We start from the raw sequence: 72,089 nt of genomic DNA on the forward strand, positions 1-72,089 counted from the left end.
TTACACCACGAATAAGACGGACTTTCAAATTACGGCGGGCGCGTTCACAGTAAGAATCGGGTGGCTCACGAGACTCGAGCCCCTGATTCAAAGCAACACTTTGGGTGATACCAAATTATGAATTTCACTGACTCATTAAACCGGCAGTTTCTCAGCCGTATTCTGCTACTTGTTGGTAAGTTATGCTCGCGGTTTTTACTAGTTTGACACGCAGCACAGAAACAATACCTAGGCTCGTTTGGCCTCCCGTTCACTTCACAAAGCGTGCGGGACACAATGGCGCTTTCAGTACGCGGTCAAGGGTTTCTGACTTAAACTGGGGCACCGCGGGACATAGTGTCCTTCTCAACGACCGTAAAAGAACAACTGTCTCTGCAATGGCCTGCTCGGCCTATATTATCTTGCCCGCCGGAAGCTTGGGGGCGTCAACGTTCACGGTTCATTAAGAACAAGAGCTCCTTTCACACCAAGAATTGACGATATTTAAATATTGCACCTTGTAGCCCTCTGTCTCCTCTTTCATTTGAGCCAGGCGTGCTGGACCTACGATCAGCAGTTTTTATGTAATTTGCTTCCCGCCTTTGATTAATTCATTAGCGTCCCTCGGTAGGTGGAGTCGACTTTGAGCGCGACTCTTGGCTTGGGTGACGCCGCTGTATCCACATGTGTTAGCGATATGTTACATCTTGACAGCTGGTGACCTCATTTCTTCCCCTGCATAAGTTATTACATATTTTTAGTCTGGGGAACGCAGAAAATTCCGCTCTATTCAATGGTGTGTCTCACATAATTTTCCTATGTCTGGATTAAAATATCATTCAATTGTTTACGCGCCAAAGTCCGACGTTGGCACCCGTGACACGTGCATAAAAAACCGGACGTTCCTTATATTCGTTTGGAACTCTGGGAAGCTAGGCCACACCTCGGGGCGTATCTGACTACTCCAGCATCGCGTCCCCTTCTATCTCTCTCTGCAAGTTGAGAGCGTATTTCCGCGGGGGCTTGGCTGTTGCTTTGTCCTCCCTTTGTTCGCAGGCGCTCTTTTCGCGGGTTCCATTCTGGCAGAACGCCGCTCGATCCCCTTCGCCCATACTGCTACCAATGATGCGACCTTTAGGAGTAATTTTAATGGAGTATAAAGGCCCATATCATTCCCATGAGCTGTACAGGACACTGTACGGTTTCAGTATGAAACGTATGCCTCTGTAATTCCTCATTATGTTACGTTCGGCCCAGAAGGTGCGAATTGGAATGTCTCCTTTTGACATTTTATGTTTCATGTTTGGGGACGACTGGGGAAAGTTTAATGGTTCGCAAAAGAAAGAGCTGTTGAGACATGTTAAAACACACATATATTTCAGGGAGGTAGAGAAAGAGGGAGGGGTGTGTCCGACTTATTGGCTGAATGGTCAGCGCTGAGACCCGTTTCATAGGGACCCGGGTTCGATTTCCGACCGAGGCAATGATTTTGGTCGAGTCTGATTAATTCTTCTGGCTCGGGGACTGAGTGTTTGTCCCAACCACTTTCCTCTTCATATTTAGACAACATACTGTGCCCTACAGGCCCCTGTGGTTCCGGCCAGGCGAATACCGGTCTCGAACCCAGAGCACAGTAGTGAAAAAACTCCCACAATCGTGAGCTTGTGCACATAGTCTTACCTGAACACATATCCTCACACAGCAACTCAGTCACGCACATCTCAGGGATACAATGGAAACAAATGGGGAAATTACGATAAACAACAGGATATGTGACATATCAGGTAAGAATAATCTAAAATAAAAAATGAACAAAATACGAGAAACCAAGCTGCACTCATAAAATAACGTGGTGAATTTATTACAAAATTTTAAATCCAAAATCATATATACAAAGAGTTTGAATATCTGATATATTACAATATGATATCGCTGAGGGCCTCCTCGTCACAAAACCATCGGTCTGCCGGGCTCGAACAAGGGTGGAATAACAGAATAAGTCGAAATAGGAAGATAAGAGAACTATCTGGGCAAAAGGAAAAATCAAAAATCAATCTCCCGTGCGTAAAAATATTGCGTCACATGACCTCGAACCCATACTCTTCCGTAATCAAAGCATTACAGTACAAGACCTGGACTGGATGAAAGCTCACATTCCAACATAACTAAGGTACACACACTTATCAATAAACCCATAAATATCCCCGCTCCAACAATACGTGGCGAAATAAACATGTGGCGAGATAAAGTAGACAAGAAAATATAAACCAAACAAACGAACTGCGGTCCTCCCAGGCCGCTGTAGGCAAGGTCACAAGCCGAGGGCGACTCCCCCCTAAGCACTTGAAAACAAAACAAACACGCAGACAGAGACCAAATCTACCCGTCAATGACGTCACACTCGACTGCCCTGCCTCGCACAAATCACATGGCTGAGTATTTTTCCCCGCCATCCTACACTACGCACAGCTGTTCAACTACAGGGACTTCTTACCCCCTTACATAAACACACATCTAACCTCTTAGTGCTGAAATTATCTCATCATAACATATCTGCCTTCATAGGGCTTGGACATACATATTACTCTCACATACTTTGCCTCGATAGGGTTTTTCATCATGACACCTAGGTTCAATTCCCTGGCACTACCAAAATTATTCATCATATCAACAGCACTCATTCATATAACTCTCATATACTTTGCCTCCCTAGGGCTTTTCATCATGACACCTGGGTTCAATTCCCTGGCACTACCAAAATTATTCATCATCTCAACAGCACTCAGTCATATAACGTTCATGCGTGCGATTAGCTCTCTCTACCGTGCATAAGAAGCACTAGCACCATGTCTAACACCTCCAGCCATGCCAACCTGTGCAAGTCAAGGAATTTGTCTCCAGTATGAAAAACTTACGTGCAATAACCAAAGAGATAAAAATCCTCTGCTTCTGAAATCCCGTGTCTGGCAAAAAGACCTAGCTAACGTGACCGATGCATAAAAGATGCCGCGAACAGAAACAAACATAATACAAGGTGAAAATATAAAAATATACAACCATAACTACCGTTCAGAGTTCGAGGTCTGTGCATACCTATCCTATACGAACCATTATTTACATAACTGTCGTGGCTGACGCCACCTTGAATTTTAATTTTAATCTAGCCCATGCTAATAATTAATTGGATCTGTCTGACCTGAGAGTACCGATGACATTGTGAGGCGGCTCTCTATGGAACCCAGGAGCTTATCGCATGGTGACAGATGACATTGCCATCTGCAAAGTTATGTAGATCGCTGGATCCATGCTGGCTGGTGAATGATTCTTCGACAGCTTCCGTGAAGGTGGTCCAGTGTCTCTTCCGGTATTGTGGTGAGCTCTGCCTTCCTGGAGTCCCCACGTCGATGCTCGGTTGTCTCGACAGCTGCTCCGTTGCTACAGCTTGCTGTTCTTCTCTCTCGTTCTCTGCGATGTTTCTCACGTTGTATACGTGAAGGGAAATTCTATTGCCTGGTAGGTCGTGCTGGATGTTAACAGCTCGCCGCTTAGATATGACTCACGACGTCCTCCTGGAGTAGTATCACACCGTCGCAGTCGCGAGACAGTCAAAGAGTGCCGTCTCGAGTGCTCTCCCGCTGCATATTTATAACACGTCTCGCGTGCCCAAGCTAAGGATTTCCCCGCGATATACTCCCTCCGGCGGTCTCCTTGCAAGAAGCGCGCTAAGTACTTATCTCACATATGCACTGTTAGTTATGCCCGAGTCGCATATCAAAATTTTGCTCATTTTATGGAGGTTGCAATTTTCTTCTCAGATTAAATGCATTTCTTCTGTGCTTTAAGATATAAATTAATTTCCTTTTCGCTCCAAATCTTTGTTGACACGCCACCTTTTGTAAAGGGTTTAGCGTCCTGCGTCTAAATTAACGCGCTTGGCTTGGTGTCGTAAATTTGTCTTATGAGATTCCAGAGATTTCCTAATTATTTAGCTGTTCCACTCAACTTCTCCCAGGCAATAAATTAAAATACAAGGATCTCTAAGGTTCTTCAGGGTGGTCTTGATTGTACCTGATACCACAGGCTAAAATCATTCCTCTATAACAATGACCGATAGGGTTCAATACCATACTACCAACCACCACACAAACATACAATAGTGATTACATCCCCCTACATAGGAAGGGTGTCCGGCCATAAAATAGGGCCAAACCCACATGCGCTACACAGTTTTCACCTGCGAACTCACAGGTATGGGAAAAGCGGTAAAATAACAAAAAGAAGAAGAAGAAGAAGAAGAAGAAGAAGGGGTAGGAAAGCTCCCTTCAAACGAATAGCTGGGCCTACTTGCCACAATTGGTTAGGCGTACTTGTATAGATCCTACGTTATTATTATTATTATTATTATTATTATTATTATTATTATTATTATTATTATTATTATTATTATTATCCGGATCCTTACCTGTATGGGCGATGTTGTGGCTTCCGGTTCAAAAGGCCTCGGGTTCGATTCCCTGCCGGATTGGGGATTTTAACTTTCGGTTAATTCCTTTAGTCCGAGCGAGTGGCTGCGCGGTTTGAGTCACGTAGCTGTGAGCTTCCATTCGGGAGATAGTGGATTCGAAACCCACCGTTGACAGCCCTGAAGATGGTTGTCCGTGGTTTCCCATTTCCACACCATGTAAATGTTGGGTTGTACCTTAATTAAGGCAACGGCCGCTTCCTTCCGACTTCTAGCCCTTTCCTATCCCATTGTCGCCATAAGTACTTTTATTTTTGCTATTTGCTTAACGTCGCACCGACACAGAGAGGTCTTATGACGACGAGCCGTAAGTAGCCTACTATCTGTATCGGTGTGACGTAAAGCGAATTGTAAAGAATATAATTCATGTAGCTCGGGGACTTATTATTTGTGCTCGTCTTTATACAAACCTTCATTTACAGTGCATACACCACATCACGCTACAAACTACCACAGAAACACGCTATAGTGAATCTATTCCTCCACGTAGTATTGGCGTTAAGAAAGGCATCCACCCGTAAAAAAAGATGGGCTAGATCAGGGGTTTCCAATTTGTACGGGCTCGAGGGCCATTCTGGAAACCTTAGTCATGTTCGCGGGCCGCACTTCAATAGGCCAATTTTCGTAAAATTCTGCAAATAGTACAGAAGCACCATTTTGAAATAATATATATGGTTCAATTGAAATGAGGGTTTGATAATTTTAATTGCTTAAAACATTATTTTAAAATTGCATAAAAGAGTGAAATTTGGAGCCGGGCTGAGTGGCTGAGACGGCTGAGGCGCTGGATTTCTGACCCCAGCTTGTCTCAGTACAGTGGTATTTGAAGGTGCTCAAATACGTAAGCCTCGTGTCGGTAGATTTACTGGAACGTAAACGAACTCATGTGGGACAAAAATTCGACATCTCGGCGTCTCCGAAAACCATCAAAAGTAGTCAGTGGGACGCAAAAATAATAACATTATTATTTGAAATTTGGATTTTAAATGTTTTAAAATAAAAAATATCTGTCGAGAACAAGTGAATACTTGAAAATTGGAACTAATATTAAAGAATAATTAGTTCTGACTTGGGTCTGCAAGGTGTATGAAAATTAATACGTTTTTGAACGAGTTAATAAATATTTTTGTGACTTTTCTTCACATTATTTCTCACAGTGCTCTCGCGGGCCGCAAAAATGGCTTCGCGGGCCACATGCGTCCCGCGGGCCGCCATTTGGAAACCCCTGGGCTAGATCTATACAAATTGTCGACCGCAGGTAACTGGGCAAAGTCACCCATGTAGGGGGTTCAGATAAATGGAGAGAAGTAATGTGATACGTGGCTGTAAACTACCCTACTATTCCCAGCACGGATCGAATAGTTCAAATACTTTGATGCACCAGTGTGCCACGTGCCAGAAGTTATCAGAATATGCATGATACAGACGAACAGCAAAATAAAAATAATAAGTTACCTCCCCAGCACCTCCTGCAAATGTTGGAAGGAGGCCGTTCCTCTCGATAAAGTAGATCACGCACCCGCTCACGACCCGCCTTGAGACAGACAGAGCATTCAAGGACCGGGGCCGGTAGCTTTTCTACTACGATAAAAATGTATGAGGCATGGAAGATCCGAATTTACTATTCCTCCTCTCTTTCTTTTACGAAGGATTCTTCGGTAAGATTAACATGAACAACGGTGGGACACAGGAAATGTAAAAATAATCGTAAATATTTCCCTTATTATTCGTCGCAGGATGAATGAGAATTGCGCGTAATATAGGAAATTTCATTTTCTATTAATTTTGTTGTGTAGCATTTATCGATGAGACCAGAAATGACGGAGAGATTTGAGAATTAATGTTAAAATTTCCCACTAAATTCCTTTTTTGTGTATGTATGTTGTATGTGTGTGTACAACTGTTCTTTAAGTCGCACCGACACAGATAGGTCTCATGGCGAAGGTGGGATAGGAAAGGCCTTGGAGTAGGAAGGAAGCGACCGTGGCCTTAATGAAGGTACAGCCTCACCATTTACCTGGTGTGATAATGGGAAACCACGGAAAACCATCTTCAGGGCTGCCGACAGTGGAGTCCGAACCCACTATCTCCCGGATGCAAGCTCAGAGCCGCGCGCCCCTAACTGCAGGGCCAACTGGCCCGATTAAAAAAAATATTTCCGAAGTATTCAAAACTCTTATTTTACAGTATGGTATGGAGCTACTAAGGTATGGCTGGTGGGGAGTATTTACATTACGAGCACGACTAGTCCGTCTGAGTGTTATGAAAGATGTTAGTGATGGGGTGTCATACTGCAATAGTACTTTCTGGCCCAATGAGGAAAGTAATGGCAAACTACCTCATTATGGGCCGATGACCTGCGATGTTGGGCCCCTTAAAACAACAAGCTATCCAGTAATCAGGAGATTGTGGGTTCGACCCCCACTGTCGGCAGCCCTGTAGATGGTTTTCCGTGGTTTCCTATCTTCACACCAGGCAAATGCCAGGGCTGTACCTTACTTAAGGCCACGGCCGCTTCCTTCCAATTCCTAGGCCTTTCCTATCCCATCGTCGCCGTAAGACATATCTGTGTCGGTGCGACGTAAAGCAAATAGCAAAAAAAAGCATCATCATCATCATCATCATCATCACTGTCCGACTCGTTGGCTGAACGGTCAGCGTACTGGCCTTCGGTTCAGAGGGTCCCGGGTTCGATTCCCGGCCGGGTCGGGGATTTTAACCTTAATTGGTTAATTCCTACGGCACGGGGGCTGGGTGTATGTGTTGTCTTCATCATCATTTCATCCTCATCTCGACGCGCAGGTCGCCTACGGGAGTCAAATAGAAAGATCTGCATCTGGCGAGCCGAACCCATCCTGGGATATCCCGGCACTAAAAGCCATACGACATTCCATTTCATCATCATCACTACCTCAATCTTCATCATGCCTTGTACGCCTTATTATGGCACTGTCGTTGGTTTCTGGGCGTTCCCTGCAACAGCATAACATTTCGTCGTGCTATCTGAGGATTCAATCAACTTTCGGGACGAAGACCAGTATAGCATTGGCTTTTACGCTCCGCTAACAGTATGTACGGTTTTTCGGAGACGCCGTGTTGCTAGTTTGCCCCGCAGATGTTTTCATTTGACGTGTTGAGCCTGGCTTAGGGTATTCGAGTACCTTCAAATATTGCTGGACTGAGTCAGGATAGAACCCGCCAACTTGGACTCAGTAAGTCAACGCTCTACCGTCTGAGCCATTCAGCCTGCCTCCTAGTAGTATTTTATGTTCTCGTTGTCGACATAAATATGTTCCTCTGTGGCGAGTTCGCAATTTTGATCGATCTGAAAAAAATTAAAACGGAAGAAGAGATTGTACTTACATCTCTCTGTTTACCATCCATTTCAGCTTTAGGTGTTGATAGATCGCATCCCTAAGCTAATATGAAAGTGACGAGAATGCTTACTAATACAGTAGTACGGGAAGACAAGTATGAGGGTTTTCTTCTTCTTCTCCTTCTTCTTCTCCTTCTTCTTGCGGGTTCAGTAGTTCTGAAAGTTAGGCTCGTCGTCAAGTGAAACCGTATATCTCCGAGTAAGTGGTCCCCCGACATCGACCAAATATGGCCGGCTGATCCCACGACAGGTAAAGACGTTAGCACGTGTCCGTTTCAAATAGAGTTGCCTGTTGTCCCGTATTTTAAGGGATTTCCCGTATTTGAAGGTCTGTAGTACTGTCCCGTTTTAACATCATATGGGCCGCCCGTTTTTACCATCTTTAAACAAGTCACTTCTGAAACTTAATTGGAAGTTATCTTAATGAAGTCCTGCTTTTTCTCCAGGATTTCATTAACTTAAGTTCCAGATTTCAATTTCATAAGTAGTTAAACAGAAATGAAAGTCCACAGCCTGTTTCCAGTCATTTGACCGGGTCAGAAATGGAATGAATGAAGCCCCATCTAGCGGCGAGGATAGCAACTTTGCCGGCTGCCGAGGCCTGTCGTACTCCTCAGGGGCAATGATTAATGAATGAGAGATGAAATGAAATGATATTGGAGTGTGTTGCTGGAATGAAATATGACTGGGAAAATCGGAGTACCCGGAGAAAAATCTGTCCCGCCTCCGCTTTGTCCAGCACAAATCTCACATGGAGTGACAGGGATTTGAACCACGGAACCCAACAGTGAGAGGCCGGTGAGCTTCCCCCTGAGCCACGGAGGCTCTTAGTTGAACAGAAATAAACATAAATATTTGAGTGTGATTTGATATAATCTGAACTGGGCGAGTTGGCCGTGCGCGTTGGTGCGTGTACTCCGGGAGGCCTGGTGCAGGTCTTTCGAGTTGACGCCCGATAGGCGACCTGCGCGTCTGTTAGTATGGGTCCCAGAATATGTTGAAAATTCTAATGCTGAAGACGGTGCATACACCCAGTCAACCAACCATTGGAATTAACCAATGAAGGTTAAAATCCTCGACCTGGCTGGGAATCGAAGCCGGGACTCCTTGGACCAAAGGCCAGCATGCTAACCATTTAGCGACGGAGCCGTACGAAATAACAATGTTCTAGTATTACTTATTTAAAAACGTAATATCCATTACAGTTCATGGATGCGTAAGGAGGAGCAGAACTCATGTCCTTCCGGATGAATGAAGCACGCTTTTGCTGTTTCGGTTTGGCAATCCTTTGAATATTGTTCATACTTATTCTTCTTCATGTGTTTACCCTCCAGGTTCGGTTTTTCCCTCGAACTCAGCGAGGGACCCCACCTCTACCGCTTCAAGGGCAGTGTCCTGGAGCTCCAGACTCTGGGTCGGGGGATACACCTGGGGAGGGTGACCAGTACCTCGCCCAGTCGGCCTCACCAGCTATTCTGAACAGGGGCCTTGGTGGGGGATGGGAAGTTTGGAAGGGATAGACAAGGAAGCGGCCGTGGTCTTAAGTTAGGTTCCATGTCGGCATTTGCCTAGCGGAGAAGTGGGAAACCACGGAAAACCACTTCCAGGACTTCTGAGGAGGGAATCGAACCCCCTCTACTCAGTTGACCTCCCGAGGCTGAGTGGACCCCGTTCCAGCCCTCGTACCACTTTTGAAATTTCGTGGCAGAGCCGGGAATCGAACTCTGGTCTCCCGGGGTGGCAGCTAATCACACTAACCACTACACCACAGAGGCGAACGTCCATACTGATTAATATTTAAAAATAAGACACACTGTATTAGTCTCAAAAGAAGAAGCGCTTCATTGCTGCTCACGCCTTATAGCCAAGTTAATAGCTTCTTGTCAATGAGAAGGGAGGTGGTAAAGAACAATAAAAAGAGAGAGATTATGCATTCTCTTATAGGATAACTTGTTGCTACCGTTCTTCATATCCTGTAGCACCGATAGCTTTACCCACAACATGTGGAGAGTTGGATAAGGACATTCCTTTGTAGTAAGATTAACACGTATTTTAATTGTCGCTTCTTCAAGTTTCCCATCATTGTGAGTAAGGAACCAGCTTGGCCGGAACTAGGGTCGTGGTAAAAGCTCTTGTGGAATGCAGGAGTATCATTCCCACAGAAAACATTTGCTCGTAGAAAGAAGCCAGACAAAAACTCAAGTTGTCACCTACGTCCAATGTTGACACGACTTACGTATCACAATATAGCCTAAAACGATCAAGAGGATATATTTAAACGTGCGTTGTTGCTTATATTTACGAACCTGAGATATCTATAACAATTCACTGTGTGTCATGATCGTGATTCTTTCAGTACATCGGGCATTCTGAAGAATGTCATGTGATATTGTGACATTTGACAATAAAGAATTAGTTCGAAGCATGAGAGTAGCCCGACAAGTGAAAAATCACCGAGTATTTCTGAACAGCTATGCTATTCGGCTCCTTGGCTGAATGGTCGTTGTACTGGCCTTCGGTTCAGAGAGTCCACGTTTCGATTCCCGGCCAGATCGCGGGTTTTATCTGTGTGTGGTTAATTTCTCTAGCTCGGGGAAGGGGTTTTTGCTTTTTTTCTCAATAAACATTTCTTCGCCTACGCGAAAAACACTATACAACCAACCACTACAGATACACACAATAGTAATTACATCCCTCTACATATCTTTGGTGTCGAGGAGGGCATCTGGCCATAAAGAATAACGGCCGAGAGGAGACGTCGTGCCGACTACTACACATGACCTCGCAATCTGCAGGCCACTGGGCTGAGCATCAGTCTCTTGGTAAGCCAAGGATCATCAGGGATGTAGCACCACGTGCTACTTTCCTGTCCTTCGAAAACCGTAAAAGTAGTTAGTGGGACGTAGGCACCAGTAACGTTATTATTTTTTGTAGTCAAATATGTCTATCTTTCTTTCTTTCTTTCTTTCTTTCTTTCTTTCTTTCTTTCTTTCTTTCTTTCTTTCTTAATCCCCTTACCCTCCAGAGTTGGTTTTCCCCTCGGACTCAGCGAGGGATCCGACCTCTACCGCCTCAAGGGCAGTGTCCTGGAGTGTGAGACTTTTGGTTCGGGGTGTACAACTGGGGAGGAATACCAGTACCTCGCGCAGGCAGCCTCACCTGCTATGCTGAACAGGGGCATTGTGGGGGATGATAATATTGGAACGGACAGGAAAAGAAGAGGGAAGGAAGCGGCCATGCCCGTGGGTTATATACCATCCCTTCATTTGCCTGGAGGAGAAGTGGGAAACCACGGAAAACCACGTCGAGGATGGCTACTACTAAGATGACCTCCCAAGTCTGAGTAGACTCAGTTCCAGCCCTCGTACCACTTTTCAAATTTCGTGGCAGAGCCGGGAATCGACCCAGGTCTTCGGGGTTGGCAGTTGATCACCCTAACCACTACACCACAGAGGCGGACTTGTCAAATGTATACGGAAAATAATGTTGTTTGTTTTGCATTTATTTATTTATTTTTAAATATGAAAGTTTTATAAATCGGCACACTATACTCTCAAAATACTTTTTATTGAATTAATATCTCCGTCTGTGGATCAGCGGTAGGTTGTCGTCCTCAGAATCCCAAGATCACGAGTTCACATCTGACAAAAGTAGGCGATTATTTTAAAGGATAGAAAAATGTCCATTCGGCATACTCATGTCATACGATGTCGGCATGTAAATATTTCTGGTGACACATTTTGGTGTTTATCCGACAAAATTAATTTAAACTCAGCCATTGATAGATTAACGGAGATCTGTTTCTTTGCCATTTGAAATTGATACGCACACAGTCTAAATGGCCATAAGGCCAGAAGTCTTGGACACGGTAGCTGACGTCGTATGATGATGATCTTAATAATAATAATAATAATAATATAATTAAGATATGATGATTACAATTAAATTATTATTATTATTATTATTATTATTATTAGTCTATTATTATTATTATTATTATTATTATTATTATTATTATTATTATTATTATTATTATTATTATTCCGGGCTGAGTGGCTCACACGGTTGAAGCGCTGGCCTTCTGACCCAGGCTTGGCAGGTTCGATCCTGGCTCAGTCGGGTGGTACTTGAAGGTGCTCAAATACGTCAGCCTCGTATCGGCAGATATACTGGCACGTAAAAGAACTCCTGCGGAACTAAATTCCGGCACCTGGATGTCTCCAAAAACCGTAAAAGTAGTTAGTGGGACGTAAAGCCAATACCATTATTAATATTAATTACCAATTAGTAGGACTTTTCCGCGCCTCCCCAAGAAGGAGCGCCGCACAGTTTAAATAGGAATGCGCCATACTATCAATTGTGCCGGTGTACATTCGTTCGATCAAGAGTGAAAGCTTGGCCAACACTGCTTATCTAACGTGTTAAGTGGAAGCAGCAGATGTGCTCGTTACAAGGACAGGCTGAGATACCAATCCGTAGGAACACCTCTAGTACAGATGTAATACAGTCAAAGTTTGAAATGAATACGAATAGGCACGTGTGTCCACTGGAGCTGTAACCAGTCAGCCATCCTTGGATTAGTTTAACTCTTTTTCTTTTTTTAAACATAGAGTTACGTTCCTCGACAAAGAAGAAACATGTTAAGACGTTGAAAATGTTTGGGTAAAACGTGTATATCGCCGAGAATAATTAACTTATGATTAATGTCTCAGGTGACAGATAAAATAGGAGGCTACCGATTGAAAAAGAAAAAAAAGTATGAAACATAGTTTTCATGACAAATCGTTTCAAATTAAAGCAAAATTTGTGTTAAATATGTGACGTCACACGCATACTCTGTTATAAGAGGGCGCTGTATTGCCTGCCGTGCTCAGCTGGATGATAGCTGTCGTCACGAATATTACTTGCGAAACTTTTAGCGATACTTCTTTGTACGGGGTTGGGGAGTAAGGAGGGAGCTAGCCCGGTTCCGGTAATACTACCAGCTGAATGGAAATGAAATCTGAATTGAATCGATGGTGTGATCGATCGATAGGAATGTTCTAAACATTTATTATCTTAAGCCAACAACTGTGTCACACACACACACACACACACACACACACACACACATTATATAACATTTCTCGATGCGAATCTTGTTCCTAGCATTTATTTTATATTTTGGCTTTGCTGCGTAAACAACAACAGTACTAGCACGTAAAGTGTACGCCAGATGTCTCATGGCGATTCATAGTTTGTGTGCCAAAGGTTGCCAATACGAATCTCGAAGATTGCCGAGGTCTACCGATGCAGCACTAGGAAGCCCAGGTATCACTAAAAGTTTCGTGAGTAATACATAGAGGTTAGTTGTATAGGATAACAAATTTAATAATGGGAAAGAAAGATTTGATTAGGATTTGGCAGAAACGTAACAAAAACGTAAAATATTTTTACTAGTAGTTAACTTCTTTTCACTGCTCACCTTTGGGAACACGTGAATGCAGTATTATGTTCTCAAGCCGAAGAAATCTTGTACGACTCAGATCTCAGCTGCCCGTTTGAAGGTGCAATATTTAAGTGTCTTGGTGATTAATTCGTCAAATAAATTACCTTTCCTACAATAAACAATTATACCTTTGCTGGCGAGACCTCGTGTTTACAGTGCACTATGTCCTCTGGTATGGGCTGTAGCAAATTTTGTTACTTTCAGTGATCTGTCTCAGTCTTATCCTTGGCTTTCACTGAGGTTTGAGTGATGCTAGTAATGCTATTCCTTATGCACCCAGCCACTACTATGAATGGTGTGAAAATGTTGCTATGTTGCTCAGATATTCGGTTGGTGCATGCATTTCAGTGGGATTGACAAACTGATATGTAACAGCAATTTCTGGCTCAGTGAGGAGAGCAACGGGCAACTACCTCACTCCTAATTTCCCTAGTACGCCTCTTCAGTGATGCTTAGGGCATCTATGACAGCTAATTGTGGAGCTGTTGAGGATCCAACCAGCCTTAGGGCTGAGGACTGAACATACATACATACATACATACATACATACATACATACATACATACATACATACATACATACATACATACATACATACATACTGAACCCTAGGTAGGTCCATAAAGGATACCTACCTTCCTTACCTATCAGCAATTGGCATGAGATCTGTCTCTTGGGTCGTTAACGGGTTCTTCGTCACTTGCAGAGGTAAAAGGCTGGTTTCAGTAATTGTAATATATCTACCAAGTTAAAGATCAAATTTAAGAAAATTGCGATTTATTTAAGAATTATATAAATTGGAAATTTAAAAAAGCATTATAACTCGAACTTATCTTCTTCGATCAACATAATCAACAATAATTACAACGCAGAGGGGAGATGTACTGGTTTGAGAAGCTTTGACTCAACTGCCTGATGGCATCCTTACTAGAAACCACTGTCATAAGTTAAGAATGAAGTAAAGAAAGTCTGGAGATCTTTAAATTTGGCTTCCATGTGAGACTACATGTACCATCATAATGATTCGTGATAGTCCAGCCCTCGTAACACGAACTCTGGACTCTTGGTATAATTAAGGCAGTCCAATCGATGTGTGCCACACAGTAGTTGTACGGCATGGACCCTTAATTGAATCGATGTGACCTGTAACTATGTCATGGACCGACATCTAAATTTGCAATTTACTTTAAACTAGTTGTGGATGATGGCAGCAAGGAAAATGTTGCTATAATGGCATATGACCTTAACCTAAGTCACTGAGGTTGATGACCCCATGATCATCCTAATTTCTAAGCTGAAGGCTAAACACAATTAAGTTACAGTAGTTGATGACCAAGGTTTCCACTTTAATCATTCCAGCACATTTAATGCTCAATCAATCAAAGTCAAATAATACAACAACAACAACAACGATGCTCACAATCTTTGTGGCAGTAAAGTCCTTTACATTCGGACACGTCCCCTTAATCGTTTCGTTACGTTAACAATTGGAATTTCCCAGCAAAATAAACTAAGATTTCCAGAATACAGTATAAGTTAATCCCTTGGTTTAAGTTATTTCTCAAATACGGTTTCCACTGAGTTTAATAATTTAATAAATTGAAATGATTTTTATAAATCCCAATTAACAACAAATTCTATTTCCGTGGACGAATGGTTTCTTTAACAAGTTATTACTCAAATTTATATACGTTTTATTATAGTTATTATCGTCGCTTGATGTCCTGAAAGCTGGAAAAAAAAATACATTTTACTTATTTCCAGTATTATATTTGTTTCCTGACGTCACACCACAAGCTTAATTTAACGCTAGCAATTATTAACACTCGCTTGGATACCCCTAATTATTAAGTACTCAAATCGGCACAAGTGAACTCAACATAGAATAAGCCAACACTTTGTCACATCCCAACATGACATTTAAAATAAGGCTTTGTGCACCCTCAAAAATAAAACCAATAACTATCACCAATACTCTATTTTGGACACCCTGGAAATAGTTAAATTCGCTCATTATAGTCTAACTTCCGTCGCTCCAAATATACGTTCAGATCTCGGTTAAACGAGTTAATATTAACGAATGCGATCTAATAACATACACATTACTCAATGATAAGAATTTCAGTTAGTTTCTTGCAAAGTAACGAACTCCATTCTAAAGAATTTACTGTTATTTATTGTCAGTTATACACAGTTTAAACGGACATAGAAATAGCAATCCCTTCGTAAGAGATATATACCGATCTACATTGCTCAACACGACCGCATGCCTACATTCGATAGAAAATGAGTGACCACGGATTTATTACACAACTTTCGTCATAATTTCAAACAGAAAACTTTTCACATCAGATTAAAGATCTTAATTTGACACCACAAAACACAGAAATAAGCGCACGGAAATGACAATCTACTTTAGACGTTAATCGCTTCATAACCTCTCCCGCTATTTGTGTAACGTCGCACTAACACATCGAAGGGTTTCAGCGACGGAACGGTGGGAGATTGGGAAGGTAGCGACCGTAGCCTTCATTAAGGTACAGCCCCAGCATTTGCCTGGTGTGAAAATAGGAAACCACGGAAAACCATCTTCAAGGCTGCCGACAATGGGTTCGAACCCACTATCTCCCCAATACAAGATCACAGCTACGCGACCCTAACCCCCCTAACCGTACGGCCACTTGTTCGGTCGTTCCATAACCATCAAATTGACTATTTTACAACACTTTACACGGTACTTCGTAAAATTTTCTAATTTTATCCAAGCGTTTAAAACAATGACCCTTAGTCATATTTTCTGAAATTTCACGATAAATGTGCGACCAAACTGCGTCACAAATACCCACTACGAAATATCACTTGTGGCATCATGAAACAAATACATAGGTTTGATGGTGACAATTCACCTACATTAAATTTACGCCAGTTTCCGTCTCGTTAGTTCGCCAGCAACTCTCTGGTATTTTTATTTAGCCATTTTAACACTTCTGACTTCACACATCATTTTGTATTGTTTTTCCTGGAATAAAGGCACAAAAATAGAAATACCCTTCACTCGATATTTTCGCGGACCGAACGCGACTGTTTGTACTGCCGACCGCACACGAAATACTTTTTACAACACGATATTATTTACACTTCACTTATACTACTGCGGCATAGATATGACCGTCTTTTACATGTTTATTAAATACACTTTACTTAACAAAACGATCTCCACTTGGAGACGATACTCCGGCCACATCGACTAAAATCTAAGTTCTTTGATGGACTTAGTTAATAATCGCCGATATAAATTACCCAACAGTATGAGGTTCTACCTCGCGTTCAAATGATTCAATGCGGGGTGACTTCAAGATGGCGCATCCCCTTTTATAGATTCTACCCCCTCTCTTAGGCATTTTTCTTTGCCGCCAAGAAATTTTACATACATTTTCCGACCTTGTGGAAATGTATTTAAAGCAGTTTTTACTGTAACCAAGTACTTGCTAAATTACTCGTGACATTGTTTGTGAACATTTAAAATTACCTCGTGACGGATTGGCTGGTTTAATAAGCACTATATTCCGATGACGTGAAATAGGTTGACTAGATCAGCGCGTCCTTTTGCCAATTTTCCCTTGGAAATTGTTCAGCGATCTAAAGTTTGTATTACTAATGATCCAATTGTCTCACACGCAATTATAGGACGTTTGTGTTAGGCTATTAGTTTCGCTGCTAATTCCTTTTAATATATTTATTTAATGAACACTTTAGTTGTATGCATGCTCCATCGACACGTGTGGGTGACGTCACTTTTCATAGCGTGAGAAGAGAGCCATTCTCCCCCCCCCCCCATGCCACGTGTCGTTCCGATGAGGAAAATAATGTATTCGAGTTTCTCATTGCGATTATTATGGGGCCTCATGTGGTAACTTTAAGACTCTGATTTCTTACGACACAAAGGTCATGGGTTCAATACATACATACAATATAAATTCAAAATCAAATAATGTTTGAAAGCTTTGTCAATTTTTTAGAATAATAGTGCGCAGTAGCAAAATGAGGGGGCTCTACGGTGTAGAACGGCAAGAATGGCGGCCTAGAAACTACGCGTCACATCGTAATCTACAGGTCTTCGGGCTGAGCAGCGGTAGACCACGGCCCATTAGCGCTGTAGTATCAAGGGATTTTTGTTGATGCTGCTGTTGGAAAAAGAAGAGCTAACCATCGTTTCATTTAATTTGGTAAAAGGGATGGCGTCCGCCTCTGTAGTGAGTGGTTAGAGTGATTAGCTACCACCCCCGGAGGCCCGGGTTTGATTCCCGGCTCTGCCACGAAATTGAAATATGGTACGATTACTGGAATGGGGTTCACTCACTCTTGGGAGGTCAGCTGAGCAGAGGGTGTTCGATTCCCGCCTCTGCCATTCTCGAAGTGGTTTTCAGTGGTTTCCCACTTCTTCTCCAGGCAAATGCGGGGATGGTACCTAACTTAAGGCTACGGCCGCTTCCTTCTCCTTTCCTTGCCTATCCCTTCCTATATTTCCACCCCCCCCCCCTCATAACGCCACTGTTCAACATAGCAGGTGAGGTCCCTTGGGAGAGGCACTGGTCCTCCTTCCCGGTTGTATTCCCAACCAAATGTCTCGCGTTCCAGGACACTGCTCTGAGGTGGTAGAGGTAGAATCACTCCCTGAGCCGAGAGGAAAAGCCAACCCTGGAGCGTAAACGGTATAAATAATATTAAAAATACACCAATAAAAATATTATTTTCGCCTCTTATATTATAGAACCGTTACTCCATCAAACTTAAATGCAAGTTCAAAGCTATGTGTCTCAAACCGCGAGGCCAACTTGCTCGGCCATTCCGATCATGCTGGTATCTAGTAGCGGAAACGGAATTCTACTGGATGGATACTATGGCTGAGTTAATTTAATTCTGTCGAATGACTGAGTGCGTGCCACCTGATATCTCTAACATGCCAACAATATTGGCATGAATTGCTAACGTATTAGACCACCCTTCAAATATCAACTTTGTCAGCCGGTATCGTACCCGCGAATTTGGGATTATGAGTCAAACACTCCAACATTGATCCACCCAGACATCTTTAGTACAATGTAAATTAAGAGGACTATTTTTACCCAAGAATTTGTTTGACATTTGACCCAGAAGCTTCATTATGTTCAGAAGTGTAACGGTTACGAGGAATTTTTAAATCAAATCTGTTTCGTTTCTTATAGTGAAGAGGAGGCTAAGAAGGCGTGGGAAAACTTGTCCGCACTTGAACTATGGGTCGGATGGTGAATTATGTTCTTAATTATAGTCTGTACGACGGAAGTGCCTGCCAGGAGGTACAAAGCGTTGTTGTTCAAATGGTCTAAATAATCAGACAGTACATATGATGAAGCGAGGCTCTGCGACTCTTTCACTGGGAAAGGGGAATACATTTTTACTGAACTTCCTACCATAAGAGGTTGTTAAATGTCAAAATAAGACAGTATCATTTAATAAAGTAGTATTAGGGTCCGTCTCTGTGGTGTAGTGGTAGTGTGATTAGCTGCCACCCCCGGAGGCCCGGGTTCGATTCCCGGCTCTGCCACGAAATTTGTAAAGTGGTACGAGGAATGGAACGGCGTCCACTCAGCCTCGGGAGGTGAACTGAGTAGAGGTGGGTTCGACTGCCACCTCAGCCATCCTCGAAGTGGTTTTCCGTGGTTTTCCACTTCTCCTCCAGGCAAATGCCGTGATGGTACATAACATAAGGCCACGGCCGCTTCCTTCCCTCTTCCTTGCCTATCCCTTCCAATCTTCCCATCCCCCCACAAGGCCCCTGTTCAGCATAGCAGGTGAGGCCGCCTGGGCGAGGTACTGGTCATCCTCCCCAGTTGTATACCCCACCCAGAGTCTGAAGCTCCAGGACACTGCCCTTGAGGTGGTAGAGGTGGGATTCCTCGCTAAGTCCGAGGGAAAAACCAACCCTGGAGGGTAAGCAGATTAAGAAAGAAAGTACTAGGTATGTATATTTGAAAGGGTGATGGATTACCCTACCTCCACAGTTAAAAATGTCGATGTTTACCCCCTGTTTTTTTAAAAGATCTCGGGCTAGACATTTTAATTTTTAGTACTGATTATTAACGTCAGTTGTGTGTTCACTGAGCTAAAACTAATAAGTAACATTTATGGTTTCAGTAAGAATAGTTTTTACTTACTTACTTTAAACAATGTTTAGAAAGAAAAATATTATACACATTTGTCTAATTCAAGAAATATGTGTTATTTTCCTATAATCTTGCTTCAATGGCTTTTCTTATTCACATTGTATTATTGTATCATTTGGTAGTTTGTGACACATTGTACACTGACTGACAGAGCAAATGCAACACCAAGAAGAAGTGGTTCGAAAGGGATGAAAGTTGGGGAAAAAACAGAGACGGCACGGACGAATAATTGATGTTTATTTCAAACCGATATGCAGGTTACACAATGCGCACGGCATCGACTCAGTAGGATGTAGGACCACCGCGAGCGGCGATGCACGCAGAAACACGTCGAGGTACAGAGTCAATAAGAGTGCGGATGGTGTCCTGAGGGATGGTTCTCCATTCTCTGTCAACCATTTGCCACAGTTGGTCGTCCGTACGAGGCTGGGGCAGAGTTTGCAAGCGGCGTCCAATGAGATCCCACACGTGTTCGATTGGTGAGAGATCCAGAGAGTACGCTGGCCACGGAAGCATCTGTACACCTCGTAGAGCCTGTTGGGAGATGCGAGCAGTGTGTGGGCGGGCATTATCCTGCTGAAACAGAGCATTGGGCAGCCCCTGAAGGTACGGGAGTGCCACCGGCCGCAGCACATGCTGCACGTAGCGGTGGGAATTTAACGTGCCTTGAATACGCACTAGAGGTGACGTGGAATCATACGCAATAGCGCCCCAAACCATGATGCCGCGTTGTCTAGCGGTAGGGCGCTCCACAGTTACTGCCGGATTTGACCTTTCTCCACGCAGACGCCACACTCGTCTGCGGTGACTATCACTGACAGAACAGAAGCGTGACTCATCGGAGAACACGACGTTCCGCCATTCCCTCATCCGTCGCTCTAGCCCGGCACCATGCCAGGCGTGCACGTCTATTTGTGGAGTCAATGGTAGTCTTCTGAGCGGACGCCGGGAGTGCAGGCCTCCTTCAACCAATCGACGGGAAATTGTTCTGGTCGATATTGGAACAGCCAGGGTGTCTTGCACATGCTGAAGAATGGCGGTTGACGTGGCGTGCGGGGCTGCCACCGCTTGGCGGCGGATGCGCCGATCCTCGCGTGCTGACGTCACTCGGGCTGCGCCTGGACCCCTCGCACGTGCCACATGTCCCTGCGCCAACCATCTTCGCCACAGGCGCTGCATCGTGGACACATCCCTATGGGTATCGGCTGCGATTTGACGAAGCGACCAACCTGGCCTTCTCAGCCCGATCACCATACCCCTCGTAAAGTCGTCTTCGTCTGTCTGCTGGAAATGCCTCCGTTGACGGCGGCCTGGCATTCTTAGCTATACACGTGTCCTGTGGCACACGACAACACGTTCTACAATGACTGTCGGCTGAGAAATCACGGTACGAAGTGGGCCATTGGCCAACGCCGTGTCCCATTTATCGTTCGCTACGTGCGCAGCACAGCGGCGCATTTCACATCATGAGCATACCTCAGTGACGTCAGTCTACCCTGCAATTGGCATAAAGTTCTGACCACTCCTTCTTGGTGTTGCATTTGCTCTGTCAGTCAGTGTATTACACTGAAATTTTGTCCGGCTCCATGGCTAAATGGTTAGCCTGCTGGTCTTTGGTCACAGGTGTTCCGAGTTCGATTCCCGGCAGCGTCGGGAATTTTAACCATAATTGGTTAATTTCGCTGGCACTGGGGCTGGGTGTATGTGTCATGTTCATCATCATTTCATTCTCATCACGACGCGCAGGTCGCCTACGGGAGTCAAATCAAAAGACCTACACCTGGCGAGCCGAACATGTCCTCGGACACTCCCGGGATACGCCATTTCATTTCATTTGTGAAATGCTAGAAACTGAGATCAAAGTAATTCAATAAGGAAACTCACACAACTGAACCCTGAATTGCAAACCAAACACCGAACTCTCGGCAGTCATACATGTTACTACATTGCAACGAATGAAATGTACGTGATTTTTTTTTTTTTTTTTTTTGCTAGTGGCTGTACGTCGCACCGACACATACAGGTCTTATGGCGACGATGGGATAGACTATTATTGCTATTTGTTTTACGTCGCACTGACACAGATAGGTCTTGTGGCGACGATGGGACAGGAAAGGCCTAGGAATGGGAAGGAAGCGGCCGTGGCCTTAATTAAGGCACAGCCCCAGCATTTGCCTGGTGTGAAAATGGGAAACCACTGAAAACCATCTTCAGGGCTGCCGACAGTGGGGTTCGAACCCACTATCTCCCAGATGCAAGCTCACAGCTGCGCGCCACTGACCGCAAGGCCAACTCGCCCGGTGGTGATCAGTTAGTGTAAACTACACCCTTCTCGGAATTACCAAGGATGCAATGTAGGCATATCAGAAAACGGAGTAATTTTGACATAGCAAATACAAACCAGAATTCATGGTTCTAGAACAAGATTCTTCCCCAGTTTAATTAGCGAATTTCTGAATCATTTTTCAGTTGGTATAAAATCTCAATATTTCTGCGTGTGGTGAGTTTACTCCCCTTCATTTTTGAAATGTCTGACTCGTTGGCTGAATAGTCAGCGTACTTTTTTTTTTTGCTAGTTGCTTTACGTCGCACCGACACAGATAGGTCTTATAGCGACGATAGGACAGGAAAGGGCTAGGGGTGGGAAGGAAGCGGCCTTAATTAAGGCACAGCCCCAGCATTTGCCTGGTGTGAAAATGGGAAATCATTTTCAAGGCTGCCGACAGTGAGGTTCGAATATACTATCTCCCGAACACTGGATACTGGCCGCACTTAAGCGACTGCAGCTATCGAGCTCGGTGGTCAGCGTATTGGCCTTTGGTTCTGAGGGTCCCGAGTTCGATTCCAGGCCGGGTCGGGGATTTTAACCTTCATTGGTTAATTCCAATGGGTCGTGGACTGGAAGTTTGTGCTGTCCCCAACATCCCTGCAACTCACACACCACACATAAAACTATCCTCCACCACAATAACACGCAGTTACGTATACATGGCAGATGCCACCCACCCTCATCGGAGGGCCTGCTTAACAAGGGCTGCACTCGGCTAGAAATTGCCACACGAAATTACTATTGCTTTTGAAATAATTTAGCTTTTATTGTAATGGTTCACATTATTTGTAATTGGAGCTATTAATCATTTCAAAGTTGTAACAGAAATCTCAGATGTTCAATTTAGATTTATTTTGTACATCTTGAAAGTGGCTGCCAAGAATTTCGGGATTGGTCTCCTGGCACTAATCATCAGCCCCGTAACCTTTATTTTACTTCCCACTGATGCTGTATGTTTCTTCCAGATAAGAAACGGTGGGTTGGTAAATTTTCTCCTTCTACAGTACAAATTCCCTCCAAGTGGCTGTTCAAAATCCTCCTCAAACCTAATAGTTCGGTGAAATACTACCAAATAATATTATTGCTTTTTACGTCCCACTAATTACTTACGAAGGTTTTCGGAAACACCGAGGTGCCGAAATTTTGTCCCGTAGGAGTTCTTTTACGTGCCAGTAAATCTACTGACATGAGGCTGACGTATTTTAATACCTATGTATGGAGACTCGGCTGGTCAAGACACGGTCAACATATTCGGGCGATGGCAGAAAAAAAATAAAACCAAACCCCATGGTGCAACAGACCCGAAGGGCCTTAGCCTGCCAAGCAACCGCTGCTCAGCCCGAAGGCCTGCAGATTACGAGGTGTCGTGTGGTCAGCACGACGGATCCTCTCGGCCGTTATTCTTGGCTTTATGGACCGGTGCCGCCATCTCACCGTCAGATAGCTCCTCAGTTGTAACCACGTAGGCTGAGTGGACCTCTAACCAGCCCCCAGATGCATGTAAAAATCCGTGACCTGGCCGGGAATCGAACCCGGGGACTCCGGGTACTAGCTAAGGCACGCTACCCCTACACCGCGGGACCGGTGATGGCAGAAAAATTCTCACCTATATGTGGGACCCGTGGTATTCTTGATTCTGAATGCCTTCTTGACTGGGATGCCTTCCTCGTGGAGTTTGGAGGTTATTACTTCTTCTGTAATAGAGGGATCAACACCTCGTACTTCACAGCTGAGAAGGCGGTAGCGTGGAAGGGAGGGGGGAGTTTCGATGGGTTGAGGTGGGAGTAGTTGAAAAGGGGTACTTGATCCAAGGTGGTGAGCTCCTATTGCAGTGGTGAGGTGAGTAGCCGCGGTGTTCCCATTAACTTGAATGACGACTCCAGTTGTCGTTCGTCGGATGTTCGCTATTTGCTCACGGCGAATATTAAATCTGAGCAGTGTTGAGAAAATGACGGGGGAGACTGGAAGTCGGGGGCAGGGGCGGAGATGAATGTCAGCGCGGAGAAGGGGTGGTGGTGATGCTGGGGGTAGAATTGGGATGACTGTGCTGAGTGATGGCGTCCGTGGGCGGCGGCGGCACACTTGTTATGTCTCTCGATTGTTTAGGTTCCGGGTCAAAATCAAGGCGTCGTGGAACTTGTTCTGATGATGATGATGATGCTTGTTGTTTAAAGGGGCCTAACATCTTGGTCAAGGCCCCTAATGGTACGAAATGAGACGAAATGAAATGACAAATTAAAAGCCCAAAAACATCCACTTACCACAATTCAAAACGCGAGGACGAAGAATGAATGGATGGATTGATATGAATTTAAAACGATCAGTGGAACCGACCCACAGTGCCTCAGATGCACAGAAGCTGGCGTACAACATTAGTATTACTGACCAAGGGACTGGTTTTATAGCAAAATACTGAATCGATGATACTTGTAGTCAAAGGGGGTCCGAAATCCAAGTCAGCGGCCCCTCACAATGGTACTTATCGCTAGGTAAGTAGAACCATGGTATTTGCCATGTTGCGGTACTAATCAAGAGTAGCGTAGACTCGCGGTATTCCACACATTATGGTACTACTCACAGGTAATGAAATTCACACATGTAATACAGACCTACTGTGTTTCGCACATTGCGGCGCCATTGACAGGCAAAGCAAACCTATGGTGTTCATCACCTAAGTGTACTAACAACAGGGAGTCGTACTATTCCGTGGTGTTCCTCATATAGTGAATACTAATCATAGCAAGCAGGAACCATGGGTCCCGTCATCCCATGGTGTCGCTCATATAGTGCTACTAATCACAGGTACTGTAAAAGCCGTCGCGCTCTCGTTTGTTACTAATCACAAACCTATTTGGTACCTAACAAAGTGGTACTACGCGCAAGGAAAAGCGACCCATGGTGTTCCCCGCGTGGTGGTACTAACCACAAGGAGTTTCATGGTCCTAATATAATCATCCCTTTGTCGCCCCTTTTAGTCGCCTCTTACGACAGGCAGGGGATACCGTGGGTGTATTCTTCGTCTGCGTCCCCCACCCACAGGGGGTTTTGTGTTTGGTCCGCGAGAGGTATTTTTTTCCCTCAAGTCCGCCGGCAATCCGGTTAGGACCCCCCTATCCGCCACCTGGGACGCGCCACGTGGGAGTATCACCTCTCCCCCTGCTACGCCAGCGTAGCAGGTTCATGGGGAACTTGTTCTTCCTCGGGAGCAGACTATGGAGGAAACCTCTTCAACTGGAATTGAACTCTAGTGCTGTCCCCCAACGGAGCTGGTGTCATGGGAAGAAATTTGGTCTGGTAGTCAGGAGCTGCAAAACTAGACATTACGGCGGAGTGGTAAGCTGCTGCGGCTGTTTGACTGAAGTCAGTGGCGGCGATGGTGGTGGTGGTTGTGGTGGTGGTTGCTGTAGTGGGAACTTGACAATAAGGTGAACAGCGATACATGACGAAGACTGATTTTACTGGAGTCTGAGGAGATATGGTATTGATGACTATGGGCTCGCCATGAGATGATACCTTCCGGATTTTCTTCTGTCCATCTGGTCAGAACGATGACCGTTGGACGGCGAAGGATGGGGAGTTCTTTTATGGGGCGGTAAATCTACGAATAAGCTTCTGCGTAGCTTTCAAAATTAGGAAAGATCATAAAATGAAGATAAAGTCGGAATTCAAGAGAACAAACACTCATTTACAGGAAGAGGAATTAGGGACTGGAATAGGTCGCCTACACAGCGTCAACTCGAAAGACCTGCACCAGGCTTCCTCGAAGGCAACATGCCATTATGAGGGATTTGAATATTTTACAAATGGAGATATTTGATTAATTTCCAACTATTTTGATATCATTTAAGAAAAAAATTGGCGGCAGGCTGTCGCTATTGTAATGGCGCAAGGTCTTGAGGGTTTCGTATACATTAGAACCCCGCTTAACCGAACTTCGCTTAACCGAAACACGGCTTAAACGAAATGCTCTGGCAAAATTGTACTTTAATATTTCGTTTTTACCCTCTCGTTCTTAGCCGGCGATATGAGTAATTCTCTTGCTATACGTGCTGAGAGCTACTAGGCAAACCCTATTTTTTATATTATGACTTATGCCAGAATGCACGTGTAGCATAAAACAAAACAGTTTCTTGCCCTCTAGTTCGTTCCATGCTACCTTTTTTTCTTGAACAGGCAGGAATTACTATTAATACTGTATTATTATTATTATTATTATTATTATTATTATTATTATTATTATTATTATTATTATTATTATTATTATTATTATTATTATTATTATTATTACTGTATTATTCATCATCAATATTATGCAGACGACTCCGACTTTGACAATAGCAGTTCTGAGAATCTAGTTTCAGCAGATGATGGATTTAATGCATTGGAGGTAAGATCGATTTCGATTTTTTATTAAAATACAGTACCTCACGCTTTAATTACACTACTGTAATAAAATTACTGTATACAGTATTCAGTTCAGAAGTAACAAAAAAATTGTTTCATTATTTCAGATTGCTTTGCGCTTTGTTGAATAAAGCGATGAATCTACACCAGCTGATGTATTGTTGAATAAACTGTGGCGGGATGTTCAGTAGCTGCACGACAGAGCTGCGCCAAGAAAATTCAGAAGAAAATTACTGATTGTATACAATGAGTGACATTATGTAAACATTTTAATATACAGTATGCACCTTTTCTTGACAGAGTTTATGCATTTTTATTTCGACATTTAACTTTCGAAAATATTTGCCATGTGTCATCCGAAAAAAACGCGTCAACCGAAGCGGCTCCGCCCCCTTTATTTCGGATAAAGTGGGTTCTACTGTACTTATTAAAAAAGACAAATCTTGTGTGGAAAAAAATTGTATTCCATAGAACGTGGTACGTCCTCCTCTGTGGCGTAGTGGTTAGGATGATTAGCTGCCACCCCTGGAGGCCCGGGTTCGATTCCCGGCTCTGCACGAAATTTGAAAAGTCGTAAGAGGGCTGGAACGTGGTCCACTCAGCCTCGGGATGTCAGCTGTGTAGAAGTGGATTCGATTCCCACCTCAGCCATCCTGGAAGTGGTTTTTCGTGGTTTTCCACTTCTCCTCCAGGCAAATGCCGGGATGGTACCTAACTTAAGGCCACGGCCGTTTCCTTCCCTCGTCCTTGTCTATCCCTTCCAATCTTCCCATCCCCCACCAAGGCCCCTGTTCAGCATAGCAGGTGAGGCCGCCTGGGCGAGGTACAGGTCATCCTCCCCAGTTGTATCCCCGACCCGGAGTCTGAAGCTCCACGACACTGCCCTTGAGGCGGCAGAGGGATACCTCGCTGAGTCCGATTGATAAACCGACCCTGGAGGGTAAACAGATTATTATTATTATTATTATTATTATTATTATTATTATTATTATTATTATTATTATTATTATTATTATTATTATTATTATTATTCTGCACTCAAGAATGACACAATTGGGATCAGTGTGAAAAAAATATTGTGCGACTGAAGTTCATAGAAAATTAAGCTATAACATAAACCTTTTTCTTCTTCTGCTACAGCTTTTCCCTCAACTTCGCGCATTCAGGAAACCCCGCAGACGCACTGATCGCGTCCGTCTCGGAACTTACTCGCGTTTACTCGTGATTAACTCAAGACTCCCTCAAGACTAGCTGACTCTTCCCCTGCTTCGCACTTTGTACTGTCCAGTGGAATATTCTCGCAGCTTCCACTTCCAGTTCCTTCCGGGTGCCTTCTTCATTGTCAGCCAGCTTAGACCCTATAAAATTCGCCGAGACTACTATTAGCTGGCTTCTGGACCTGCACACATTGTCACCGCTGCAGCTTTCCACCGGCCTCCCTGCTCTCTCGCCCTTCATTGTCACATCATATACAAAACAACTTCCGCGGCAGATAAGCACGTAAGTGCTTTGCAAGTGTAAATAATTGCAAAGATTATGCGTGATAACTTATCAATCATTGGTAAACGTAGTGCTTTGTACAAATTTAATAAAGTCAAACCCGATCACAAATGATTCACTATTATACATTAATAACGTGAATTAGTCTAAGCTGATAAACCAATGTTGTTTACATAACTCAATACCTTTTACCATAGTACGTCAGTTACTTACCCGTTGTTTTGTGGTGGTGATTTTTCACAAAATTACGAAATCTCTGTGAAATACTTTGACTTCCGTACCTTCATATTTCACTATCAGAATGTGTTGAATATGCAACAAACTGTGAAATGCACTAAAAATGCGATATAATATTAAAACTGTCTATCTTTTGAACAAAAGCATCAGATGTTTTAGTGAAAATAAAAGAAGTTAGCCGTCTTTTTTCAGTAGATAAATATGAATTACTTTGTCGAAAGACACGAGTATTGGCTCAGTTTGTTCTGGATATTCAAGTCAATGAAGACGTTAACTGCCTACAAACTATGTACACTTTAATCCCAATTCCTCTGGGCTTGTCTAGTGAGCCCTAAAGGGTATTTGGACTTATACTAACGGCGTAGGTGCTGAAATATTCTTCTGCAGACAAAAATTCAATTACGAGTTTTACAGGTCGAAGAAAAATTCGCATACAAGTACACCACCATGACATTCTACATCGAACATGAGGTAATGTTTTCATAAACGAAGGAGGTCCAGTGTTATCTGATTTACGATTAGACTGATCAGATTTTCAGAACGTCAAAAATGGTCACTCACCATTTTCTCAGTGGTGGTTTTGTAAGCAATAACCTGGAAAGAAACTGTGTTAAAAGCAATTTAGTACATTCATTTTACTCTGTTTTAAAAAGCCGAAGAGAATTACTTTAAGATAACACTGCAAAAATCAGCCATCACCCATAGATTCTGCAAAACTGTCATATTTACAACTTTCCTTTGAATCGTTTAAAATATGCATTATTCTTAACAAATCAACTTGACAAATCGCACTATAATTCAATGTGATCTGAATTTCGCTCTTTATCAGAATCGATTTTTGATTTATTACAGAAGATACTCATTATAAAGGCATTTGATCCAAGAACACTTGAAGAATATGAAATTAACATACAGTATTCATATTGGTGATATCTACTAGAAGGTGCTCACAGAAAAAATCGTAACCTATTTTTTCAGATGATTTAAACTTCTGACTATTCTCGAAATATACAACATTTTTCATAGAAATGGCCACAATTACATTCTGGATATATTTCACTAGTTTTAAAACATCATTAATACCTTAAAAATGTCAGAGACCTTAAAGGAATAGTGGGAGGGGCAGAAGAACATCAATGATTACATTTTTTGAAACTATTATTATATGTGAAATTATGTTTTTAATACGAGCTTTAGTTACAGCATGAAATACGGGTTTTTCGACGTCCCGAACAGAAATCCAGTATATTAGAGGAGATCTGGCAAGTCCATTCCTGAGTTATAGAGGTCAGAGTTTGAGTATATGGAAATACTGTCAACATTGAACCCTTGGTGGTCCAAAAGGTCATAGGTTCAATATGAACTATATGATACATATCACTTTCACAACATGACGTTATGCAGTGATGTAGCTGAACAGCTAATATATCTCCTCTGTAAACCTTAAGATCCCGTGTTGAGTACCTGATGCTGATATTTTATGTTGTGAATTTTATCTGTGAGTCTAGTAAAAGCACGAACTTCATTACATCAATTATAAAATACACAGATGCAGTGTTTGAAAACGATTAATGCAATGCAATAATGTAAAATTAAAAACTTTTGAATGATTGAATTTCATTAAATGTTCGTAAGCGGACAAAAAATGCAGTTAATTAGTAATATACTTATACCTTGCTGCATTCACCCTAAATACCAAATAAATATACCAAATAAATATTTACGTTAATGTCCACACAGTATGACTTACAGTAAAAATAACCAGGTGAAGTATCCTGGAATAAAATCAACAGTACCGTTACACATTCAAAAATAACAAAAATACAACCCGGCAGTCATCCAGGATGTAGTGCATAAGCCACCGAATTCGGTCTTCGACCTAAAGACTCAAATACAAGATTTAGTCACTGATTTTTCAAACATAACTATAATGGTCGACTTGAACATAATTCTCCACAGAAAATCCAACTTTTAACTTCATCTTAAAGCCTGCAACTTAACGTTTATACCTCTCAGTGCTACACATCATACAGACACATCACTCACCTTAATAAAATTGACCTCATTGTCACTAATCAATCTGAATTATTCCCAGGTATTCGTGGCATGATGCTATATTTATGGTCTACTAGCATTTGTACCCGTTCTTCGCACGGGAATTTGCAGTGGATTACATGTTTCCTTCAGGAATTTATGCGGAAGTAACGTGGCTCTATTCACAATTTTAATGGGACATGTTAAAATGATATTTTCCTACGACAGCCCGGGGCAGTAACGAAAATCTGATGAAGCTGAACCAATTCGAGAGGGAATGAGGGCGGCTTTGTACGGTACAGTTCCTCGTCCGAAGTTGTGCGAAATTCTCCGTGGTTCTCAGGTTGCATATCGTATCTCTGACCACTTGCATGGCACTCTGACGTTGATGATACCTCTCTTAATATCTGCCACACCGAAAAGAGTAAAATGGCTCTTTAGTTTTTCCCGTACCGAGCTCGATAGCTGCAGTCGCTTAAGTGCGGCCAGTATCCAGTATTCGGGAGATAGTAGGTTCGAACCCCACTGTCGGCAGCCCTGAACATGGTTTTCCGTGGTTTCCCATTTTCCCACCAGGCAAATGCTGGGGCTGTACCTTAATTAAAGCCACGGCCGCTTCCTTCCCACTCCTAGCCCTTTCCTGTCCCATCGTCGCCGTAAGACCTATCTGTGTCGGTGCGACGTAAAACAACTAGCAAAAAGAAAAAGTTTTTCCCCGTTACCCAACTTGAAGTGACTTGCACGACATGCCCTACGGGCCTTGGGCTAATACTCCAATTTTTCGCAACCATCTGCGTTATTATCCGTCGTACGATAAATACGTACGTGGCATAAAGGAACGGAAATATCATATTCTTAAACGTTTGTTATATACAGTCTTTTGATAGACCTAATGTCAGCCAAAATATTTGAGAATAATCATCCTATAAATACCAACTATGTGTGGTTACCATGACATCATATTCGCCTGATAACACAATCCGGAGTGAGTAGATCCCAAATAAATAGTTTAATTGAAATAAGTCCAGTAGTTTTCCACTCTTAGGAGCATACAGAGAGACAGACACCAATGGAAAGGTTCTACCTCATGTTTCCTCGGTGTTAAGATAAATTAGGTGGGTTAATTTTCAAGCCTAGAGAAATATTATGCATCCACTGATTTCCTCCTCTTATGGATCCTTCAAATAACCGTAGCTGTGCGAGGGTGTCCGTCACTGGCTGCAGAGCATGAAGCTCGTAGAAAATAGTATTTTTATCCGTCATTTGAAGAGTAAACGAAATTATGTACATAACAAAAATTACTTAAAATGAAGGGGCGTTTTCACATACAGTCCACAGATTTTGCATATAATCAATAGTGTAACAGGAAATTGAAAAGAGACCTCTGAATGTCTTCCGATAAACCCCCAATCTATTCAGTGATTTTTAAATGATGTGCATATCAAAACATTCTCCTGGACGATTAGACTCTAAATATGAAGTTTGGTCGAGATATAATCAATAGTGAAAAAACTGAAAATTCTTCTTTTATTCTTACAAACCCTCAGTCTATTCTGTGATTTTAAATGATATGCATATCTATACCTGCTCCTGGATGATTAGATTCTAAATGTGAAGTTAGGTAGAGATACAGTCAATAGCGTAAGACAAAAATGAAAAAAAATCTTCTGGTCTTCCTATAAAACCCCAGTCTGTTGAGTGATTTTTAAATGATATGCATGTAAAACCCTGGTCCTGATTGAGTACTCTAAATATGAATTTTGATCGAGATAAAACCATTACTATAAAAGAAAATTGAAAAATCTCTTCTAGTCTTCCTATTAAACCCAATCTGTTCAGTGACTTTTAAAAGATATGTATATCTGAACATGGCACTGAATGAATAGACTCTAAATATGAAGTTTGGTCGACATATAATGAATTGTGTAAGAGTAAACTGAAAAAAACTCTTCTAGTCTTCCTATAAACCCCCACTCTATTCAGTGATTTTAAATGATATGCATGTCGAAACCTAATACTGGATGAGTAGAATCAAAATATGGAGTCTGGTTGAGAGCTATTCAGCCGTTTACCCGTGATGGTGGAACAAACAGACTAACAGACAAACAAACAAACACGAAAGCTAAAAACTACTGATTTGACGTCGGGTTGACCTAAAACGGATAAATATATCAAAATTGACGAAATAGATAACATTACAGACAGCGGGCCCCCTAGAATTTTATTTATAAGATTCTATTCAAAGCCTCAAGTTCAAAACCAAAATAATGCCATATCGAGATCTACGAGGAGTTGATAAGAATCAACTTTTACAAGACGCAGTTGCAATGCCACGGAAGGAAATATTTAAACTTAAGGACATACACATCAAAGGGACTCTTTTCAACGAACATATAACTGAGTTGTACGGCAGACATGCTCCTGATAAGGAAGCTCGAGCATCGCGCAAGCCAGCTCCCTGGCTCTCAAATGAGATTAGAGCACTAATGGCCGAACGCGACGCTGCTCATAGACGACTTAGAAAAATTCCACTCCTGACAATCTACTTAAATATAAGAGACTGAGAAACGCTACAACCCAACAGATTAGAAACGAGAAACTGCGACAAGCTCACAATTTATTGCAACCAAATGCTTCAACAGCTGCATTGTGGAAAGCCACAAAGAACTTTGGCATTACCAAAGGACGAGGCGACGGCGAAATAAGTATACCCTTCGATAAACTGTACGATTATTTTACATCAAACTGCATATTAAAAGCAGCACTTAAACGGGAAGTTCTGGACGGGAATTACGCAAAGACGTGAACAGACAAAGAAAACTTCTACTTCCGACAAGCTACGCACTCACAAGTAAGGTTCGCTATAAATCGGATAAAATCAGCGGCGAAAGGAAAAGACTGTATAGGAATAGATATGATAAAAATTATTCTGGACGTGATATTACTTCCACTAATTAACATATGTAACTCTTCCCCTGTAGACAGCACATTTCCCGAAACATGGAAAGCAGTCGTTATACGTCATCTAAGAAAAGTACCTTCCCCTTCTGAACCATCTGACTACAGAGCCACTTGCACACTTTCTGCTTTATCTAAAGCGCTAGAATTCATCTCTTATAGACAAATAATAGACAACATGACGACTTACTCGACCCACTACAACTTGGTTTTCGTGAAGCACACAGTACTAAAACGCAACTGCTGAAGAACACAGAAGACATTCGAGAAGCAGTGGACAATAAGGTAGTGACGGTTTTAATACTTCCAGAATTCAGTAAAGCTCTTGTCTCTGTTGACATGGACATTTTGTAATCTAAATTGTATTCCCTACATTTCTCGGACAGCGCCCTTCTTTGGTTGCCTTCCTGTCTGCATGGTCATCAGCAGTCTGTGTCAGATAGATAAACAAATCAACTTGGCGGCCCGTGCAGTGTGGTAGCACCAAGGGTCGGTGCTAGGACCCCTTCTTTTTCTATTTACATTAATGGTGTCTCCCAAAACCTAACGCAATGCACATACCACTTTACGCTGATGATGTACAAATGTACATCCACACATCTCTGGATCAAATACTTTCAGTCATAGAAAAAAATCAATCAGGATCTAACATACTTTTCTCCCTTGTCTTTGAGATGTGGTCTTCAGTTAAACTCAGAAAAAACGCAAGCCATCATCCTTGTATATCCGAAGTTACTCGAGAAGACCAATCGACCATAAATCCCATCTACGAAACCCTACAACCTGTTTTCCAGTCATTGACCAGGCCAGGGATGGAATGAATGAAGCCCCATCTTGCGGCGAAGATAGGAATTGTGCCGGCTGCCGAGGCCTGTCGCACTCCTCTGGGGCAATGATTAATGACTGACAGATGAAATGAAATGAAATGATAATGGGGAGTGTTGCTAAAATGAAATATGACAGGGAAAACCGGAGTACCCGGAGAAAAACCTGTCCCGCCTCCGCTTTGTCCAGCACAAATCTCACATGGAGTGACCGGGATTTGAACCATCGAACCCAGCGGTAAAAGGCCGACGCTCTGCCGCCTGAGCCACGGAAGCTCTTAGATTCCATCTATTATGTTATGTAATACTAACATACCACCTAGGCGTTACGTTCGATCATAACATGTTCTACATGCATATTACGAACATCACCCATAAAATATTCTGCACCGAGCTCGATAGCTGCAGTCGCTTAAGTGCGGCCAGTATCCAGTAATCGGGAGATAGTGGGTTCGAGTCCCACTGTCGGCAGCCCTGAAGATGGTTTTCCGTGGTTTCCTATTTTCACACCAGGCAAATGCCGGGGCTGTACCATAATTAAGGCCGCGGCCGCTTCCTTCCAACTCCTAGGCCTTTCCTATCCCATCGTTGCCATAAGACCTATCTGTGTCAGTGCGACGTAAAGCAAATATTAAAAAAAACATTCTGCGCATTGCATAAGCTGCACGGGTATAAATACTTATTTCCTTGAAAACTAAAAAAATGCTGGTAAAAGTTCTAGTTTTCCCTTATTTCGAGTATTGTGATGCGATTTAGAGAGTCAAAGGGGCGCAAGTTATTGAGCAGATTGGAACGTGGTCAAAATGCATGTGTGAGATACGTGTGTAACCAACGTTACTATGGCCATGTTATTCCTTCATACAACCAACTATCTTGGCCCCGACAAGAAATCCATCGCACTGTGCATACCCTATGCCATCTCCATAAAGTCTTTCATTCTTCACAGCCATTTTACCTTACTTCATATTTCAAATACCTCTCATCCTGTTAACACTAGATCTACGAATCCTTGGTTTACCTACTCATAGAACTGCAATTTACGATAATTCATTCACAGTACTTGCCTGCCGTGAGTAGAACCTCCTTCCTGAAAGTATCAGAGGGTTAAGTGCCTTTCACACTTTCAAGAGAGCTCTTTGGAGATATTTTATGAACCAATAAGGATCATATGTAAACAACTATATATAATATAATTACATTTTATGCACTACCTCTTTTGTATATGGCGTTTTAAGGATTTTTCTCTTATTATATTTAATTTTCTTCAATTTAATTTAATTCCATCATTTATCATTATTTGTCTTCTTTCTTTCTCTCTTTCTTTCTTTCTTTCTTTCTTTCTTTCTTTCTTTCTTTCTTTCTTAATCTGTTTTCCCTCCAGGGTCGGTTTTTCTCTGGGACTCAGTGAGGGATCCCACACCTACCGCCTCAAGGGTAGTGTCCTGAAGCGTGAGACTTTAAGTCGGGGGAATACAACTGGAAAAAAGGACCAGTACTTCGCCCAGGTGGCCTCACCTGCTATGCTGAACAGGGGCCTTGCGGGGGTTGGGAAGATTCAAAGGGGTATACAAAGAAGAAAGAAGGAATCGGCCGTGGCACCATCCCGGCATTTGCCTGGAGGAGAAGTGGGAAACCACGGGAATCCACTTCTAGGATGGCTGGGGTAGGAATCGAACCCCCCTCTACTCAGTTGACCTCCCGAGGCTGAGTGGACGCCGTTGCAGCCCTCGTACCACTTTTCAAATTTCGTGCCAGAGCCGAGAATCGCACCCGGGAGGCCTACTCCGGGGGTGGCAGGTAATCATACTAACCATTTCACCACAGAGGCGGCTATCATTATTTGTATTATCATCAATTTTTTCGACTTCTTGGCTGAATTGTCAGCGATGAGGCCTTCGGTTTAGAGGGTCCCGGGTTCGATCCCCGGCCGTGTCCGATTAATTCTTCTGGGTGTTTGTGTTTGTCACAACACTTTCCTCTTCGCATTCAGACAACACGCCACACTATCAACCACCACAGAAACACGCATTAGTGAGTACATCCCTCCATAAATGGTTGGCGTCGGGAATGGCACCGGTCGTAAAACAGGGGAAAAACCACTTGTGGTATACAGTTCGCACCCACGACCCCACAGGTGTGTGAAAAGCTTTCAAAGAAGAAGAAGAAGAAGAAGAAGAAGAAATAATTCAATGTATATTTTATTTAATTAGTGTACAATTAGGTTGCAGTGCCCGGTTAGCTGGAAGAGAAGGCCTGAAGGCCTTAATCTTGCCAGGTAAAATAAAGCGTTACTTACTTACTTACTTACTTACTTACTTACTTACTTACTTACTTACTTACTTACTTACTTACTTACTTACTTACTTACTTACTTACTTACTTTCCCTATGGTGTATGCTTGAAGTGATTACACAGTATTAAAGAAGATGCTGGAAACCTGCACCTTACTCTTCTATGGAACGATCATAGCGTTGCACAATATTCTCTAGCACACGACAGAGGATGGCAACCTAATGCCATCCAGTTAATGCAACAGTCTGGATCGAAACGTTTCTCCTGCGTAACAACCACCACAGATATGCAGTAGGTAATACAATTTTACTGAAAAGTACTCAGTTTTTAATAGTTAATTGCAATCCCATGGCACTACAGCACTGACTGACCTTGGCTTACCAAGCGACCGCTTTATTTGCCAAATGTTATTAAGTTTTATGCACTACCTCTTGTTTACATATATAATACTAGCAATTACCCGCGGCTTCGCTCGCGTGGATTTCGTAATTTAATCAAAGTAATCGTTCCGCGGCATTGTACTAAGACATTATATGAAAATTCCTAAATTATAAAAACTCACCCAAAAATTGAGTTTCATTTACCCCAGAAATTCTTTGTACACCATGTTTGTGGTATTACCTTTCGGGGCTAAGACGACAATGCGACATAGAACTGTACATGTGAGAAACAGTCTTCTCTCAATTCGAAAAAGAATATATACATATTTCTTTATTTTTAAAGGAGATTCCAAATGCCTATTCCCACATCTGTAACATGTTCAATTTTCGAGATATACATAAGTATCCCCATAAAAATTAGTCAACCCCTTGATCAGTCCTTCCCCCGACCTCGCCCCCATCTAAGTGTGTTTTCCGAAAACAAAAATACATGTTTCCTTGTTTCCAATTTTCTCGTCTGTAGCATCTTCAGTTTCTAAGATATAAGTATCCTCATAAAAATAATTAAACTATTTTTCATTTCTTTTTACCCCTGTTAAGTGCCTTCTCCGAAAACAAAAAGGTACAGGTTCCTGTATTTTTCAATGACTTTCCAAATACCAAGTTTCTTGTCTCTAACGTGTTAAGTTTTTGACATATAATGTAGATATACTGAACCATTCTGTTCATTCCTTAATAAGCGATATTTAACACAGATGAAATATTGCGCAACATGACGTCAAATGTAAGGGCGTGATGCCGTATAGAACGCGGGAACTTAGGAGGTGATTCCCTAGGCAGGGTGTGGCTATGCATGAGTGAAACAGAAGATATGTTGGAGAAGGAAAGAGAGATAAGAATTTTGTTTTGGGAAGTACCATACCACCCTAACAATATTTTAAGCGGGAGTAGTCAGGTTCACCACATCACGGGAATCGAGTGATATCTAATCTATCTGAAGGTTTTCCAGAATAATAAAAAGATGAAAATTATCTCCAGAATGTTAAGAAGCCACTGATACGTTTAACGCCGTTAACAAGTAACGAGATTAATAACTTCGCAATAATCCGACCACCGTGGGAAACTGTTTAGTTTCTGCATACCAAACTCAAGAGTGTTTCGAAGGCGTTTCCCTGGCGTCGCTTCGCTTTATGCTCCCTATAAGAGCTGAGAGATGTGGAGGGAGGTTATTCACTCGACGGTGAGATTGCTGCTAGTGCGTGTCGAGTGTCTGTATTTGCGCCAGAAACCTTTGCTTAGAACAAAGACTGTGATTACTTTAGTGCAGTTGCGTTAACATTTATTCAGCGGATCGGTGATCCATAAACTTTGCAGTAATTGTTCAATCGTATAATTGTATTTAGACGCTTTACAGTGCGGTCGCGAGTGCCTAATTATCAGACTGTAGACAATGCCGTACATATAGACTTCATCACGAAGCTGTACGGGTGACCGCACAAATAGATTGCGAAGTGCGGAAGAAGCGCAAGTATAAACTAAAGCCATTTGTGTTATTCTCGCTAGACTTACGAGTCTGAATCAGTCGAGCATGAGATAATGACAATTTGTTCGACCGATTAGGTTGCTGATTTCAGATCGCAAATATATTGCCTATATACATTCGTGCGCGGTTAAGCAGCTAAAGGGGAACAATGATTTTTAACGTCGCAGATCGCCAGTATTGATTTATGCCTCTAAAATTAAACAGAAGTACCGGTAGTGCTGTGCTGTTAAATAAATTAGGCATTTCATTCCAGTGAAGACCTGTGCCGTGTTTCAAGAGACATGTGTTTCGGGACCTTCCAATCACAACCTCAAGAAGACGGCCTTATGAACGAGCCATCCCTCAAGAAGACAGCCTCATGAATGAGCTATCCATGGAGACTGGACCAAGAGGATTGACCCAGGACTACATCGCTACCATGATGGTTAGGAAGGCACAGCCTAACCCTGAAGGAGGGATAAGGAGGTCACGAAATGTCAGATAAGTGAGCCATACTTGTAGGCATGTGTTAGGATTGGCGGAGTTACGCAGAAATGTAGTAATTAAGTATGTAAATATTAGAATACGACTTGATTATAGCCCATCAGGCTATTTATTAAGATGGTTTTAAAATTACTAAAATTGTAAAGTATAAATGTTTTTATGTAGCGAATAGCGACGTGAGTTATGTTACGGGGTGGGAAGAAGAGTGCCAAGTGTTACTTAAGGTTAAGGTTAAGTAGATCAGTATATTCCTTAGTATCTGTCGTCGGATAAAATTTTCTTGCAAGTAAGGATCATTTGGATTAGTTTATCATTCACTCTGTTTGGAGGGATAGATAGATCTGCGTAACGTAGTGTTTGCATGCTGCCTGAGTATGATGTATATGCATGTATCCATTTGATTGAATCCTGGTGAAATTAAAACCACATTGTATGCAGTGTCATTAAAATCGTAGACTTCGTTTCAGTCTGCCAAATATGGACTTGAACGATGGACCTAGAGGGTACCAGGCACGTCATAAGTATAGACGGTCGTGATTTTATGAGAAATAGTACGGTATAGTACTTTGCATGAAATGAATTAGGCCCGAGGTGTTCAGTTATTAGAGACAGATATATAGAATGAGAATTGGCTCCTTATTTGTCCTAAGGCTTATAGGTTTGTCAAGAGAAGACGAAATTGAAAGCCCTCTTGTTATGTTAGTCCAGAACGCAGAGAAACCAGGTCGCTGGCACCCTTGTTTACGATTTTTTGTGGGGTGGAGGATGCTTTACTGGCTATACAACCAGGTCAATGGCCCAACCATGCACTCCAGGAAGTTGCAGTTATTTTTAAAAGGGATGTGTTGTAAGGGATTCTTTCTTTCAGGCCAAGAGTTATTTGTGACAACGATTCCTTCTTTTTGTTTCTCTTTTCTTTTTCACTTACTTGGCAATATTGATGTGTATTTGTATATATGATATCTTGGTACTAGTGGATTCTGATTATTAGTTTATCTAGTAAGTATAAAGATTACTCAGAGGATATGGGTTCACATCCCTATGAATTTTTATATGTAGTCGGGTAACATATAGCTTCAGTGTTTGGTTTACACTGACTGACAGAGCAAATGCAACACCAAGAAGGAGTGGTCAGAACTTTATGCCAACTGCAGGGTAGACTGACGTCACTGAGGTATGCTCATGATGTGAAATGCGCCGCTGTGCTGCGCACGTAGCGAACGATAAATGGGACACGGCGTTGGCGAATGGCCCACTTCGTACCGTGATTTCTCAGCCGACAGTCATTGTAGAACGTGTTGTCGTGTGCCACAGGACACGTGTATAGCTAAGAATGCCAGGCCGCCGTCAACGGAGGCATTTCCAGCAGACAGACGACTTTACGAGGGGTGTGGTAATCGGGCTGAGAAGGGCAGGTTGGTCGCTTCATCAAATCGCAGCCGATACCCATAGGGATGTGTTCACGGTGCAGCGCCTGTGGCGAAGATGGTTGGCGCAGGGACATGTGGCACGTGCGAGGGGTCCAGGCGCAGCCCGAGTGACGTCAGCACGCGAGGATCGGCGCATCCGCCGCCAAGCGGTGGCAGCCCCGCACGCCACGTCAATCGCCATTCTTCAGCATGTGCAAGACACCCTGGCTGTTCCAATATCGACCAGAACAATTTCCCGTCGATTGGTTGAAGGAGGCCTGCACTCCCGGCGTCCGCTCAGAAGACTACCATTGACTCCACAGCATAGACGTGCACGCCTGGCATGGTGCCGGGCTAGAGCGACTTGGATGAGGGAATGGCGGAACGTCGTGTTCTCCGATAAGTCACGCTTCTGTTCTGTCAGTGATAGTCACCGCAGACGAGTGTGGCGTCGGCGTGGAGAAAGGTCAAATCCGGCAGTAACTGTGGAGCGCCCTACCGCTAGACAACGCGGCATCATGGTTTGGGGCGCTATTGCGTATGATTCCACGTCACCTCTAGTGCGTATTCAAGGCACGTTAAATGCCCACCGCTACGTGCAGCATGTGCTGCGGCGGGTGGCACTCCCGTACCTTCATGGGCTGCCCAATGCTCTGTTTCAGCAGGATAATGCCCGCCCGGACACTGCTCGCATCTCCCAACAGGCTCTACGAGGTGTACAGATGCTTCCGTGGCCAGCGTACTCTCCGGATCTCTCACCAATCGAACAAGTGTGGGATCTCATTGGACGCCGTTTGCAAACTCTGCCCCAGCCTCGTACGGACGACCAACTGTGGCAAATGGTTGACAGAGAATGAAGAACCATCCCTCAGGACACCATCCGCACTCTTATTGACTCTGTACCTCGACGTGTTTCTGCGTGCATCGCCGCTCGCGGAGGTCCTACATCCTACTGAGTCGATGCCGTGCGCATTGTGTAACCTGCATATCGGTTTGAAATAAACATCAATTATTCGTCCGTGCCGTCTCTGTTTTTTCCCCAACTTTCATCCCTTTCGAACCACTCCTCCTTGGTGTTGCATTGTCTCTGTCAGTCAGTGTATTTTAGTCCTCGTTTGTAACATGCGGAGTTGCTGTTTATATGTAAATATTTCCCCAAAATGTGAGGGAACCTTTACTAATAGCTTTATTTCTGCGAAACGTCCCTAATCCTGGCATCATGTTTTTATTTTTTAGGTCCAGTGGTGTTGTTCCCTAAAGAGGGATACAGATTTGGTTCACGGATTTACTCCTACGCAACGAATCATCATGTTATTTTATCTTTGTAAATTACAGTAACGTAATCTCATTTTCATCTTTGTAAATAACAAATGTAAGCCTTTACAGCATTTATCTTTGCACTACGAGTGCGATCTATTGTAAAAGAGGTATTGTGACTTCTAATTTTTTTGATCGACCATGTTTTGTCAAGTAAAGAGTCAAATAACAATGGAGTTCCTCATTTCCGTAATTAAAATTAATAGTGTTGTATCCCTGTCCAATTATACTCTCGTCACAAGAACCCAAAGCGCCCATCTGCCTGTTGCAGCTAGGTTGGTGCAGTTATTTACGGACAGGTGAGCAGGTAAGTTCTGTAATCCATTATTGTATTATGCCTTGTAGGGTTTTTTCTTGTGGCTATTTCTGGCCGAGTGCAACCCTTGTAAGGCAGACCCTCCGATGAAGGTGGGCGGCATCTGCCATGTGTAGGTAACTGCGTGTTATTGTGGTGAAGGACAGTGTTGTGTGAGTTGCAAGGATGTTGGGGACAGCACAAACACCCAGCCCCCGGGCCATTGGAATTAACCAATGAAGGTTAAAATCCCCGACCCGGCCGGGAATCGAACCCGGGACCCTCTGAACCGAAGGCCAGTACGCTAACCATTCAGACGAGTCGGACGCCTTGTAGGGTTCAGTTTTCAGATATATGTATCCTCATAAAAAGGAATGAAACTCCTTTTTCACCGCCCCCGCCCCCAAGTTGATTCCCCCCCCCCCCAAAAAAAAATGCCTGTTTCTTTATTTGTAAAGGAGATTCCAAATACTAATTTTCACGTCTGTAACATCTTTAGTTTTTGAAATATAAGTATCCTCATACAATGTAATCAACTAATTTTTCAATTAATTCACCTCCTTAACTGGATTTTCCAAAGTCAAAAGATTACGCGTTTCTTTACTTTGAAAGAAAATTCCAAATACAAATTTTCATGTCTGTAACATCTTCAGTTTTTGAGATATAAGTATCCTCATGAAAAGAATTCAATTCCATTTTCACTCCACCCCTGCCCGTTAAGTTGGTTCTCCCCCCCCCACCCAAAAAATGCGTGTTTCTTTATTTTTAAGGGAGATTCCAAACACCTAGTTCCACGCCTGTAACCCTCAGTTTCGAGATATAAGTTTCTCCAGAAAATGAATTCAATATGTTTACTTCCCTTTACCTTCCCCACTCAAGTGAATTTTCCAAAAACAAACAGTACCCGTTTTAAAAGTGATTCCAAATACCAATTATCACAAGTGTAACATTTTCCGTTTTTGAGATATATATATATATATCCTCGTAAAAGAAATTCATCTCCGTTTTCATCCCACCCCTCTACCAAATTGATTCCTCCACCAAATGCGTGTTTCTTTATTTTTAAAGGAGATTCCAAATACCAATTTTCACGTTCATTTCAACTAATTTTTCAATTATTTCAGCCCCCTCCCCCATTGGTTTTCTTCCGAAAACCAATGAATACGTGTTTCCTTTTTATAAAGGAGATTCCAAATACCAATTTTCACGTCTGCAACATGTTAAGTTTCTCAGAAATATTGTAGATACGCTAATTTTAAAAATTCACCCCTTCTTCAGTTCCCCTTAAGTGGATTTTCTGAGAAAAATATTTATGTTTATTTACTTTTACACAACATTCCAAATACCAGTTTTCAAATCTGTAATATGTTACGTGTCTGAGAAAATTTGCAGATATAATCTTTTTAAAAATTCACCCCGTTTTTCACTCCTGTTCACCCCCTATTCATCGGATCATCCACGAACAAAAAATGCGTGTTTCTTTATTTTCAAAGGAGATTCCAAATTTCCATTTTGATGTCTGTAACATCTTCAGTTTTTGAGATGTAAGTCTCCTAATAAAAGGTGTTCAACCACATTTCCCCCTTTTTTCACCCCCCTTAATGGGATTTTCCGAAAACAAAATTATACGTGTTTCTTTATTTTTAAAGGAGATTCCAAATACCAATTTTTACGTCTGTAAACTTTTAATTTTTTTGAGATATCGATATTCTCATTTTAAAAATTCACCTCCCCTTGTCACCCCCTTATCGACAGAATATCCAAAAACCCTCCCTTAGCGAGCACCTACAGGTAAATATGAATGTATCCCTAAAATTTCATTTCTTTATGTCTAGTAGTTTTGTCTCAGCGATGATGAGTCAGTCAGTCAGTCAGGACAAGTTATTTTATATATAGATAGATAGATAGATAGATAGATTAGATTTAAGAATTTTTCCTCTTATTATATTTAATTTATTTCAATTATTACGAGATTACGAGATGACACGTCGTCTGCGCGATGCTTCCTCTCGGCTGTTATTCCTGGCTTTCCAGACCGGGGTCGCTACCTCATTATCAGATAGCTCCTCAATTTTTCTCGACCCAGGTAAAATTCCATAACCTGGCCGGGAATCGAACCCAGTGCCTCTCGGTAAAGGCAGGCTCAGTACCCCTAGACCGGGCGAGTTGGCCGTGCACCTAGAGGCGCGCGGCTGTGAGCTTGCATCCGGGAGATAGAAGGTTCGAATCCCACTATCGGCAGCCCTGAAAATGGTTTTCCGTGGTTTCCTATTTTCACACCAGGCAAATGCTGGGGCTGTACCTTAATTAAGGCCACGGCCGCTTCCTTCCAACTCCTAGGCCTTTCCTATCCCACCATCGCCATAAGACCTATCTGTGTCGGTGCGACGTAAAGCCCATAGCAAAAAAAAAAGTACCCCTAGACCGTGGAGCATTCTCAGTTCTTTATCTGTAGATGGAGGGGAAAAATGTAAATCCGCGAGTAGTATTGCATACGGGATCTTAAAATCCGTTTGTCATTCAGGCACACTACCACGTAAGTTCTTTACTTCGAAATTATATCCATCATATTGTTCATATTTGCAGTGTTGCCACATATTGAATTTCTAATACCTATAAATTGCAAACCGGGCAACATTAGATATTTTCGTTTATACCAACATGAGTTCCACTTCTTTCGTGCTAGGGATAAACAGTGTAAGTCAAAATTAGGTGCATTTTAGGACACAAGTTTTAATTTTTAATAATGGTTTTCTTCTATTAACTGTTGAAAGTTAAATCAGTGACTTGTAATACGAAGACCCGATACAACATGACTCTTACTCCTTGGCACAAAAAATTAGATACAGAATCCCAATGGTGTTGCGATTGAGCACGGTTTTTTCTTCACAAGGTGTAATGCCTGTTGTACACTAACAAATTTGTCTCTCAGTCAATACTTCTCAATAAAAGTTGTCAAATCTTGTCAAAGATAAATGTTTGACAAGATTTGATAGTTTTTTTTTAACATAGAGGAAAGGCAAGCAGCAGTTGTGGTTCTTAGACTAGCTGTGAGGTATATTCTTAAAAATAAGAGAAACGCGCAATAAAGCATAATTTACATGGCGAAAATATTAATGGGGTTATCTGCAACATGTATTTACTGTCACGGCATCATTTGCAGAGGTTATGTTATATTTCTTTTACTCACATTAATTGAATAAAAGTTATACGGTACTAATGCAACGGACTTTCATATCTTATTACATGAAAACGAATTAGAAATTCCACAATAATAATAATAATAATAATAATAATAATAATAATAATAATAATAATAATAATAATATGTGAAGATCACCATAAATCGGTCATTGATGACAGTGTTTACTTATAGGTTACCGTACTGTAATAAATAATAAAGCTGCCCACTTCACTGAGATATTTATCTTGCAATTTCCTCGTACGCTGTTGTTTCATTCATTTTATTGTGGTACTCTACGCATTCCATTGGATATAGGCAGGGATGTGTCTCATACTTAGCAATTAATACACACACATCATCCCTCGGTCACGAAGGCGAAGCCGGGATGAATCCAGTTTTGTTGTTTTTATTCCCATTCCGGCAATCCCAACATACCTAGCGGCATAGCGCATACCGTAAGTACTCGAATTCCATTGGTCAATTCTGTCAAAGACTTGGAAATTTTTTGATCGATTAGAACAAGTTCTAATTCACTTTCAAGTCTTCTGAAGACTTCTCAAGATTTGTCAAGTATTGCAAGCGATTTGACAAGCAAATCTATGAAGTAACTTATTAAAAATTCTTGCGAAGTCATGAATTTGAAAAAAAAAATTGATCGTGTACAACAGGATTAAGAGGAGAACGCTAGTCTTCGTGCTGTGATATGTTTTAAACGAGGAGATATAAACTCTGTGCGCTATCGTGTAGGCTTGAGTTACTACCCTGCGCGGGTCTGTCCTTCAAGTGCAGCATGAATCAGGTGGTAAGGGGGCGTCTTGCCGGGCAGTCACCCCCCCAAACAGGTATGGTAATTTTAATATATACAGTTAAATAATAATAATAATAATAATAATAATAATAATAATAATAATAATAATAATAATTTCGTGTGGCTATTTCTAGCCTGGTACAGCTCTTATAAGGCAGATCTTCCGATGAGTGTGGGTGGCATCTGCAATGTACAGCATACTGCGTGTTATTGTAATGGAAGATAGTGTTGTATGTGATGTGTGAGTTGCAGGGATGTTGTGGATAGTACAGAAACTCAGTACCCGGGCCAATGGAATGAACCATTTTAAGGTTAAAATCCCCGACCTGGTCGGGAATCGACCCGGGGCCCTGTGAACCGAACATAATTACGCTGACAATTCATCCAAGGAGTCGGAAGATACAATTAAAGCAAATGTGTTTTACTTTTGGGCAGGAATCGTAATATTTTAGTCTTGTTAAAAAAGTTTAAAATGAAATGGATAATTTGTTTTAAAGTAATCAATTGTGAACATGAAATAAACGATCTTTTCTGTGGCATAATGATTCTTTTAATCGAGCCTGAATGGATGTTTGGGTCATATTATTCCTTCGTTTAATACATGTCTAGTAATAAATGAAATTTTTTGTAATACATTTTGTACCTGAAGCTATGCAGAACAACATTCATTCTTCGCCTTGATAATTATATAACGTAGAAATATAGTCTTCTATATCTATCAGAATAAAATGGTAACTTGTGAAATAACAACTACAATACTACCAGCTTCTACACTTCTTAACGACATTAAATAAAATACACACGCTTACTGAATGCAAACAGCTAATGTGGATTTATATTAAAGTTGCCTGGGTTTTGTTGCAGTAATAGCTAATTTATTTTAAATTAAATATTGAAGGCGATATCAAAGATTTAATATGGAGCAGTGTCTTGACGTGCAGCTTGGTTTTCATTCCTTCTCTTTTGACTATCTCCTTGTTTTGAAAATGACGTATGAAGAGCTCAAATCACGTAATTATTGAAATCGTACCAGTAAATGTGCGAATTTCTGTCCCTTAATGAAGGCACAGGAAACGTTGTCTGTACTTCCAATACTTCCATGTACTTTGAATAAGCACAGAAGTAAAATGTACGTGACGAAATTTCGTCTAAACCTCTTCACTAGTACCTATAAAATTCGCCTACAGTACATTGCAGAGAATTACAGATTACTGCATATCATGAACTTGATTTTCACTGTGTGTTCTTAACCCTCGGCTTGGTATGTCAGAACTATACAAAATGAGCACTTGGGGCTGTTTTGGAAGATACGTTCCATTACCCGAAATTTTAATTAAAAATAACCTAATGAAGATCCGCTTGGTAACATTGTCAAAATTCAACATTAAAATAAATTTGGTATGTTTTACGCTGTTTGCCGTATTGGTCATGATGTCAGCGCCTGCTTGGTGCTGACTGTATTAGTGTGTTACTAGTGACTTATATTCTTCAACTTTCACTGTATTGTCTGGAAGAAGAAAACCATTGTAATTAGATGTCAATTTTCAGGAACGTACCATATAATAAAGTGACCCCACACAAACTTAAAGCAGATGAATGTAATTCTCTGAAACCATATGGTTGCATTTCCTTGGGAAGATCGTTAACTACTAGGTTAGTTGGATGATTTTAAAATGGCTTATTATAAAATACAGCCTACACAAGAAGGAAACTCACAGCCAGCCTACTACCAATATACCTCCGAGCATTCATAAACCGTATGTGCCAACCGAAACAAACTTTGGGGAACTAAAAAAAATGATGTCAAAGGAAACTTGGAACCTACGACAATATGTCAAACAAAACATCTCATGGAAGTGATGTGGGGCCGCTGCAAACCCTATGTGCCAAGACGAGGATTAACCCGTATGTTCTAAATTACGTTATTTTGCGGAATTTTCTGTTTCACACTTCATCACCCTTCCTAAAGCGAGAAACAATTAGTGGATCAAACGTGATAGAGGTAAAACGTGTTTCCATTTACAGTGTCTGGTATAGAAGGAAATGTCTAGAATATACAGTACGTGGTACGTTTTGACTGGCTGAGTATCGTAGTTGATTAAGCAGTCACCTACTGCACACACGGTTTCGATTGGAATCCCGACATAGTCGGTAGGTATTCAAACGTGCCGAAGCACATGTCAATAGATTTAATTATATCGTTTTTTTCAACAGTTTTTTTTGCTAGCGGCTTTACGTCGCACCGGCACAGATAGGTCTTATGGCGACGATGGGATAGGAAAAATCTAGGAGTTGGAAGGAAGCGGCCGTGGCCTTAGTTAAGGTACAGCCCCAGCATTTGCCTGCTGTGAAAATGGGAAACCATGGAAAACCATCTTCAGGGTTGCCGACAGTGGGATTCGAACCCACTATCTCCCAGATGCAAGCTCACAGCTGCGCGCCCCTAACCGCACGGCCAACTCCCCCGGTTTATTCAACAGTACTCAAGAGTAGGGCACGCTCATCACACAACATGTGTATTTGTTTCGTTATTCTGTGATGGGCCCTCATCACGCAAAAGGAGTCATTTTCCTTTGTTACCCTATGGTGGCTGACTGGTCGAGGCGGTTAAGGCGTGGTCGGTTCACCCGGAAGGACGGGGGTTCGATTCCCTGTCAGTAAGTCGAAAAATTTAAGAAACAAGATTTCCACCTCCGGAGGTGCACACGGCCCTTACGTTCACTCACCCTACACCAAAAATGAGTACCAGGTTAATTCCTGGGGGCAAAGGCGGCCGAGCGTGGAGCTAACCACTCTACCCCACCAAGTGCCGAGGTTACGGATAGTGGAAGCCTTTACCTTCCACCCTTGCCAGGGCCTTCATTGCCTGTACGGAGATGACTTAGCCTTACTTTTTACCCTATGATAGGCAGCACTCATCACAGAAAATGTGTAATTTTCTTTGTTGCCCTATAGTAGGCAGCTCTCATCACACAGACTAAAATATTGTGTTTGTTATTCTGCGGTAGAGAGTCCTCATCACACAAATATCTTATTTTCTTTGTTACATTGTGGTAGGTAGGCCTCATCCCACAAAATGTGTTCTTTTTCGTTAACCTATAGTAAAAATGTATTATTTTACTTTTATTACCCTGTCGTAGGCAGCCCTGTTCACACAAATGTGTGTTACCTTTTGACACGCACGCCATATCACACATATTGTGTTATTTTCTTTGTTACCCCGTGATAGGCAGCCCACATCACACAAATGTGTTTGGTTTCTTTGTTACCCAGCGTTAGGCAACCCACATCACACAAATTTGTTCACTTTATTACCCTACCGTAGGTAGCCCTGATCACACAAACGTATTATTTTTCTTTCTTACCCTTTGATAGGCAGCCCGCATCACACAAGGAGTTGAATTCTTTGTCGCCCTGAGAAATACAGCCCTTTTAACACAAATGCGTATTTTTTTATAACCCTGTGATAGGTAGCCCTCATCACACAAATGTGTTTTTTGTTTTCCTGCGGTAGACAGCGTTCATCATACAAACATGTTATTTTCGTTTATTACTCTGTGGTGGGAAGCCCTCATCCTACACGTGTTATTTTCTTTCTTCACCAGGCTTAGTAGCTCAGACGATAGAGCGCTGGCATTCTGAGCTCGAGTTGGCGGATTCTACCCCGGCTCAGTCTGGTTGTATTTGAAGGTGCTCAAATACGTCATCTTCGCGTCGGTAGGTTTATTGCCATACAAACAAACTTGCGCGGGACAAAATTCCGGCTTCTCGACCTCGCCGTAAAAGTAGTTAGCGGGATGTGAAACCAATAACATACATGATTTTCTTTGTTGCCCTTTGGTAGATAGCTTTCAATTCACACATGAAAGTACATTGCCTACTTTTAGGTGTGTTACGCCCAGGCTATAACTTCTCTCAACTAACTGTCCAGCTAATTCCTGTCTAAAACTGTTTAGAAAGTAATCGTAAAATTTTGTAATATTAATTAGTTTAGGGTTGAATTCCTGAACTGTAGGTCACGACGAGTTGCACCTGGCAAGACGGAGCAGCAACGAGCGCAGGAAATGAGACAAGGCTGGGTAAGAACAAGACTTCCGTTGTAATCGTAAACAATAGGATGGCGACATTCCTCACATTCCTTCCCACAATTCAGGTGAAGTGGTTCAATTACAAGTTTGACTCCATCCTGTTGTACATGGGAAGTCACCACGCTTACTTTCCAAGCAGCGTCCGGTCAAGTCCACTCATGTACCCAGATACGTTGGGCATGGTGTGATGTACTTTCCATAGTCCTTCGTACATTGGTAGAGAAGACAACCTTTCCTTGTTGTCCTTGGAATGTTTCCTCGCCTACTAAACAAGTGATGCCTGGCCAAGTCCACTCAGGTAGTACAGCACTGGTCGAAAGTTTAATACTATATTCGATACTCATGAAATGTCACTTAGAACCTGAACGTCTTCTCTAGAAACTCAGTGACTTTCTTCTGTGGACACTTGCATTCAGTCGCCGGTTCACTGAGTTGGGCCAGATATTGCAGGACCTATCAATTTCTAAATATCAGAAAACAACTCTAAAATATCGCCTCATTTAGAGAAATAATGCACATTGTAATGTAGATCGTAGCAAATATTGCCACCAAGACTTTTTGTCAAGTAAAGAATTGAATGATCTCTCTCTGAAAAAAGAATTATGTACTCGTTTATCTTTGTGTTTATATGTACTTCGTGCTAGGACTAAAGAATGTACGTTAAAATTATCTGCGTTTCAGGACAAAAGTCTGAAGTTACAAAAACAGTATTAATTGTAGAGGGTTTGAACTGAGTAGGCCTACATCAACATAGTTCAGAACATTGTATTTTCATTTTTAATAACCGTTTCCTTCCGATAACTGTTGAAAATTAAATCAATTACTTGTACCACGAGGACCCGATATAACATGACTTATACTCCTAATCCCTGGCACGAAAAATATATTTTAAGACTTAGCTGAAAAGAGCTACTTTCTCTAGTTCCTTCTTGCATTAACCATGAGATCACTCTGCGAGCTATGGATAGTTCTAATTTTACTCTGAAGGTACCTGAAAATATTCATCCTGTAGCATTGAATTTAGCCTCGAAGTTAGACGGTTGTCTACACTGCAATACAAGAAGAAAATCACAATTTAGATGTGTGCACCTTCAAGGCAAAATGTGTGCCAAAGTCAAGCGTCAAATTATTGCCGTCAAGAAGTGCAACACTCTCATAAAGGGATAACACAAAAGTGAGGTGTGAATAAATTGTGGGTTAGGAGCAAAATAAGCAAGCAAAACGCGTTGATAGTAAGGACTACACAGGCCTCTCGAGAGTTACACCTCCGTGCCCATATTGAACCATTATTGTGATTCCTTAGCGCGATATCAAGCCAATAATTTATTTATTTATTTATTTATTTATTTATTTATTTATTTATTTATTTATTTATTTATTTATGTACTTATTTATTTATTTACTACTAGCTAGCTTGCTTGCTTGCTTGCTTGCTTGCTTGATTGATTGATTGATTGATTGATTGATTGATTGATTGATTGATTGATTGATTGATTGATTGATTGATTGTACCGGGAAAATCCTCTAATTTAGAAAAATATATTCAACATGGTATTTTATTTAGCCGGCCCCGTGGTGTAGGGGTAGCGTGCCTGTCTCTTACCCGGAGGCCCCGGGTTCGATTCCCGGCCAGGTCAGGGATTTTTACCTGGACCTGAGGGCTGGTTCGAGGTCCACTCAGCCTACGTGATTAGAATTGAGGAGCTATCTGACGGTGAGATAGCGGCCCCGGTCTAGAAAGCCAGGAATAACGGCCGAGAGGATTCGTCGTGCTGACCACACGACACCTCGTAATCTGTAGGCCTTCGGGCTGAGCAGCGGTCGCTTGGTAGGCCAAGGCCCTTCAAGGGCTGTAGTGCCATGGGGGTATTTTATTTATTTATTTATTTATTTATTTATTTATTTAGGTAAGCTGTTGGGAAATTGTGGTATTAAGTATTGTGTATAAGTTATAGAATATTCGTCGTTTGATATGGTAATACTAATTTTGCGGCTTTTACGAGCCTGGTGCAGCCCTTGTACGGCAGACCGTCTGACGAGGGTGGGCGGCATGTGCTGTGTAAAGGAAATGGTGTGTTATTGTGGTTGAGATAAATGCTGTGTGTGGTGTATGGGTATCAGGAATATTGGGGAAACTACAAACATCTAGTCCCCGAGCTAGGGGAATTAACTATTTAATAATAAAATCCCCGACCCGGTCAGGAATTGAAACCGGGGTCCTCTGAATCGAAGGCCACTACTCTGGCCAGACATTTCTTTGTATGGTGATTTTGAACTTCTGGTCGGTACTGTATATTAAACAGTATAACGCTCTTTACCTTAGTTTCTTTCTTCCTTGATAGACATCATTTGTTGCTGTTGCTTCGTGGAGGAATATTACTCTTATTTATCGAATTTGTCCTGACAATTCCTCTCATGTGGATAAATACATTCGAAATGGTATGATTCTCCTAAGACAGGTAGATTGCAGGACTGATAGTTTATTGCTTTACATGGAATCCGAAACAAGAGGACGTGACTTTTCATTTTAACATTTTCACGTGTGAAAATGAAAATCCACAGCCTGTTTCCAGTCATTCGACCGTGTCAGGAATGGAATGAATGAAGCCCCCATCTAGCGGCGAGGATAGGAATTTTTTTCACGTGTATTTGGCGGAATTTGAAACTCGGCATTCAGGCACCACGTTCCATAGGATGTTCCTATCACAACTTCTTTGCTAGTGAAGAAAATATTCTGCTGTTTAATTCTTCAAAATCAACGCCATAAGAATATGAGAGTATAGCGGCTCATTCATTGGGATTTTTACCCTGAAAAACTGAGATTCGAATTCTTGCGTCCGTGAGATGGAATTTTCACCTGAAAGGCACCTGGTGACAGAAAGAACATCGACATGAAACCCAGCGAAAACCCGACATAATCCGCGAATATGGTCTACTCTAATGCAAGATTGGTAGGTTAACTTGGAAATCAGTCGCATTACCGCGGCAGAAATTCACATCTGGTTGTGTGAGACACGAGTAACAGTGAAAAATATACAATGGAAGAATTGCGGATATAAACATTTCTTCAACCAAATAAAAAATTGAAATATGCATGATAATCCTATGTATTTTTGCTGTGCGAAACCAGAAAATATGCAGGGAAACTTTATCGTTAGTGAAGACTTAGCTCCATTTCATCAGAAGTGAACCACAAATGACCAGACCTATTGTAATATTGTTTCCAATAATATCACTTGTGACAATGACATGGAAAAGGTAGTAAGTCATAAAATGTGAATTTTACAGGAGAAGAAAAAGAAAATAGTTTTTCCAACATTCTGAGACAGGTGTTACCGAAAATAAATCATGTACAATCAAGGAGTAATCCATTTATCAGTTTAATACATAAATGTATGCTAATTATGATTCAGGCACAAATTGCGCGATGAAATACTTTGTGAAATATCACTGTGTAATGCATAATTAGTGTAGGAGTTAGTAAATTTTTGATAGACTTGAATGTAAATTTTTAAGGTAGAATTTTGAATTTATTTAGGGTTAGAATTAGTATACGAAGCTTTGAAAATTGGACTATAAACTAGGATTAGATACCCTATTATTCCAATTGTAAATATTATTACTTGAGTAGTAATAGTTATGTTCTTGAAACTCAAAGAATTTGGCGGTGTTTTAGTCTTTTCAAGTAATTGTGAGACGTGAAGGAATTAATCAGTAGATGAAGGGTAATATTAAAAGTCCAAGGAATGTTCTTAATCAATTGGGGGATAAGTTTATAATACTAGATGTAGGATCAAAAATTGAGAAGAAGTTATTTATCATTTTCAATTTATGGAATTTGAAGTCCTCCATTCTTGAACAGTCCCAGCCTTAGGATTTCAAGATGTATAACTGTCTGGATAATCAGAATATCGACGTGGTATACCAGCTAGTCCTAAGAACAAGAAATATCGGAATCTTTACTAAAAAGCCAAAATAATTAAATACTTTAATATTTCTTTATTCCTCAAATAATACCTATAAATTGATTAATTTTATTCTTTATATTTTCATCCACTCTTATCTTATTCGCCATTATAAATTATTATATTTTTTATATAATATTCCCTCACCAACAACCTGTATGTTTCAAGCGGAAATTTCACGATAAAACCAATGGTATTTTTCATTCAAGGAATCCAGCATAGCAAGTACAGTAAGTCCTTTTCTCAGTTCGCTGATGGTTAGTCTCCTTCCAAGTGGTTGTAAGGTTTGTATGTTGTTCGTCGCGTGATAGGACCGTCCGCTTTTGACGTTTCTAACGCGTTGAATGATTGCCTTGTCTGGACTGAGGAAAGTTCGGCTCTTGAAATCCTTATCCAGCTCAACAGTGCTAATATTAAGGCATTGGATATTTAAATATCTCTTGCTTTCCATGGCGAAGTCACGAAAATCCCCAGGCGTCATCGTGATTTCATGAAATTGTCGAAAATGTTTAGCCTCTCTGATTATTTCTGCATCTTCGTGTGGAACCAGAGTTTGCCCCACGTAGTACCTATTTTTTAAAACAAAGGACTAGTATGAACGTCATATCAAGATGCTGGCGATAACAACTTACAATTTTGAATGGAATAGGTTTCGGAGACATTCTGGAAACTGAAGTATCACTACGACGAACTATAATAGCTAAAAATAAGATTTACATGCAGTTGACTTCCATAAAAAGCCAAAGTTTATACCTAACTCCAATAGAGGCACGGGCTGACTCACTACCTTCTCCATACATAATCTCGTGGACTTAACACGGGTTCCATCTTGCGCCGATCGTACAAACTAATCTACTGTACCAATTGACTTGCTACCTTTCCCATGCTACTGACATGAGCGTTCTCCATGAAAAAACTAAATTTCAATTTTTGTTTTACTTACCATCTTTCCCATGTCAATGCCTCAATTATTATCAGGAAGTCATCGATAGACAACTTGTATTTTTCTTCATGTTACAGTCGACGAGTACGAATAAAATACTACTATTACTAAACAGTTGGTAGTACTAAATACAATGACGTGTAATTTAAAAACAAAAATAAATATTTCACATATTATATGGTGATGGGGGTGGTGGATAAATGATATAGATAGAATTTTGTAACTGATGTAGGATTAGAAGAGCTTGCATGAAATTTGGAAATAAAACTATCTTAGGATCAAAGACGGTCATTTCACGAAATGAATGATAATATCTAAACGTGGACTCTTGCATAATTTCAGTCTCTTTTAATGACAATGACTGATTCGTTCAGAAAACGGCCCAAACGGCCCATAATGTAGTATATTAGGGGGTTAAACACCCGATCTAGAAAACCAAGAATAACGGCCGACTGGGTTCGTCGTGCCAACCATGAAACCTCGTAATATGCAGGCTTTCGGGATGGGCAGAGGTCGCTTTGTAGGCCATGGCCCTTCAAGGCTGTTGCGCCACGGGGTTTGATTTAGGGGACTAAACATGGGCGTCTGTTTAAATAGCTGAAACTCACTTGAAATGCTTGATGACAATGCGGCTGTAATGGTTGACATTTGTATATATTCTTAGATGTGTATGTGTTTGCCTTGTACAAATATCTGCAGTAATCCTAGCGTTAATGGATTTTCACTGGTGAGCAAGGAAAATTATTCCAAAATAATGTTTGGTTGCAAAGAACGGGCAAATGTTCGTAATGTTAGATTCTTAAACGGACGACTCGGAACAGACGTTTGTTTCTTGTTAAAGTGGAAACCATTTTCTTTTCAATTTCGACTTAGTTAATATATAACTTCGACTTTTTCCAGCCTATCAAAATAACGGAAGACTAGTAAAACTAGCAGAAATAAACAACTTTATTAATTGAATTTTTTAGGTATTTTCTAGTTTTATTAATCTTGCATTCGTTTCGACAGACTAGACATCTTCAGAGTTACTGTATATAGGCCCATCTTGAGGTATGTTTCAAAAACGGATAACTATGCTTTTATTTGCTCAATGTGGGACCCTGCTGAAATATTGTCCCACAAAAGGCCCAAAAAGTGACCATGAGGTTTTGGTGGTAGTAGAATTTATTGATCCAAAACTTGGGGCACATAGTGATATATTTCGTTTTTCTTTCGCGGTCATTTGAAAGGCCTCACGGAGACCTTTAAATCATACCTTGGTTTTTAAAATGTTCAGAGTTATAATACGATTGAGTCTATGATTTAAGAGAACTGTATTCCGGTCACAATCGGCGGAAGGGCAAGGAAATTAAAATAAGAGAACGAGCTCGTTTATATATCGAGAAACGATGATATGAGGCCCATAAATTCAGTATCTTAATTCTTAATCGGAAATTAATGTTAATACAGGGCCTTCTTTCAGCGTAAATTACTCGAAAGTAGCGATTTCTAGAATTCAAAGTGCTCCCTGCCTAACAGTTTTGATGTGATTGCCTTCATATTCGGCACACATGCGAACTCGTACAGCAGTCGTAATTTTAAGTATCAATTTTAACAGTAGTTACTAACTCTATGAAGTAGTTTGTGTTATACTATTAACATATCACATTGAATGATGCAATAGCACGTACTTAATTAGTAAAAATATTGTTAAAATATAAGCAATGCGCCGAAATCTATATACATAAAATAACTTGTCCTGACTGACTGACTGACTGACTGACTGACTGACTGACTGACTGACTGACTCATCATCGCCGAGCCAAAACTACTGGACATAAAGAAATGAAATTTGGGGGATACATTCATATTAACATGTAGGTGCCCGCTAAGAGAGGATTTTTTGATATTCCGTCGCTAAGGGGTGAAAAGGGGGTGAAATTTTAAAATGAGTGTATCTATATCTCAAAACTTTAAAAGTTAACAGATGTAAAAATTGGTATTTAGAATCTTTTTTTAAAATATAAGGAATTACGTGTTTTTTTTGGAAAATCCCAGTAGGAGGGCTGAAAAAGGGTGAAAAAGGGGTTGAATATCTTTAATGAGGATACTTATATCTCTGAAACTGAAGATATTACAGACCTGAAAATTGGTATTTGGAATCTCCTTTAAAAATAAAGAAACCCATATTTTTTGTTTTTGGATAATCCAATTAATGGGAGGGTGTAAAGGGGGGAGGTGAATTTTTAAAATGAGTGTATCTATATCTCAAAACTTTGAAAGTTTACAGATGTAAAAAATGGTGTTTAAAATCTCCTTTAAAATAAAGAAACGCATTTTTTTTCGAAATATCCCAATCGGAGGGGTGAAAAATGGGTTGAATGCCTTTAATGAGGATACTTATATCTCAGAAACTGAAGATATTACAGACCTGAAAATTGGTAATTGGGATCTCCTTTAAAAATAAAGAGATATGTTTTTTTTGGAAAATCCAATTAATGGGGGGGGGTGAAAATGGGGTGAATTTTTAAAATGAGTGTATCTATACTCAAAACGTTTAAATTTTACAGATGTAAAAATTGGTATTTAGAATCTCTTTTAAAATTAAAGAAACGCGTATTTTTTTGTTTTCGGAAAATCCCAATAGGAAGGGTGAAATATGGTGAACAAGGGGTTTGAATGCCTTTAATGAGGATACTTATATCTCAGAAACTGAAGATACGCACCTGAAAATTGGTATTTGGGATCTACTTAAAAATAAAGAAACGCATATTTTTTGTTTTTGGAAATCCAATTAAGGGGGGTGAAAAGGGGGGTGAATTTTTAATGCGAGTGTATATATATCTCAAAACTTTTAGTGTACAGATGTGAAAATTGGTATTTAGAATCTCCTTTGAAAATAAAGAAACGCGTATTTTTTGTTTTCAGAGAATCCCATTAGGAGGGGTGAAAAAGGAGTTGAATGGCTTAAATGAGGATACTTATATCTCAGAAACAGAAGATATTACAGACCTGAAAATTGGTATTTGGGATCTCTTTTGAAGATAAAGAAACACGTAATTTTTGTTTTAGGAAAATCCAATTAATGGGGGTTAAACAGGAGTGACAAATTGGCGTGAATTTTTAGAAAGACTATATATCTACAGTATAGCAAAGAAACGTAAAATTACAGACGTAAAACTGGTATTTAGAATCTCCTGTTGAAGTAAGGAAACATAGGTGATTTGTTTTTGGAAACTTCACTTAAGGGAACTAAAATAGGGGTGAAATTTTAAAATGAGCATTTCTACACTATATCTCAAAACCTTAACATGTTACTGAAGTGAAAAATAGTATTTTTATCTCTATTGAAAATAAAGAAACATGTGTTTTTTCCTGAAAAACCGCTTGGGTAGAGGGTAAATGTGACTGAAAATGGGGTTGAATTCTTTTAATTAGGATACTGATATCTCAAAAGCTGAAGATGTTACAGACGTGAAATTTGGTATTTGGAACTTCCTTTAAACACAAGGAAACACCCCTTCTTTTTTGGGGGGGGGGGGTTAAATCAACTTAACTGTGGTGGGCTGAAAATGGAGTTGAGACCAATTGATTTTACTGTTTATAATGTACTTATTCTGATCATAAATTGATCATTATTAATCTTTCCTGGGTTCGTTTTCAAGAACCATCTTTTTTTTTTTTTTTTTGGAGAACATAAAGTTAGATTACAGTAGATTCTACTGGCATATAAATAAAAATTTAAACACATTTGAAATAAACGATAGGAATGACTTTGACCGTGCAATTGTTCACCTCTATAACAAGGTCAATAATGCACGGAAGTACACTGACTGACAGTGACAATGCAACACCAAGGAGGAGTGGTTCGACAGGGATGAAAGTTGGGGAAAAAACAGAGACGGCACGGACGAATAATTGATGTTTATTTCAAACCGATATGCAGGTTACACAATGCGCACGGCATCGACTCAGTAGGATGTAGGACCACCGCGAGCGGCGATGCACGCAGAAACACGTCGAGGTACAGAGTCAATAAGAGTGCGGATGGTGTCCTGAGGGATGGTTCTCCATTCTCTGTCAACCATTTGCCACAGTTGGTCGTCCGTACAAGGCTGGGGCAGAGTTTGCAAACGGCGTCCAATGAGATCCCACACGTGTTCGATTGGGGAGAGATCCGGAGAGTACGCTGGCCACGGAAGCATCTGTACACCTCGTAGAGCCTGTTGGGAGATGCGAGCAGTGTGTGGGCGGGCATTATCCTGCTGAAACAGAGCATTGGGCAGCCCCTGAAGGTACGGGAGTGCCACCGGCCGCAGCACATGCTGCACGCAGGGGTGGGCATTTAACGTGCCTTGAATACGCACTAGAGGTGACGTGGAATCATACGCAATAGCGCCCCAAACCATGATGCCGCGTTGTCTAGCGGTAGAGCGCTCCACAGTTACTGCCGGATTTGACCTTTCTCCACGCCGACGCCACACTCGTCTGCGGTGACTATCACTGACAGAACAGAAGCGTGACTCATCGGAGAACACGACGTTTCGCCATTCCCTCAATGGTAGTCTTCTGAGCGGACGCCGGGAGTGCAGGCCTCCTTCAACCAATCGACGGGAAATTGTTCTGGTCGATATTGGAACAGCCAGGGTGTCTTGCACATGCTGAAGAATGGCGGTTGACGTGGCGTGCGGGGCTGCCACCGCTTGGCGGTGGATGCGCCGATCCTCGCGTGCTGACGTCACTCGGGCTGCGCCTGGACCCCTCGCACGTGCCACATGTCCCTGCGCCAACCATCTTCGCCACAGGCGCTGCACCGTGGACACGTCCCTATGGGTATCGGCTGCGATTTGACGAAGGGACCAACCTGCCCTTCTCAGCCCGATCACCATACCCCTCGTAAAGTCGTCTGTCTGCTGGAAATGCCTCCGTTGACGGCGGCCTGGCATTCTTAGCTATACACGTGTCCTGTGGCACACGACAACACGTTCTACAATGACTGTCGGCTGAGAAATCACGGTACGAAGTGGGCCATTCGCCAACGCCGTGTCCCATTTATCGTTCGCTACGTGCGCAGCACAGCGGCGCATTTCACATCATGAGCATGCCTCAGTGACGTCAGTCTACCCTGCAATTGGCATAAAGTTCTGACCACTCCTTCTTGGTGTTGCATTTGCTCTGTCAGTCAGTGTATATCATTCGTGTCGCCAGAAATCTCGTGCACTTGCTTACGCGCGACGATGGTGTGGTCACATTTTCAGCAATGACAGTGGCAGCAGATGTAATTTACCGCCAAGTAGCGGTCTTGCATCTCTCTGTGGGTTCCAGACCATCAATAATAATAATAATAATAATAATAATAATAATAATAATAATAATAATAATAATAATAATAATAATAATAATGTTCTGGACCGCCGTCAAACTATGCGGACCGCGCTGGAAACGGGTCCTTCCCGGGTAATGACTACGACTGCAGTCCGGCCACGGGTTGAGTACCGCCAAGGCACCCAAGACGACACCACGCCGGATCTCCTCAAGGATTTGATCCATATTAAAAATGCGTATAGGAAAAGGTCGCAAAGATTTAGAGACCCAACTGGCCGGTTGAATAGCTGGACCTAGCCCGGGAAGTACGAAATCTTTTGCTGGACAGAAAGATTGAAAAATGGGAGGAACATGGCCGTAATCTCTCAGAAAACGAGTCAGATCACGAATTTTGGCGTATTCTCTCAGAAAACGAGTTAGATCGCGAACTTCGGCGGATTATATATAAAACGTTAATCATTCAATTTTAAATTTTAAATTTCATTATAATACCGTAGCGAAGCACGGGTATCTCGCTAGTCATAAATAATGATACAACTTATTTTTTGATTTCTCTAACTTGTATAACTAAGTTACAAAGTAATTACCTAAAAATTGTTGCACCTGGGTTGTTTTGAAAATTTTGACGCTTTCTTAATTGAAACCATAGCAGTCAACTACTAAATTTTCGTGAGGGTACACCTAAAATTATAGAAAATAAGAATTTCAGTATTTAATTGTATCAAATGTTGGTACTAGGATACCGGTCCCGCGGTGTAAGAGTAGCTTATCTGCCTCTTACTCGGAGGCCCCGGGTCCGATTTCCGGCCAGGTGAGGGATTTTTACATGGATCTGAGGATTAGATCGAAGTCCACTTAGCCTACGTGATTACAATTGAGGAGCTATCTGACCGTGAGACAACGGCCCCGGTGTTGAAAGCCAAGAATAACGGCCGAGAGGATTCGACGTGCTGACCACACGATACCTCGTAATCTTCAGGCCTTTGAGCTGAGCAGCGGTCGTTTTGTAGGCCATGGCCCTCCGGAGCTGTTGTGCCATGGGATTTGGTTTGGTACTGGTACTAGGGCGTGATTCTAGAGTAAATGGTTAATCCACGTAAGTAACACAAATGCATGTCGTAAATTTCAAATATTCGTAGACAAGAACGAAATGTCACTCCTGAAGAAAATGTCCTTCTTGATCTAAGTTATTCGTATTACGGTGCAAGTTATCACAGATGTATGAGAGGCATAAAGTGAATACCAGTGCTGCAGCTGGGCGGTTAGCGTACGGGAAAAAATAGAGAATTGAAAATACCCCTTTCATGTTTGTTATAAATTAAAACTATTTGTTAACTGTTTGAAGTGCTTATAATTAAGCTGCAGTTATTATAACTTCAAATTTTGATTTTAAAATATTCCATTTTATTCCCTTTGTTGAAACACTTGTCCTTTGATTTTCTTGAAAACTATGGACAGCCGGCTGCAGAGTTGTTGTGATGTGATTATTTAACTTCAAAATTTCGTGGCTTGCCTTCGAATTAGCCAGTTCGTATTAAACCTGCGGTGTGATGCCTCAAGAATTCTACTGCAGTGAGTCGATAATTTCAAAATTGTGAAGGCGCCGTGCTATTATTTTGCTAGAGGTGGAATGAACTTATAGCCGTTGCCAATGCAATAACTTGTGCCTAAATCTAATCATTCTAAAGAACTATTGACGCCGAGTGAGTTGGCCGAGCGGTTAGGGTCACGTAGCTTTGAGCTTGCAATCGGGAGGTGGTGGGTTCGAATCTCATTATCGGCAGCCCTGAATATGTTTCTCCGTGGTTTATCATCTCCGCACCGGGCAAGTCCAGGGGCTGTGCCTTAATTAAAGCCACGGACGCTACCTTCCCAATCTCAGCCCATTCCCGTCCTTGCGTTGCCGAATCCAGGATACGGCAACTCTGAAACTGGAATCTCGAAATAGGAAAACAGAAGAATAATTTATTAGTTTCAATCACGTCACAGATAAATGGATTTACTTATGGCGGCATATCTTGCAAACAATATATACTGTAATTGACGTAATTTCGCTGCAGATACTCGTCGATATTACACTTACACACGAAGTCTTGAAGGCACCTGGAGGAGCAGTCAATAAAAGGTTTCACCAACCGCAAACTCGGCATTATGGGAGACAGGCTGGTTAACTCGATGTACGACCACATTCCCCCCCCCCCCAGAAATTAATCTGATGAAAGTGTATAATGTAGACTAATTGAACGTCGTGCCTTTCCAGAAGTTGATGAAATCCTTGTTTCCTAGTTTTTCAAGCTAGTGGCGAGGAAATCGAACCCCGCTACCCTTTCCAGTGAACCGAGCGCACCTTAACTACCTCCCTAAGCACTCCCAGTTTTCATGGAAAATCCTTTTACTGTAAAATATCATTAGATTGGTGCTGTTTAGACATCAAGTGACACCATATTTTCAAATTAAATTAATCAAAACCAACAGTGAATAAGTTCTGCTGGGCTGATTATTTGAGACATTTAGAGGGATGGCTTTCTGAACCTAAGTTGGCAGGTTTTATCCTGACTATGTTCGATGCTTAAATATGGTACATACATCAGTCCCGCGTTGGTAAAAAAAATAGAAAAGGAAAGAGCTCCCCCAGTACAAAATTCCGTTATATCGACGTCTCTGAGAACCGTTAATGCAGTGAGTGCGACGTAAAAAGCAACATTATTATTATTATTATTATTATTATTATTATTATTATTATTATTATTATTATTATTAATGAATAAGTACTGAATTTGTATAATCTTTGAAGGAAAATATCTCTACGTTAATTTCAAACTAATAAAAATACCAGTAGTTTTATTTACATATACACTGGAAATGCTTCAACGGAAATCGGTACTCTGCAGAACGAGAGGTATACACTACGTAGCAAGACGTACAATCTGAAAAGCAGGAAAGGACTGTAGAATTAAGTTCTTAACTAAGTACTAAAGAACTCCATTTGTAGCAGTAAACCTCTAGCTATTCTTACTGCGTGAAGTGACTGGAGCAATAGGTCAAGAAACACAGTGAACTAGGTCGGGACATCATTCATCAGAACTTTTATGCATCACAGGAACACACACAAACGCTTGGTTATAAGCTAAACTGAACCAAGTGATTAGTGTTTGAAAATTGAGTTAATAATAATAATAATAATAATAATAATAATAATAATAATAATAATAATAATAATAATAATAATAATAATAATAGTGGCCGCCGGTGAGACCTGGTGTAGGTCTTTTCCTAGTAGACGGCCTATTGGACAACCTGCATGTCTGTGAGGATAGGGCACTACCTAAGACAATTTTTAATGCTGAAGACATCACAAACACCCAGCCCCCGATCCAGACGAATTAACTACCAAAGTTTAAAATCTCCGAACCGGTCGAGAATCGAACAAAGGCCAACGCGCTAATCATTTAGCTATGGGGCCGGACAAAACTGAGTTAATGACACCGAACGAATGCTCAAAGGACGCTGCAGAAAATAACAATAATAGATAATATTATTTGATTACTTCCCACTAACTACATTTACGGTTTTCGGAGACGCCATAGTGCCGGAAGTTTGTCCCGCAGGAATTCTTTTACGTGCCGGTAAATCTACCGACACAAGACGCTACAGAGAGAACCATGAGATATTTGTATTCTAACTTCCATTAGAGAGGTGTTCTGTTGTGCCATAAGATTGGCAGTACCACGCTTCACATTCCAAAGTGAACTATCTAACGAAAGAAAATGTCTTGTTCTTTTTCTTTTACTGAGCAAGTTGGCCGTGCGGTTAGGGTTGCGCAGCCGTGGGTTTGCATTCGGGAGATATTGTGTTCGAACCCCACTGTCGGCAGCCCTGAAAGATGGTTTTCCGTGGTTTCACATTTTCGCACCAGGCAAATGCTGGGGCTGTACCTTAATGAAGCCTGCGGCCACATCCTTCCCATTGTTAATCCATTCCTATCCCATCGTCGCCATAAGGCCTATCTATGTCGGTGCGACGTAAAGCAAATTGTAATTGAATCGGTCATTTGGAATAGGGCACATGTCCACAAAAAGTAAATTTTACGGGAGAGACAAGAAAGCTGAATAAATAGTGAATGAGTGAAACTATCAAAGTTGGATTTTGGCAATGAATACTACTAGTCAAGGGCCTTTTTATTCCTATAATACGGATTTCAGATTCCATTCCTCACGGGCAAAAAGCAAATTTTGTTTTGTTTTCCGGAGATCTTGCCTTTTCCAAGTGAATTGAATTTTCTTAGAAATTACACACACATTTTTCATTCCTGTGTTTTTTATTTTGTTTTTAATTATATTTTACCATTATGTGACTCTTTTCAATCAACTTGTAGCATTTAAAAAGGAGAAAATACGAAATGATTCCAAACTGTGCACATAAATCGTTTTGTTAAACAAAATCAGTAATACTGTTCATTACATCGTATTAGATGATATTATTGTTATCATCATTATTATTATTATTATTATTATTATTATTATTATTAACAAATTCATTGCAATTCGGCTTCTCGCTGTTTTGGTTTCCCAAATAAATAAATAAATGAATAGATAAATAAATAAATAAATAAATAAATAAATACATAAATAAATAAATATCAATCAATCAATGAACATTAATCTGCATTTAGGGCAGTCGCCTAAGTGGCAAATTCGCTATCTGTTGATTTCCTAGCCTTTTCGTAAATGATTTCAAAGAATATGGTAATTTATTAAACATCTCCCTTGGAAAATTATTCCACTCCCTAACTCCCCTACCTATAAACGAATATTTGCCCCAATTTTTTGTTTTGAATTCCAAATTTATCTTGATATTGTGATCTTCCTACTTTTAAAAAACACTCAAACTTATTAGTGGCAATGATCACTTACAGTAGTGTGATAATAAAATAAAGTTAAAACATAATTACCCAAAAACAACAACAACTACTACTACCACTACTACTACAGTATAACAAGCAATTCGATGGAAAGTAAATATTACAAGGAATGCTACTAGTTTAACATTCTAAATCCAGCATCATCATATACAAATTCACACACAACTTAAGTATTTTCAGTGCTTAACACTACAGCTTACAATAGGTTGAGCTTACCACTAGTTTAGCATTACGATAAAGTAAAGGTAAAACATAATTACCCAACAACAACAAGAACTATATTTTTCACTACATTTTATGTTACCTCTTTGAGAACTAGCCTTATATATAACCATAATAATGAATGGATATTGATGTTCATTAAGAATAAAAAATGAGAACTTTTGATAAATTCTCTGTAAGAGAATCAGAATGCTTCTTCTTGGAGTGCTTCCTGCTCAGTAGTTGGCCAGTTGTTCACAACGTCCTGGTAGAAACTAATATACTCATCACCAATATACTGTATTACTTCCCTTATGTCGTTGATCTTTTTAATATTAACGGGAAATTTTCCATTATAAGCTTGAAAGTCGAGTAGTGTTGGTAAAGCAGGACGAAGTACAGTCGGCTTAGACAAAGCAAATATGTCTGACTTTTCTGAGACGCTGGAGATCCACTTAGACACTATTAGAACTCCTGGTACAGCACAATCATGTTCAAATTCATTGTACACAGAAATCTGGGAATATATTTTGTCCTTTCTAGCTATTTTTTTACAAAAGAAGTAGTAGATAGCACTAAATTTTTTCGCGTTGATCAACGCGTCTGCATTTCATCTAGAAGAATTATGAGGAAACATGCATTTAGGAAAAATGTGGATATGTGCTCTTTTCCAAATGACCAATCAATTGTAATCATATCTTTTTCTTTTGTCTATGTCGTATCCTATGGTATGGGACGTAGTATTAATCCGGGAAGCTGAAGGATGTATAAGTGACTGAAAGCAAACGTTAGAAGGAAGTGAATTATAGACAGAAGATGATGACCACCCCAATGCAGATGAACGTAAAGTTCAGTGACAGACGAATCATTAATTTACGGTGAAATGAAATGGAGTGTGGCCACCGGAGAGGCCTGGTGCAAGTCTTTTGATTTGACGCCCGCAGACGACCAGCGCGTCATGATGAGGATGAAATGATGATAAAGACGGCACATACTCCCAGTCCCCGTGCCATGGGAATTAACCAATTATGGTTAAAATTCACGGCCCTGCACGGAATAGCACCCAGGACCCCTCTGACCAAAGGCCAGCACGATAACCATTTAGCCATGGAGCTGGACATTAAATTACGGTGTTTAGTGACATTGCAGAACATAATACAGTAATGATATGAATTGTTTCATATTTGTTTTGTTTGATCAGTAATTACTTGTGGTCTTTGCATTGATATATCTTAAAATAACGGCGAATATGGACATGTAATGCACAGTACCTACTCAGAAAATTTGTTACCGTATTACAGAATAAGTTACGAGTGTGAAATAATTAACTTCAAGATCATTAATACTGTGCTGAAAAAAGTTTTGCATATTCTGAATTAATGTATTTTCTATTTTGATACGTATGTAGGTACATTGCACATAAAGAAGGGCATATCCAAAGAAAAACATCGTGTGAGTTGGCCGTGCAGCTAGAAGCGCGCAGCTGTGAGTTTGCATTTGGGAGATAGTGGGTTCGAATCCCACTGTCCTCAGCCCTGAATATGGTTTCCTGTGGTTTCCCACTTTCATACAAGGAAAATGCTGGGCCTGTACCTAAATTACGGCCGCGGGCCGCTTCCTTCCCACTTCTAGGCCTTTCCTATCCCATCGTCACTATAAGAACTATCTGTGTCGGTGTGACGTAAAGCCAATTATAAAAATAAAGAAAAACAACAAGCAGTCAGCTATGTGAAAATAACAGAAATTTAAATAAAGCACAAAGTTGGTAATGTGGGATTCTAAGCACAATATTATAACTTACTTCATTTTCTGGCAAATAGTACCGTGTATAGCCACCTCGGGCCTTGAGGCCGGCTTGAACGCGACAAGGCACACTCCGTACCAAAGAATCCAACTTTGTTTTGCGACAGATTATCCCAATCTTGGATAGCAGTTTCAATCAATTGTTGAATGTTAGTAAGAGAATTTGGAGGGTGGGCAATTGCTCCCATCAATTCACAACATGAATGATCGAAACAATTCGTTCCACAGAAATATGTCGGACACATCGTTCGCCGAATGCCATGTATCTTAATGAATTAATTGATAAACTGGCTTGATGGTCACGAACATTGTAATCCACTAGTGTAAAGCCCTCACCACAGGGAAGTAAATTATGTAACTGTAGATTAGAGGCTGTTGCGGCTGTACACCAGCCCAGTGATGTTACCTTGTCTAGGAACTAGAGGCATACATTGACACCCATGAACCCGCCCCAAAAAATGACGGAACCCCGTAGCTGCTGATGGCGCTCCAGAGTGAGGAGCTCGTTACATCTCTCAGTGGATCGTCTCCAGACTCTAATGATACTGATGTACTGGTGCATGCTTATGGTGACCTCAACAGGAAAGAGCTAACCGTGCCACTGTTCCTGATGCCTTGGGCTATGAGTTGTTGCCCACCTCATTTGACCTGCTCTATGGAGTGGTTTAAATGGAGCTTTTGGCGCATGCCTCCTTGATATCAGTCCTCCTTCGTGTAGCCGATTTCGCAATGTCTGAACCGACACGCTCACACCGGTGGTCCTCCGAATATCCTGGTGGACCCAGGTGGCAGTAGAATTGTGTTTACGATATGCTGAAAACAGCAAATCCCGATCCTCCTTGCAAATTATTTTGCCTACGCTTCCTTTCCTTTGTCGATCAGCAACCCTTTGTATCTCTCCTAACTTTTTCCGAATTCTGGAGACATCGCTCTGACTCACTCCAACACGAGTTCCGACATCTACTAGTCGCCTTACTCCTCACAATTGAGCAGTGTCTGTTCAAAAGTTGCTATTTCCACCTTAAGAAAGCTGGGTTGACAGCGAAAGAAGCGTAAAGGTACCCATGATCGGGCTTGGCACAACTTTTAAGAGATTACATCTTTCTGGTCTGGATTAAGCAAAGCAAAGCAAAGCAAGATCAAAGCAAAGTCACCTCCGTACAGGCCATGAAGGCCCTTGGAGGAGTGGAAGGTAAAGGCTTCCACCATTGTTAACCTCGGCACGTGATGGGGTAGAGTGGTTAGCTCTATGCCCGGCCGCCTTTGTCCCCAGGAAGTAACCTGGTACTCATTTTTGGTGTAGGCGCACCTCCGGAAGTGAAAATCCCGTTTCTTAAATGTTACGACTTCCTGACGGGGATACGAACCCACGTCCTTCCCGGCGAACCGAGCACGCCTCGGCCAGGCAGCCCCTTTCTGGTCTGGATTACTCAATGCAATCGACAATACTCAACTACTGTAATGCATGTGTACGAAATATTGATTTATTTCTTGGAAGTGGAAATAGCACCCTTTAGCAGACAGCTATCAAATCGAATGCAGTCAGAAGCAGAAATGGGTACTCTTGCCTGCTTTACCTCAGTGGCACACGTGCTGTTTATGCATCACCGACCTTACAAGTGATGTTACACTGACCGCCACGGCAAATGCCTCCTATGGAACAAATTTCGAACCTGATCTTAGTGTAGCGTCCATATACGTCTCAGACAATTGCGAAAAGTGCATTGTGAAGACATGTTTGTGGTACCGTGACATTCACCGCGTGAAATCGTAACATGCAAAACTTTTCTTGAGCATAGTATATTCATAATAAAATCATTGAAATCAAATATTATTTTCTTATATATTTATTGAGAAACTCAACGACTTTCCAAACATTCTGGATCTCCACCAGGACAAAGTTTAACTACATCAAAACGAAATTAAATTTGAACAATAAATAACACAATATACTGTACCGGTTACGACCTGTACATGAGTATTTTTTGAGTATAAATAACATGTAATTATCACGCGTGATGTTCTGAGCACGCCTGGTTTGTTTACCGTCAGCGAGGCAAGCAAGCGAGTGAAGGACAGCTGTGAGCTGTGACGTAGCCACAGGGGCTAGCTAGACCGCCCGCCCGTCACAACACGTGTTCCCAGCCTGGACTCGTATATTCTAGATTCCACGTCACATCTTCCAGATTGTTCGACGGGGAAAATTTTGTAACTCCCGTTATAATTATGCTAGCGGCTTGAGCGATATGTCATCTTGTTTGGGATCACCTGAATGTCGCAATGCTCAAGTTTCAAGTAAATCCATAGAGGGATTTAGGAGATATTCAGTCATGCCGTATTGTGACGTAGACGTCCCGGATCGAATAAAAGGAGGGCCCACTGTAGCCTGTTCACTCAGTTACAGCTGAGTAGTCAGCGTGGACACTCTCGCTGCTACTATCGTCGTGTAGTGACAGTCCCGACGAGGAACTCTGTAATTTTCTCAGTATTCATAACGTGAACTTGTATTTCTTCGAGTGTGGGAGAACGAATTCTTCCAAGTATTCTCAAGTGGACTTGCAATATTTCGAGTGTTAAAGAACATTTTCTAAGTCTTCATAATTGAACTTACAATATTTACGGGTGTTCGAGACTGGAATTTTTCCAATTATTCATGAAATGGACTTGTATTATTTACGTGTGTTAAATTCATAATTGGACTTGTCTTATTTACGTATGTTAAAGAACGAATTCTTCATAAATTGAACCTGCAATACTTGCGAGTGTTAAGCGACTCATTTCTCTAATAAACAGTGACTTATAAACTTTGCCGGTGATGAACTCTAACTTCATTCAACGTCTTTAAAACATAGATTTAGGATTTCACCTGTGTTTATTCAAAGACTTGGATACCTTGCCAATGATAGACTATAAATTTATTCATATGGATTGACTTGTATTTTTCGTCCATGGTCACTCAAAGACTTGTACATTCGCCGGTGTTGATTCAAAGACTTATAAATTTCGCCAGTGATAGACTGTGAATTTATTCATGTGGATGGACTTGTGTTTTTCGTACATGTTCACTCAAAGACTTGTACATTCGCCAGTGTTGATTCAAAACTTTATAAATTTCACCAGTGATGAACTTTAAATCTATTCAGATTTTCATGTGGATGGACTTATGTTTTTGTCTGTGTTCATTCAAAGACTTGTACCTTCGCCAGTGATGAACTTTAATTTTGGTCATAGTTTCATGAGAAGGGACTTGTGTTTTTTTTTGCCAGTATTTATTCAGAGACGAAGACTTTGCTAGTGGTGAACTCTGAAATTATGTATTTTCCTCGTGTACAGAGACATATCATTTTACGAGTGTTAAATTTTGAAAGTCTTGACAAATAATAACCAGTGACTTCGCTAATAGGTTAATCACCCAAGGTTTTATGAACTCAGATTTATCAGTACTGTGAGTGACCTTGGAGACATCAACCCTCTCAGTCACATTGGACTGGGGTAGCAAATGATCATCTGCAACATCACCTGGATCATCGGGGTTCAACCTGGGCCTCGAAAGTTCGAGGCATCTGTACCTTCTACCAACCCAGACAATCCAGCCGCTTCTGTACGGAATCCCTGGAATCTTCTGGAACGAGTTCCAACCTGCTTGGCTTGGTAAACTGGAGAATCCGAGCCACATTATAGGACTATGTGGAAGACAGCTTATATCTACCTGGAGGTGATGTGCAATTTCATGTCTTATATGAATAAACTCATGTTCAGTCAGAGTCAAAGTTTTCTTGTAGATAGGACCCTACCTCCTGTACCGAGCCCTAGCTACTAGTCACCCAGTTTTAGCCCTGAGAACTATATACTTGCTTACTTTAAAATATAATCTGAGAGTCGGGCTCTTTTACCGGTACAATACAGTCTACACCATTAAACATTTGGAAATACAAAAACAAATTAAAGAACAATACATTGGTTATTAGGACATTAACAGGAATATAAACGGAACTACTGTGAATACAGATGCGATTTTAAAATTGATAAAGATCCTCGTAAAGAGGCGATTGCCAAAAGATTGATTCTGGACTTCTGTTATTACGATTCTGTTCTGTCTCTGTGAAAGGTAAGTAAATCCTTCTTCTGAAACTACAGTCATGCAATGGATTCATACTGTAAGAAAATAAGTTGTAGGATTCTGCGAAAATTTTCTCAGCTTTCTCGGAATTATATTAATGTTACTTGGTTCTCTTTAGCGCAAGACCACTCCCACTGTTTTCCTGAACTAAAATTCATTTCTACTGATCAGAATACTTTGTTCTCTTCTTCTCCCGTATCTCGTGTTTTATAAGCACAAGGATCTGTTGGAGACCTTGTTATCGAACTAGTAAATAATTCTGCTTAACCATGAACTCTTTGAACCATCGGAATTCTTTGTTTTCTTCCTCCCCTATAGCTTTGGTGTCATAAGCATAAGGTTATCTCTCTTTCTTAATCTGCTTACCCCCCAGGGTTGGCTTTTCCCTCGGACTCAGCGAGGGATCTCACCTCAACCGCCTCAAGGGCAGTGTCTTTGAGCTTCAGTTTCTGGGTCGGGGTATACAACTGGGGAAGATGACCAGTACCTCGCCCAGGCGGCCTCACCTGCGATGCTGAACAGGGGCCTTGGTGGGGATGGGAAGATTGGAAGGGATATACAAGGAAAAGGGAAGGAAGCGGCCGTGGCCTTAAGTTAGGTACTATCCCGGCATTTGCCTGGAGGAGAAGTGGGAAACCACGGAAAACCTCCGGGTGGCCCAGATTGGTTGCGCAGTAGATGTTAGTTTTCCCTCGTCCTGTTCGTGACGTCATCACAGGAGCACCGTGACTGTGTAGCATACAACCTCACGTGTATCTTATTTCGTAGTTTATAGCTGTCTGTCTTATAAAGAAAGGATTTCCACGTAATATCTATACTTAATTTCTTTCCGTATATTGGTGTTGGTTTATACAGTAGCCTATACTGTATTTTGCGCAGTCTGTGTGTCGTAGTTCGTTTATGTGAGATCTCTGTTAAGTTGCTGTGTTTCGTGCAGCAAGGTGCACTTATTTTCTTTTCGTTAGTTGCGTGAACAGTGTAATAGTAGCTGGAGTGAAATTTCTGTGTTCATAGTATCATTACGACAGAAAACCGAGCCGTTAATGATTCACCGCAATCTACAGCGACACCTGATTGTCCAGCAGAGGGATTTCGATACCTCGCCGGCTACATCACAAACCGTGGAAGAAAATATGACAGGTCAATGGGAAGTCCCACTGGGGAAATGCTTTCCATTTC

This window comes from Anabrus simplex, chromosome 2 (assembly GCF_040414725.1).
Source record: "Anabrus simplex isolate iqAnaSimp1 chromosome 2, ASM4041472v1, whole genome shotgun sequence".
NCBI classification, from domain to species: domain Eukaryota; kingdom Metazoa; phylum Arthropoda; class Insecta; order Orthoptera; family Tettigoniidae; genus Anabrus; species Anabrus simplex.